Below are 72089 nucleotides of genomic sequence, written 5' to 3' on the forward strand. Positions count from 1 at the left end.
ATCTTCAGAATCTTTGCAAATATTTACTTTGTTTTTTTTCTCTCTCTCTTTTCTCTGAGGCTCCTTTTCACCTCTCCCTACAGCTCTGGTCTCCATCTCTCCTCATCCTCTCATCTCAGTTCCTGATGGTGCACAGTCTTCACACTGACTGATATCGCACTTTCCTCTCTTACTGTCAGTCATTCACCAACAGTGTGCCATCCACTTCCTGTTTGTCTTACCATCATCAGCTCTATTAAAAGCTCTTTGAGCAACTGTTGTTGAACCAAATTATTTTATGGGGGCAGTTTAAAATGTTACATATTGTTGTAGAGTCCGAAATCAGTCTGCAATATGTGCATTGATTTTTTAGTCGGATGAGAACTTAGGAGGAAATTAGCAATTTTTTAAATAATCTGCATCAGCCTCACCTGGTAACAGTTAAAAGCAGTTGAAAGGCACACTTGGTACTTTTAATTTGCTTTTAGCACCCCCTAGAGTCTGTTATTGATACACAGTCATAAAACTGAAAGTGAAACTCTCCTCTTCACTGTGTGTTTGTCTTTTTAACACCTTAAACTAACTGAAATGTCTCCTCAACTTTAATTAGTGTCTAGGAGTGGTTCATCACTAAATTTACTCATTCACTGCTGGCCGTTTCCTCATGAAAAAAGCCCTTCGCCAGCGTTTTTCTGCATGTTCACTGTTTTTTGAAGAGTTACAGAACGTTGCTCTCTATGATTATGTTAACGCCAAAACTACTAAAACTACCAAAACAAAGAGGAAACTCACCTCTTACATCAGGAAGAATCCACGCGTTTCGAGCGTTATCCCTTCTTTCATAATCCGTTGTTGAATTGTGATCGAAAGAACTTTTTCCGGTTTGCGCCTCGTTTTTTTTTTACAGCAGCAGCCCCAAAAGATCTCCTAACACATGGATTTTCTGCTTCCTGATCATGTGACGTGTGACGTACGCGGATGAAGATCGGCTTTAGCGCTGGGGTGTTTGTTCTCACGGCACCGGGGCTCGTTCCGACGCCCACACAGTAAAAAAATGCAAGTGACAACTAGGGCTGCAACAACGAATCGATAAATTAGATGAAAATCGATTACTAAAAGCATTGGCAACGAATTGCGTCATCGATTTGTTGTGTCACACAACTCTTCCAAAAGTGCCCCCACCACCCCCCCCCCCCCACACACACACACACACACCCCCCACCCCACCCCGCCCGCTGTTGCTCACAGACCAGAGCAAGTCAGATCAGCGCGAGGGAGAGCCGGCAGGTGTTTGGAAGAGGAACATGGCAGAAGCAGCGAGAGTCAAAAAAGTAAAAACTTTTTAAGTTTGGGAGCATTTTCTGTTAAATCAGGCAAAGACATTCGTTACCTGCAACGCTTAGGTCAGACTTAGCATGGCACGGGAGTACTACAGTGATGATGCAGCATCTTAAACGCAAGCATGTAGGAATCATCAGCGAGGAAGGAGAGAACTCTGTGTCCGGGTAAGTTAAAAACTTTTCAAAAGTGATTCACCCAAGCCCCTGATTATTACACAGGCTAGACATGCCCTAAGCTCGTAAAAAAAAAAGAGTCTAAAGTCGTGAGCGCAACGCTTATTAGATGAGCGGGGGGGGGGGGGGGGGTCGGGGGGGCGGGACTCGCGCTGCGAACCGGTTCCGCCCAAGGCAATTGCCAGGGCGCACGAACTCTAAAGGGCCCAGGGCACGAGCAAAAAACTGTATCTATAATTTCCCACTTTATGAGGACTATGGTGACCGTACGTTCCGTTTTCCCCGGACTTGTCCACTTTTCACTCTCTGTCCGGCGCATCCGGACTGCGGGTTCTTGTATTGATGAAAATGTCCGGCTTTTCATCCAGGAGCAGGGATCGAATTATGGGGTAGCTGTATATCCTACACATCCAGGGGAGCCGGAAAAAAGTTTTCTATATTATATATTTTTGGACTCTTTTGAGCAGAGAGCGGCACAGCGCGTTGTTGCGCAGCGATCCAGGCAGCTGCTTCCAGCGCACGGTCCATTCGCAAAGTGGCGCAACCAAAAAACTATAATTAGCACACGATCGTTCATGTCTGCACATGTTCTCTATTTTCTGTCTTATTTGTGCCTGAAGCGCTCTGCTACTGCAGAGCTCATCACCTGTACTGCAGTGATTTCACCTCACTGACGCAGCATCGAAAACGTGCACTCCGCTTTGCGGTCAGGAGATCCCTTTGATCTGCTCAAAAGTAACTGCTGAGGTGAAAAAGAAAGAATCCAGGCAGCAGTTTTTCTGGAGAATTAAGAGGAGATGCAGGAAGATGAGAGACAGGACAGGAAAATTGTTAAATAAAAACAAGAAAACAAAACAAAGTGTTGAAAAGTAAAATGTACATAGATTTATCTCCACTACACGTTTTTACCAGTAAAAAACAATAATTTATACACGTCATATTTATACATCTGATACAATTCAGATCACATTCAAAACTCTGTCACACACCCAGGGCCGTTTCAAGACATTTTGGGGGCCAAGGCAAAATGCCCCCCCCCCCATAACTGGGCTCCCCAGAAGCCTCTGTGTAATGCATACCCTCTCCAGTAGTGTTCATTATACAGTGTTTATAAAAGCCCCTCAGACATTACTGACATGTTCTAATATTATCAGATGAAAAACTAAACAATCAGGCATGCTGTCTCATCTGCTTCTTTTGTAAACTTGCAAAAAGTAACAAAACCATGTGAAAGCCACTATTTGTGGATTCTCTGAAAGTTTCCATGGAGTGTGTGACAACTTATTTTTTCATTGACCCTATCGTCTAATCTCACAGCTGAAACAACACTTTCTTAATAATCTGTGCACAGGAAGCTTACCAATGCTGTAGTAAAACAAAAGGTATAATAATTTATTATTAATAAAACCTTGTTGCAGCACTAAAGCAGACAAATGAGATTTTGCATTAAATATGTAAAATATTTACATATGAATTGTTTTAGAGCCCTTTTATTGGCAGAACTTGATATTAATTTAGTTCTTACAAAAAATGGGTCCCTACATGGTTTGTGTGGTGTTGCCATAGTGTGACGTCATAGGCACAGATCCCCTGTCCTCTTGTTTGGAAATGGAAATATGGTCACCCTATATTAAACAAACTGTCCACCCGGGATTTTGCGCTGCACAGAGACGCTTCGCTGCCTATGACTGAACGTCAGTTGAGAGTCAGTCTCATGCAGACTGACCAATGAAGAGAGGGCCTCAAGTTAAGACCCTCTCCTCAATGGTCAGTCCACACGAGGTGGGTCAAAGGTTACTCTGGGCGGGTTACGTGTTGCCAGGCATTCAAGTATTGAGTATATTTACTGCATATTACAGTAAAATATTCTGTATGTGACCACATTATGGTGATCCTCAGGTCATGATGATGGGGCCCTTGAATATTGTTGCCCAGGGTACAACAAAGTGTTAATCTGGCCCTGGTTCCGCCGTCACATTCCCACAGAAACTGGTTGATCACACCGGGGCCAGACTACTAGCATGTGGTTTTACAACCACAATGTCCTCGGAAGCAAAAACGCTTTTAAAAGGGAGGGAGGAGTCCTAACTGTTGCTGCAGGCGTGTTGTGTGAGAGTGCAGTTATATACTGGTTAATATATTTTTGGGTTCAGTTGCTTTCATGTGGCCTAATGTGAGTCTATTTGGGATCATTGGAATGATCAGCAGCATTTCTTGATGTGACTTTATGGCAGTTACCCAGGGCATCATCACAAGGAGGATGGCATTAATTTACTTTTGTTTTATTTGGTATTTTTTCAGTCATTTTTGGAAATAGTGATCAATTTTGATTAATTCACAGCCTATGTTTAATTACATTTAAAAATTAGTTGTTTGACATCCCCAGTTATAATAAATGTCTACAGATGAGATCAAACAAAACAGATGAGAATTGCCCTTAAGCTGTTTAACTTGGACCAAGCATTTTAGGTCACAGATAGATGTAGCTTAGGGTCTCTGTCTATACACCTTATAAGACAATTTAGGTGATGGCATGTTGTTTTTCTGCTATTGAACTGTTTTCTAATAATGTTGTGTTAAATAAAGTGAAGGAAGGAGAGAAATAACGTTTCCCTAGCAGTTTTTAAAAATTTCCCCATGTAATCCGATTAATCGATTAATCGTGTCGAGACCCCATCCGATTCATCGATTATCCAAATAATCGTTTGTTGCAGCCCTAGCGACGACTTTAGTCGTCAATGGCAGTGAATGAGTTAAGTGCCGTCCGCCTAGGGGGCGGGCATCTAACCTATGAGAACCCACCCGATTTGGTTTGTCAAAAACTTCATGCTTCCATTTGATTGACAAAATGTGTTATGAGTAGCAAACATTTAAGCTGACCATTCATTGCTTTTTGTTCTTTTCAATATGCGTATTGCGCATGCCAGTATCACGATGACATCACATTTGCGATGTATTGTGCCGCCCTAATTTTAGCACATACTCGCTCAAGAAAATGATTTAGAAAAATGAAAAAGTTGCATAGTGTGGCTTTAATGCAAGCAAAGGCAAAAGGAAGTACAACCAGATGCTATGCTAGCTTTTAAAAGGAAATGCTTAAGGTTTGGAACACTGAACACCCATTTTAATGATAATTTCTGATCAGGCACTCTGTAACATCAATAACAACAATAATAATAGCCCCTTACGGATCATTACAATATTTAGACATTAGTTCAGATGTTTTCCGATGTTTCATAAGAATTCCTTCTAATTACACCATAATCTCTAATAGTTTGGTGATCAACTCTGTTCATTTATTTTTCTCATCCTCATGGTTGAAAATGTTTAGCATTTTGTAGAAATGTCAAATAATTTTACCAGATTATTGTCACAATAAACATATGTATAATATGTGAAGGTCAGAGGTCACTATAGTACTCAGTGGTAATAAATAGATACAAATCATGAGGACATTGTCCTATATGGTTCAAAAATGTCCTGTGTAAGACACAGGACGTAATTTTTTTTGGGGGGGGGGGCATGTGTCCCCCCCCCCCCCACACACACACACACTTTTTCCAAAGTCAAGTTATGACCCCTGCACTTTTTACCATTCAAAAACAATATTACGCTATATTAAATTGACACTGGTTGAGCTCTAGGACCAAGCAGACAACAACCGTTTGTGTTGAAGCCTGTTTCCCATTAGAACATACTGTAAAGATACACCCACCCCCCACCCCCCACCCCCCACCCCCCCACCCCCGTGTCCACCCCCCCCCCACCCACCCCACTTCTAAAGTGAAAATTACGTCCATGCCTGTGACTCTAGCAAAGAAATAAAGAACCTTAGCAAATATTTTGAGACACTTTGGAAACGGACTGGTGAACTCCAGCTGTAATGTGAAGCCAACCGTCACAACTCAGTGTCCTGGTTTGCAATGTGCTGAAAGACACCAGCCCATGCAGGCCTGAATCATGCACTTCCATTGCACTGGCAATGGTAATCATAATTCACCATCAAGTTTACCCTTGAAGTGATACAAGTGAGCTCTCATGAAGATATCAAGTATTCCTTATGAACCTCCTCTCCAAAACATCACCGGGCCAATGAGATAACCAGGACAACAGCATTATAAACTTTAGACCTAAAGCACAGAAAAAAGCCCATTTTCTTTTATTTGCTATCTCTCCCATTGCACTTCCTCTTGTATTCCAGCCACATATGCCTTTCTGCTGAGCTCAGCAGTTAGAACACATTGCAGGTAAGACGGGTTGTCTACTCACCAGCCCATCACAGTTGCTGATCGCCACAGTGGCTCCTGGTATGTCCGTGATGTCTCCCACATACAGGCACTCATCATGCAGTGGCTCAAAGTACCGGATGCTGTCACTGTCATCGTGCCACTCTATCTTGGCTCCGGGGGCCACCAGCCTGGCGTTGTGGCGCAGGCGCAGGTGGAAGTCCCGGCCGAAGACGGTGACATTGTAGTAAAGCCTTTCCTGATGAGCTGGGTGCTCTCGGTTCTCCTCGGCTCTTGTTGCTCCTTCCCACTCATCATTCCCTTCTCCTACCTCCCTCTTCCGGCGCCTACGGGACTGCCCTTCTGCCACCCAGCCAGCCGAGACAGCGTGTGACAGAAATCGGCCTTCTGCGTCCACACTGATCGGCCTAACCAGTCCATACTCCCCCAGGATGTGCTGCAGGGAGTCTGGGGGGAAGGCAGGTGGGAAAGTGAGAGAAGTGGAAGGAATGGTAATGGGGAAAGATGATTTGAAAAAGAGGAGAGAAGCCAAAAGATGGAGGGAATGAGAGGTCATGATTTGGGAACAGGAAAAGGATGGTGAAAATGGGTGAGAGGAAACAATAGATTAGAAAATATTCACATTATTCTTAAACTGCAGTAAAAAAGGGGGGCAGGATAATGTCCTTTACACACACACACACACACACACACACACACACACAGCCCCACCCATGAACCCAGAGGCGACCCTGCTATTCGGCTATGTGAGTTTGGAAACGACAGTCTCAGCAGCGCGCGCTGCGCTTCTGACACCTTCTGCCCTTCCAGCACCAAACAGAGCAGATCAAGGTGCTAACTGCGGCTTTCTCACAGTGTTTTATCGCTGCCAATCTGCACCAACAGAAAGGGAACTAAGATGAATCCACCTTGACCCTCTCCATCATCATCCTACGTATGTCACTGACAGACACACAGCACGTGCGTGTCATGCCCCTTAATTAAAATAACGCACACTTCAACACTCTGAGACAAACCCATGGGTGTCAGTGTCAACACACACACACACACACACACACACACACACACACACACACACACACACACACACACACCTGAACGTTCTCCTGTAATTTCTAAAGTTTGCTGACTGATCAGACCAAAGCCGCTCTGACGGCTCCTGCATCTCCGTGCTGGAGGACCGATCTGCTAATAGTGTGATCAATAGGCTGACATCCGACTCCCTGCGTCCTGTGACAGATCGATAGATGCGACAGCGGCCGAATCAGATAACGTTTGGCTACTTCCTTGCAAAATCCGACAGTGTATCGCTCCATCTGACGCCCCTTTAAACACCCACTAAATCATAAAGGGGGCAGGAATCACAACCTCTGGATGTGCAAACACAACAGCGGGACACCCAGAAGTTATCAGATGTCTTATTTTAGGGGTGAACGTTTTAAAAGAAAGCAAATAAAACCTAAAAGAAGCGGATGAAGCATACAGTGTCGCTGCAGACTTCCAGAGAGCGCTCGGGCAGGAGGAGCACTGCGCAGCTCCTCCTGCTGATAAAAGATGAGCAGATAGTGAGTATAAACACTGACCACGTTTGGCTCTGTGCTGTACTTACTAACGCTACTGGCGATGTAAAGGCCGCTGGTGTGCAGCAGGAAGGCCGGCAGAATAATTAGGACAGTAAATCCTGGCGAGAGACCCATGGCAGCTCCGAACTGCGCAGGTGAGAGAGTTGGACTCCGGGCTCCAGTGTGGTGAAGTTCCCCGCCCGGCGCGACCAGCCACGCCACGACAGCAACAGCACAGCAGCCCGCAACTAGACTGCCAAGTGCACCGGGAGAGACGGAGCTCTCCTCCCCCCTCGCTCTTTCTCTCCTCCTCCTCCTCTCTCACTCAACTCTTCCTTTTCTTTCCGCTCCGTATCTCCCTCCTTCCCTTAACTCTGCTCTCGCATTGGGCGTGCTCCCCACCCTCTACACACACACACACACACACACACACACACACACACACACACACACACACACACACACACACACACACACACACACACACCCCGTCTCTCTCTCTCACACACACACACACACACACACACACACACACACACCGGCCACTGGGCTGCACTCCCCGCGTGTGAACCCCGTGAGCCGGGGAGATGTTTCCACGCAGCGCTGGCCCACTGACAGACAGGCCGGCTGACAGCGAGATGCTTCATCACTCCTCCACGCAGGCTCAGCCTGAAGTGGGTTTTTAACAACTCGGGAGTTCTTTCTAAGATCATAACTTCTGCTCGGATCTTCGCTCCGCCGCTCTCCGATGCGCCGCGAGCCTTTTATAAACTTTGAATATTCAGTCCGACCGTCCAGGCGGGCGCGGAGGGCTGGTGAGCAGCAGCGCCCCTGCTGGATCTCTGCGGTAATGCTGTCAAGTTTAGCAGGACCCAAGGGTTCAATTTACAGACCCAGACAAAAAAAGGTCTCCTGATTCTGGCAAGCCCCGCCCCCATTTAACACATCACTGACCCCCCTCATATTAAAGAGTTCAACATGTACAAGATGTTGACTGATGTGATGGCTAAAAGTGTTTAATCAGTTCGACTAATTTAGATTTAAACAAAACCAATGATTCTACAATGTATTTTAGTTTATAATAATAAATTCTGGAGGTATGAATATTTTTATATCTACACCAAATAACCACCATAAAAATGTTTTTCCTTTTTTTTTCTTTGTTTTGATTTTTATTAAATTACATCACTGGCATAATTAAAACACACACTTATTTTTCATTTAGTGAAAAGTATAACACGTGTGATCCAGGGCATAAGGCAAAGCAGCTTAGAAAATAACTTTTATAACTTTGTTCCCTTACATTCATTTTTTTTTGGGGGGGGGGGGGGTGTCAGGAAACCCATGAGCTGACCATAGGGGGAGGAGACTAAGCTCTCTGTAATATGAAGGGATTCAAATATATTTAAAGAGCAAGTAATGTCTAAATTAACTCTTTTTTTGCTGATAAACTGTATAAATGAGTGTCTAATAGTGTTTTAAATGTGTGTATTCATTATTTTAGCATTTTGGTGCATTTTCATTAAAAATTAAAAATTCTGCCTAAATACCACAGCATAGCGCCATCTTCAGCTTAAAACATAGAGTTTGAGTCATTTTAAATACACTTTAGCCAATGGCTAAAGTGAAAGATACTACGTAAACCAGTAAAGTACTACGTAGCAGCTCCGTGTCAAAGTTATAAAAGCATCGAGAGTCTCGGCCACGCCTTGTGGCGAGTTGGGAGTTGGATTTGCAAGCCAGTTTAGGACGGTTAGCGGTAGTTCAGCATTAGCATCTAGCATTAGCATATCCTAATCTTTAGCATAGCTTTTAGTGTTATACATACTTATTTAGTGTTAGCTTGGCTGTTGGATATTGTAGTTTAGTTAGTGTTTGGCTGTTAGTGTTATTAGGAAAGTAGTTCGGGTTTAGTGTTCATATCATGTTAGTATGGTGAGAAGGTGTAGTGTAGTGGGTTCGGTGGCTCTGTGGGGTTGCACTCCTTTCCGCTGGACTTAGAAATTAGGTGCCAGTGGTTGCGCGCAATCGGTGTCTGGAAAACAGTCAGCTCCCGCCTGGTGCTGTAGTTTGCAACTAGCATTTTACCCACGATTCCTTCGCCAACATGATGGAGTTTGAACTGGGTTATTCTGCACTTCTCCCTTTGAAGAGGGAGGCCGTGCCCACCGTGGCTCTTCCGCGATTTAGATGCAGCCCACTGACTCTGCTCCCCCACCATGGCGGGCTCTAGTCTGAGGTGAGTAAGCTAAATAAAAGTTTTAACATCTTCTAAAGACAATTCCCTACCTAAATGCAACGTTTGAGAGACGTGGTTCACTTAATTTAGCTAATATCAGTCTGCACTGCCTTCGGGCTGATTTGTCAAGTTCACAAAATGTGGAACGGGATGTAAGGTTAGAATCAGCGGTGAATCGGAGCATATCTCGAAGCCCTGGCCGACGAAACGGTCCACATGACTATTACTGTGAGGCTCGGAGAAAATTCGGATTGTTATTGTGTCAGTTAGGGGTTGTATGATCTAGTCGACTAGTCGACTTCACGGCTCTGTAGTGACTTGTTATGCCTATCATCGACTAGTCGCTGTCACGTGATAATAACTGACAAGATGCAGTCCTCGGAAAAGACAGCAGGTCATGAGCCCCTGCGTCGGGAGGCGGAGGCAACGAGCTGTGCCAGAGCGTCGACACCGGCAGTAAAACCGACATTTAACCAAACTGTGACCTTTTCCCTCTTGCAATTTTACCTTCCCCTCACCCCAATCCTAATCTTAACCAGTTTGCGCATGCAAAGCTCTGATCGTTGATGCGCTCCAGACATCTGCGTCCTGAGCACCACCAAATCAGGTGTCACCACCTCAAAAATGAATTAAATTTAATGTTTTCTGTCTGTTATTTGTGCCTGATGCGTTTTGCTGCTGCAGAGCGAGGCACATCACTTGTTTTGTTCTCCGGTGACGCACCCCCAAAATTCCACTATCTCCGCTCCGCTCCGGCACGAACTCCGCAGCAAAACGGTCCCGTTGTAGTCGGCCGCCAAGCAGCGAGCACTCCGCTGTTTTTGCGGTCGGTAGATGTTTTAGAACTGCAGTTCAAAGGTAACTCATAAGGTGAATATATATGAACCCAGGTAGCAGTTTTTCTTTAGGATTGAGAGGAGATGCAGGAAGGTAATAAACAGGCAGGACAGAAAAATAGTCAAATAAAAACAAGTTTGTTTTTGTACCTGGTGGTTGCAACAGACAGACACCATTGAAGGTAATCAGAAGTGAGGAACAGAAAATGAAATAATTATTTTAATGTTTAGAGCAGCAGGAACTCAGAGAGGCTGCAGGCGCATCAGTGAGAATGCGGCTGCTGCGCAGGGGGAGGGGGGAGTGGACTGAAGTAGGATGCAGAAAGTACCGTTATTAAAAGAGATGTGTTAACTTAGAAAATGTGGGCGCAATTTTAATTGTCAAAAACTCCAGCGAACCTACCGACCCCCCCCCCCCCCCCCCCCCCCCACCCCCACCCCCAGCCGCTTTAGATGTATGACGTCATCAACGACTAGTCGAAGTTGACACGATTTTCACTACTTGACTGTTGACTTTAAAAAACAATTAAGTCATGCAACCCCTAGTGTCAGTCAGTAATTCTGCAACAGTGGCTCTAAATAACGCAGCACTAGTTGACAGACAACATTACATCGTGAAATCCAGCTTTACACCACAGCGTGACCCAGTTCTGTGAGGAATTCTGTTCAGGAGGTCGCATTTCAGGCTCTCCACATCATATGTGACTGACTTTTACGTTATAATAACGATCACACACTAGGAATGTTATAAAGCGCCTATATCTGACAGTTTCTTTTGTATATTATCTGACTTTATAAACTCTAACAACAATGTGCTTCTATTTTTTTTTTCAGGCTAAATCTACCCAAGACACTGGCTGTCAGACTAATTTAGTAGTCTGCAAGAATGCACTTGTCCAGGCTGACGTGAGGCCTTACCCGTAGCAAAGGTGAATAATTTTTAATAATCTTCTATGTAAACATTTTATTATCACCTTCTAGTTTTAATTTGTTTTACAGATTATTGTTACACTTGATTTTATGCTCTTTTAAACATTTGTAAATGTGCTGTTTCTTTGTTTTTTTACATGACCGCCCAGTTTAGAGCTCTCAGCCACAGTGTGTCTGGTGACACAGGGACCATGACGGAAATTCATATTCCAGAAATTCCCAGAGCAGCGTCCACACCCCTGAAAAGACCAAGATGTGAGGTGTCTGCTGTTGATTCCAGCTTCCACCTCAATGACAGTGCAAGCTCAGTGAACTGTTCAAGGTAGAAAAATGTAAACATTTCAGAATTTTTAAGATATTAACAATTAAATAAGTATGTGATTACATCATGACATCATGAAGGAGGCTACTGATTCTGCCCGTGACACTTGGTGGTGACGTGTGAGCTGATTCACCTGGTAAATAACTTTTACATTAAATATTTTGTTCGTTGCTATCAAAAGTAAATTAACTAATAACCTGCATTATTGCAGGACACTCAGCAAAATATGGACTCTACACCATGAGGCAGGCACACATTAATACTCTATAAGAGCACATAAGGTGATTAACACCACATATTTTTGTTATTACTGTACACTGTCCTGGATTGGTTTTCTTTCTGCTTCTCATCATTAGCCTGGCTGATCACCTGATAACTCGTGTCATCTGGTTATGACAGCATGAGGATGTCCTCACACACCTGTAACCTATCAGCTCATCTGGCAGAATAGAGAGAGAAGAGACAACACCACATCTCCTGTTCCTGGAAAGCCTTCAGCCATCCTTCGATGACTGAGAACCTCCATCAGCTCTGTCTCCTGTCTGCCTACAATTATTATAATAAATAATGTGTTTGACAAGTTTTTTGTGCTGCCAAATGTCTCATTTTGATTCCAGTTTTGATATTTTAATGTATATTTATAAAATTACATTAACTGAATTATCACATTGTTGCATGTTTAACTAGCTCTATTGCGATTAATTAAACTAGCACCTCACTGTTAAAAGCTCGTTTTAATTTCAAGCATGTTTAAGCATTTATGGACATGAACAAAAACAGGAAATATATAAATTGAGATTTATTTAATTAATATAACAAATAAGGGGGAAAGAGTCGTTGAAAGGCACATTCTTCTGGAAGCTCCTGATCCTGACGACACCAGCAGAGGAGACCAGCTGCAGACACCAGAGGATCACCTGCAACCGAGAGAGCAGCTGGTATCAGTAAATAAATAATGAAATCAGGGCAGTTTTAGTGGGCTGAACACATTACAGAATAATTTTCTCATGGGGTATTTTCATAACTTTCTGCAGCAGACTGTAACTTAAGCCCAGGGCTCCTGGAGAGCTGCTATCCAGCACATTTCAGTGGTTTTCCTGCTTTAACAGGTTAGATTAGCTGTTAAGCAGCTCAGCTATTTGTTGCTGATTAAAACCAGGTGTGTTGAAGCAGATAAATCTCTAAAACATGCTGAATACTAGCTCTCTAGGGCCGTCGAGCCAAACCCTGCAGCTAATCTAATGCTATGGCTAACGGCTACTTACCATTCAGAGCTGGTTCTGTTGGGTCGGTTCCGGTAGTTTCAGGCAACTCACAAGCTCAAAACAATAAGGCTCAGGTCCGCCTGTCTCCTCCAAATAGACTTGGTTCCTTTCTTCTCGAATGTCTGGGTAAGGAGGGGGAGAAACGTCCTCCACTTCTAATGACTGCTCAGAGTGAAGGGAGCTAGCATCGTCTCGTTACACATTGTCTTCGTCACTGCCGCGACTCTGCCCTCTCGGTCAGCCAGGCAACACCTACTAATGTTGCAGTTTTTAAAATTGATACGTGAGTGGAGAAGGACGCTGAGGCACACTTGACCCGCTCTTTAACTGAATCAGTGACTCGTCAGTTACAGGGTTAAGAGTTTGTGGTTACCAATGTAACAAATAAACAAATATTTTTTATCTATATTATTATTACTTATTGTCGAGAGGAGACAGTTGAGGTGGCTTGGGCATCTGGTTAGGATGCCTCCAGGACACCTGCCTTGTGAGGTTTTCCGAGCACAACCAACTGGGATGAGACTTAAAGGGCAAGTCACCCCCAAACCAACTTTTTTTTTTGCTGATAAACGACATGAACGAGTGTCTAATCCTGTTGCAGACATGTGTAGTCAATAATTTGGAACTTCAGTGCATTTTAGTAAAATTTTAAATATTCTGCCTAAAACTGTCAGTGTTGCGCCGTCGTCAGGTAAACACTGCACTGTATTTGAATTTAAATCTGCCACCGCTATTGGCTAAGAGGTATGCTATGATGTAAACTGGTACATTATGATGTCACAATGCCATTGGAAGCCTGTGTGTTTGTGTATTTGTTAGCAGCTTCACCCTCTCGGTCTGCCAGGCAACAGAATTTGTTGCATTTTTCAAACATTAAGTGGGAGTGAAGTAAGTCTCTAGTAGGGGATGACTTGCTCTAATTTATACTTCTGCGTTGGGACGGACGCGCACAACGCCATTATCTATCCTTGCGAGGGCTCTCCAGCAGGCTCACGAGAACGGATGGAGTCGAGCTCTCTTTTCTAAACATCCGTCTGTCGAGACAGATAACGCAAGCTTGTGATTGGTCAACACTCCACTGCCGTCTACAACGTTGCCATTGAGCCCTAAAAAGCATAAAGAGAGCCGAGGATATCTAGTGGCAGATACTGAGCAGCTTGAAGAATCCCTCGCGAAAAAACTCTAAATATTAAGGTTTGTTCCTCCGTGGCTGGAGGAGTGAAAAGAGGCGGATGTAACCCACATAAAATGGGTGTACCTCTTTAAGAGATTTTAGAGGCAGAAGAGACTGACTGCTTCCCAACCAATCACAGCACAAAAACTCTGTGCAACATAACCAATTGGAACTCAGACTCTTGTGACTCGTTCCACCCATCAACTGGAGTAACGCAGGGCCGGCTCTAGGTAATTTGGTGCCCAAGGCGAGACTGCCCATGTGCCCCCCCCCCCCACACCTGCATGCCTCTCACCCAAAACCCACCCTCCCACCACACATTGGAAAGAGCAACTCCACAGTTATTCCTTAGTTACTAATTTTTTATTTTAAATATTCACACAGCAACTCTTTAAAGTCAACAGCCTGAAGAATGAATGTAAGCTTGAAAGATAAGTAACCTGAGAATATTACAATAACCAACAACTCAAAATGTTGTGCAGATGTCATGGGGGGGGGTGCAAAATCAAAAGCAGCATTAAACTGTGCAATCAAAAGCAAAACTCAAATATCAGTGTCATCATAAAGAAAGTTCTTCTTTCCGTTTTGTTCAACTGCTGTGGCCAGTCAGCAGGATCCATGGGGCCAGCAGCTCATACATGTTCACAGACATCTGTTGAAGCTGATGATGGTGTCTCTTCAGGCTGTTGGATTGGAGCACCGAGTCTGCTGGTGTTGGGTTCTTCTTCTGTGAGAAAATAAACACACACACACACACACACACACACACACACACACACACACACACACACACACACACACACACACACACACACACACACACACACACACACACAAAGCAACCTCGGTCATGTGCAGTGATGATTTTCATTATTTTTAATGTTACTGGACTTTTTATTTTATTGATCTTTTTTAAATCTGTTCTATGAAAACATGAATAAAATTATCAAAAACAGGTGGAAGTGACTGCATCCATGGGGAATATTTGAAATAAATTATGTCTCACTCTCAGGTGTTCTTCAGCATCAAATAAATTGTAGAATATGAGGAAGAAGAACCGGTGATCTGAGGCACTCTGAGGATTTCACTTATTAAACAAGGAAACACCGACGCGTTTCTGTACGACCTTCTTCAGGGCATAAACCTTTCTGCCCTCAAGATGACTCACTAATGTCACAAAAATTAATGTCCATCCTTTTTTTTACAAATTTACAGCCTAACTGACAATAACATCTTAAGGAGACACTTTCAGATGTGTATGTTCAGATTATTTAATATTCTCAATGCTAAATCAATGCTGCACTGATTGTGCCCAAAACAAGTGTCTGGTGTGGATTTAAATAAATTAATTTTGCATATCGATATATGTGATAAGCCGTTTAATTTAAAAAAGTCAGTTTCTACTGCTGATTACAAATAGCCCAACAAGTAACTTACTCACCTGGTTCTAGATGCTGAGACTGTAGCTCAGTAAATGTGATGCTGCTGCGTGATGCCTGGATAGAAGACGCTGCAGCATAAACAAGAAAGAGACGGCATAAGATATCATGCTGTGTTTAGGCAGTTCTCACTCCCCGCAGGGCCCGGCGGCAGCTGGGGAGTCCCCGCCACGGCCGCGGCGGTGCCGCCAGCCCAATGTGTCGGACAAAGTTGAAATTTTGCTCCACCCACACCTAACGTTCTTCTGATATGAAAACGTTATATTCGTATTGTATGCGTACTTAAAACTTGAATCAAAGTTCATAAAAAGGCTGCAATCATACTCCAAAAAACGGGAAAAAAAATCTTACCTTCTTCATCATCACATTGAGACTCAACAGGTGTAGAAGACAGTCCTGCCCCCGTGGTGTCGACAGGCTGCAGATATTGTCTCACTGCATCTGGACACGACGATTCAAAAGTAAAATTAATTGGTTAAAGTTATGAGATACTGTATTGTGTGTGTAAACAGCTAGCGAGGGTCCGTCCGTGGACCGTGCGTGGCAGGAGAGGCAGTTAGCTAAAATTGTAACGCAAAAAGTTCCTTTGCCAAATTTATAAAGTCTACATACCTCTGCTTTAGGTCCGTTTTTTTTCTTCCTCCTTCCTTCGCTTTGGGAATGCTGATCCCGATGGCTTAGGTGTTCTTTTCATCGTAAAATATCAAAAGTTTAAACGCGATGACAACAGGATGTCCTTCTACAGTGCTAACCACGCACGTGATCTACGGCACCCTTAACGGTCAAATGCATCGGAGCGGTGGCCCAAGCTGAGCTCGTCATGCAGCCAGATTATTAGAATTAAAATATTGATGTTTTAATTTCATGTCATTTCAGAGGGGAATTTTGAGTGTGTAGAGAGTGCATTTCATATTACATATTTCATTTTTTTTTCCGCCCTATCCATCAGATGGCGCCCCAGGCGGCCGCCTGTGTCGCCTGTCGGCAAAGCCGGCCCAGGAGTAACGTGTCTGAGTCGGTGTCTGCGGCGCTGCTGGGAGGAGGAGAGTGCTGCTCCGTGACGTTCCAGACAATTACAACAAGAATAAGAATGGAGAAACAAGCCTGAAATAACATCTACATCCGTTAAACTTGTGAGTTAAATCGTTTTTGTGTTGAAAAAGAAGAGTGAAAAGGTTAGACTGAGAAGTGGCCGTTTTTTTTTTTTTTTTCAATTTTACTTAAAGCCACATGGAGCTGACCTGCTCTAGCTAACTTTTCATCTGAAGTTCATCCTGGTTGCTTTCAACGACAAGAACTCCACGTGGGTGACTTGAGAGCTGCCTCGCCGTGCAGTCAAGCCTGCTGGGCACTGGAATGGCTCAGGTTTTTTGTACATGACGAAGTGTTGCAGGAGTGGATTCCTCCGATGATTTGGTGGTGAGCCTTCCCACCAGGACGTAGAGACATTCCCATTCGTTCCATTGTGGACTGTGTGCTGCACCCAACGGTGCAGTAGGAAGTATCGATCCTACCTTCACACGCGGCTGGATACTCTCATGACTATTGACTGACATTTATACTATTTTACTACCTTTTGTTTTGTTGACAAACATACGTTGAACTGCTCAAAACAATGCTGTGTAGGGAAAACCCCTCATGTGACTGGTACTTGACATTGTAAATTTAAATGGGAATTGAAATTAAGTAACCTGATTTTAAGAAACAGGATACAGATCAACAGGGTGCACCCGACAGATTTAAAAGTAATAACACTTGGCCAAGTGATTTGAATATTGTATGGTAAATGTTTTTTTTTATTATTATTGTTGAACTGTGTTTATTGAATTCAGTTACCAAAATTTGGATTGTTTGGAAAAAAGTCATCTGGTTTTTGAGTCCAATGTAAACACACCGCTGTGCTCCTATGGTCGAACCTACTGGTCCATCATCATAATATAGGTAATACATCAAGTGTTTTATTCGTTGATGTAAATGACAATAAATGTGAGTTTAGAGGTGGCGAGTGCATGAAGAGGTGGAGGAGGATGAGGGACCAATTTGTCCGTGTTAAAAAACACAATATAAACACTATCTTGGACCGGATAAATGACAGGATACCACAGAACAGCGGTACACCCTCTGTTGTCCTGGCAGGGAATTGCTTTGCATTACTGCCCAGGAGACGGATACGTTTGAGAACAAATTGTCTCCGTTTGTGTGCGTGTCTCTCCCTGGTGGAGCTGACGGAGAAGTATAAATTAGGCTTTAAAGTAAAGACCCAGCCCAGGCCACGCTGGAGGGAATACGTTTCTCAGCAGGCCAGGGAATGCCTTGAGATTCCCCTGGAGGAGCTTGTCTAAGTCACTGAGGAGAGGGAAGTCCAGGCCTGCCTGCTTAGGCTGCTGCCCCCGCAACCCGATTCTGGATAAACGGTTGAAAATGGATGGATTTATGACTTGATGGATTATTACTTATTTAATTAAAGGTGTGGTTCACTGAAAACCCATTTTTAAATAATTTTCAGATTTTTATTGGTGATTCAGAGTTTTTCATGCAGGCTGAACATGAAAACAGTCTCCTACATCCATCTCTTACTTTAGCCTCTGATAGAAAATAGACTGGGAAACTCTAGACTTTGAAAATCCTGACAGATCTACATCACACTGTCACTTAGCATTCATGGACTCACCAATCAACTCACAACGGGAAGGGCTGTTGTTGGTTTAGCGTCCTGGAAATGGCAGAGAACGTCTCAGCTAATAGAAGCTAACTGCACCACACAGTGGAACTCCTTCACGCTTGTGTTTGTCATGTTCTGCGTCCTCCTTATGTGTCTCCAATTCGGCGTCCCTGTGCTCCTGTCTGGTTCTGTGTCCCTCTGGTCCCCAGCCCCCTCCTGTCCTCTCTCTAGGCTTCCCTCAGGTGTCCTCCTATCACTCCCTGATATTAGTCCTCCTCATCCATCCAGTTATTAGTTGTTTATGCTTGCCCTCTGTCTTTAGGTTTAGTTTATCCGTGCTTTATAGGTTCAGGTTTGTCTGCCCTCCTGCTTGTTCTTTCCCCTCATTTAGGTAATTGTATGCACCTGCCTTCCCTCCAGATTTCACTCCTCACACCTGTCACCTGTTCCCCTGATCACCTCCTCTGTGTTTAAAACCCTGTCTCATCCTTCAGTGTATGGTCGGTCCATTGTTTTGTGTCTACGTTGTTCTGTCTTCTCCAAAGTTTTGCCCGTGGCTGTGCTCAGTTTTTGAGCTTCTGCTTTTGTATCCATCACTCGTTCAGTGCTTGGACCTCAGCAGGCTGAGTGAAAGCATTATAGCACCACATCAGCCCTGCTTGAATGAATTTGAATGAAAAGGAGACATGTTGGGTGTGTCCATTGGTTGTGTTAACCAGTGTGGTGTAAACCCATCCAGCTGCTCCTTATTCCAATAGCAGCTCGCTTAAGGGCTAAGACTAGACGAAATAGAACGCTGGTTACATATTGTAACCCCAGATTCTATGAGTCTAGTCGCAGCCCTTAAGCCAATGGCCCCACTGGTTCTGTTAGGACTAAGAGCCATCGGAGGCGAACAGTGGAGTCGCTCCACTTATATACCCACAGGGGTGCCCACCATTGGTGGGCGTACATTTAAGCTGTTCATGATTGGCTGATGCTGTGAGATCATCATTCCAATAGCAGCTAGCTTAAGGGCTGCGACTAGAGTCATAGAATCTGGGGTTACAATACGTAACCAACGTTCAGTCTTCTCCAGAGTTTTGCCCGTGTCTGTGCTCAGTTTTTGAGCTTCTGTTTTTGAATTTTTTGACCACTGGATCAAGTCTCCTCCTTTAAATAAAGGATTTACTTATTTCATCTGCGCCTGTCTTGAGTGTTTCTGCGGTTTTGGGCCCTAACCCCTGCTCAACGTGACAGTGTTATGTGTAGAGAAAAAAACATCAATGTTGCAGAGCAAACAGAGTCAATGGTTTTCATGTTGCTGTTATCCAATCTTAGGTGAGATGTCCAAATACCAGGAAAGACGACAGGAAAACCTGTCGTCTGAAGCTCAGCTGTGGTGTGGCTCACTCATAGTTTCTGAAACAACTGAAACTGGAGCTTTGTACAGCAGAGAACGACTTACAAGGCAATCATTCATACTAGAGACTGCAAATGTATTGAATTAGGGAACCACACCTTTAAATTGTGAAATTAAATCATGAAATGATAAATGGCCTGCGTTTGTATAGTTCCTTCTTAGGGTTCTACAACCCCCCCAAGCCGCTTCACAACACAATCAGTCATTACGATTTCTGCAGTTCAGTTCTGTTAGTTCCGGTAAACATGGTGGTGGTGTGTGTGTGTGTGTGTGTGTGTGTGTGTGTGTGTGGGGGGGGGGGGGGGGGGGGGGGGGGTTGATGGGGTCATTTTGCCTTGGCCCCCAAAATGTCTTGAAACAACTCTGGCTGTGTGACTGAGTTTTGAAGGTGATCTGAACTGTATCAGATGTATAATTATTACATGTGTATAACTTATTGTTTTATAGGTAAAAACGTGTAGTGGAGATAAATCTACGTACATTTTACTTTTCAACACTTTGTTTTGTTTTCTTGTTTTTATTTAACAATTTCCTGTCCTGTCTGTCTCTCATCTTCCTGCATCTCCTCTTAATTCTCCAGAAAAACTGCTGCCTGGATTCTTACTTTTTCACCTCATTGGTTACTTCTGAGCAGATCAAAGGGATCTCCTGACCGCAAAGCGGAGAGCGCGTTTCGATGCTGCGTCAGTGAGGTGAAATCACCGCAGTGCAGGTGATGAGCTCTGCAGTAGCAGAGCACTTCAGGCACAAATAAGACAGAAAATAGAGAACATGTGCGGACATGAACGATCGTGTGCTAATTATAGTTTATTGGTTGCGCCACATTGAGAATGGACTGTGTGCTGGACGCAGCTGCCTGGATCGCTGTGCAACAACGCACTGTGCCGCTCTCTGCTCAAAAGAGTCCATAAATGATGTAATATAGGTAGAAAACTTTTTTCCGGCTCCCCTGGATGTGTAGGATATACATCTCCACCATAATTCAATCCCTGCTCCTGATGAAATGCCGGACATTTTCATCAATACAAGAACCCCCAGTCCGGATGCCCGGACAGAGTGAAAAGTGGACATGTCCGGGTAAAAGAGGACATACAGTCACCCTAGTCCTCATAAAGCGGGAAATTACATATACAGTATTTTGCTCGTGCTCTTGCTGCCATGGGCCCTTTAGAGATCGTGGGCCCTGGGCAATTGCCCAGTTGCCCATATGGTTAACTTAATCCGGCCTTGCTGCTCAGTCTGATGCTGTCGTTGTGTCCTTGGGCAAGACGCTTAACCCACCTTGCTTTCTGGGGGTGACTCACCTCTGTCAGTGCCCCCGGGGCAGCTGTGGTTACAATGTAGCTTATCACCACCAGCGTGTGAATGTGTGTGTGAATGGGTGAATGACTGATTGTGTTGTAAAGTGCCTTGGGGGGGTCCCAAGCCTCTAGAAGGCACTATATCAAATACAGGCCATTTACCATAAAAAATTAGCCAAGCATCCATCCATCCATTTCTATTGCATAATCGGCTAGATCCTGTTCAGGGTCACAGGAAGTTGGTGCCTATCTTCAGTTCCTGATCCAGTCATGTTATGCTTGTGAACAGGTCATCAGTTCATCACAGGGATACAAATTGACAAATAAGCATTCACACTCACACATTGGCCAGTTTCTAAATAAGACAAGATATAGTTTTGTTCTACCAAAGTAAATCAGAGAAATCCTCTGAATGTAGAGGCGTGTACACCCTATGGCTGAAAGTCAAACCTGTGGTCTTTTTGTACTGTAAACACAAAATCTGCATTTGATACTTCTGTTCATCTGACTTTATCTATAGAAATACAAATGTACAAAGCAAGGCCGGAAGAGGTTGAATTTGTTGCACAAAAAGTGAGCAATCTATTTTGATCGTACAGACACCTGCTTTAAGAAATCATACAATTTATACAACCATAAGGAAAATAAACTCCTGCGCAGTGACAAAAAGATTCAAGTAAACTTTTGTTTTTCCAATATCAGCAACACACTAGTCAATGTCTTAAGTTAGTGTAAGCACAAATCTGTAGAATGCATATTTCCCTTGTTTAAAGAGTCAGAGATCAACCTGATGAAAGGTTTCTGTTGGAACTAGTTCATATTTCTGCTCAGATTAGAGCTGGTTCCTTCCCAGAGGCAGGATTCAGGGATTCTCGCCTAAATATTCATGTCAGGCTACAGGCAACACAAAACTGCAGGATTTGGAACTAAATGAAAGTTAATTGACTCGATGCCCTTGCCATTAGCTGCAACAAAAGGACTCTTTGTGCCTGTAGTTCTGTTAGTGTTGTTTTATGAAACAGGTAAGAACTCTAATACAGGATTTTTGTGGGAAATGTCAGCTTCCTGTCTGGGGAAAAGGCTTTACACATCACCACAGAGGCATTTATCAAAATACACAAGTCTCATTTTTATATTCGACCATTCACATTTTTGTCTTCTTTTAAGTTTTTCAGTCTGTGTGTGTGTGCGCGCGCGTGCGTGCGTGTGTGTGTGTGTGCACGTGCCATTGCATGTATGTGTTTGTGTGAGCATGCGTGTACGTGTGTGTGTATGTGTGCCCACTTGCATGCATGTGTTTGTGTGAGTTTGTGCCAGTGTGTGAGGGTGTTTGTGCGTGCCTGCATGCATGTGTGTGTGCATGTGTGTAAATGTGTGTTTGCACGCGCGTGTGTGTATTACTTTTTAAGTTGTCAACACGTCCCGTGGTTTTTTATGTGAACCAGTTTCACACACCTGCTTCTAGATGAGACAGAGTTCAGCTCCTAGATGGAGGCACAAAGTTGCAACAAAACACAGATGAAAAAAAAACAAATGTTGTTACATGGAAAAGGTGCAGACAGCACTTTTGCAAGGCTGGGTCAAATCGAGCATAAGGCCTCAGTTACAATCAAACTGCAACCATTCTGTGACTTTAATGCAGATTTCTTAATCAGTCATGAAGTGTCTTTATTAAGTCTTGCTTTCTTGACAGTTTACCTTCAGTATGTTGGCTTGACTGGCTCTCCTAATGTTGTCTCACACTTTTCAGACTTTCTGTCTGGTAAAAACTTGATTCAGACGAATTCCAGATGGTTTCCAGACACAAGCCACAAGATTTTAAGAGAAAATTAGTTATGAAAATTTATAGAACATGCTCAAAACTCCAGTTTCTGCAGCTCATACAAGCTTGAGAACTCTCACAAACATTTGGAGACATTTTGGAAATTCCCTCGTGAATCTTGTTGGCAGTTTGCTCCAGTAGTCATAGCCCAGCAAGATACCGGCTTTCCCAAAACACAGACCTGACAAATTAGAAAACGCTGCTCTAAATCTAATCTTGTTCAACGGACAGTTATTTGTTACAGCCAAATGAAGAGACAGACAGAAGCGACCACAGTCTAATAAAGGTCAAATGGTAGAACAGCGCAGAGAGTAGAGAATAAGAATGAACAAAGGTGGACATATCTGGGCCAGCGTGCAATGTAAGCACAATCTAGCAATACCTGGAGGTCTGCCCCTCACAGACACAGACCCTCAGCTGTGTGTGTGTGTGTGTGTGTGTGTGTGTGTGTGTGTGTGTGTGTGTGTGTGTGTGTGTGTGTGTGTGTGTGTGTGTGTTATAGGGCGAGAGGTCAACCTTCACTGAGAATCAGGATTATACCTGGGCTCTTGCGGCACAGATCTTCTCAAGGTTGTTTGAGAACACACACATTCACCTGGTGTCACCACAGATGCTCACATAAACACTCCTGGAAACAGCCACTCCCTGTTCACTTTCATTTCCTGTCGTCACGATGCACAAATGTCACCGTGCTCCAGAGTCTCTACGCCCAGAGTGTCTGTCTGAAACCAGAAGACTCTCTCCCTCCTTTGTAAGTGGTGTCCCTGAATAAATGTCCTCCAATATACCCTGTCTCACTCCCACCTCCCACCTCCCACTTACTCCTTCCTCCCCTCGCTCATGGTCGCTTAGCTGTTGCCATGGAGATACCAAGCCCTGCACCTTGAAAAGTGTGTTTGGGAGGCATACGGGAGAAACAGATGATAGCATCCTTCTTCCTCAACCAACAAAAACAAAGCTAGTCTAGTGGGTTTCATGGTGTGTGCAGGTGCCTGCGTGTTTATCAGGGAGGTGGGTGTTCACATGTCCACTGCCTGTGCACATGCAAACAGTTGCATGGATCAGACAAGTGGTGGGAAAGTCTTCCGCCTGCAACATGTTGCGCCGCTTCAGCACTGTTTGTATTTTCTTCACTTTCCAAACAAGTCGTCATATTCAAATATTTATCCTCCACTCCTGTGAACTGCATGTCAACACCACGTTATAACATTTACTCACAAAACAACCACTAGCAAAACGAAATAAACACATACGTGATTATTCAGTTAGAATGATTCCCTCCCATTATGTTTCTGCTAGAGTGTTAAAGGCTGTGTAGGGTGAGCATATGCCAGATAGTGTCCCGTGGCGCAGCCGCCGACAGTCTCTCCAATATCTCCCACTGTCCAGGCAAGGTCAGGCAGCAGGCCACCATGTGCGTGCATGCATTAGCATACCTTATGGGAGCATGGACAGGTGTCCTCTGTGTCTCAGAGAGGTTACATGAAGAGGCATCAGAGTCCTCGTGACAACACATCAGGACAAGTTGCATGGAGATAAATGTAAGGCATGTTAAGATGCACAGAAATACAGGAGGAAGGAGGAAGCCAGGCTGCAGTTTTTCTGGAGGACAAGAGGACCGAGAGGAGATGCAGGAAGATGAGAGACAGACAGGACGAAAAAAGTCAAACAAAAAAACAAGAAAACAAAAAGAAAAGTGTTTAAAAAGGAAAAAGTAAGTAGATTTATCCCACTATACCTTTTTACCTTTATAAAGCAATTGTTTATAATGACGATTCCTGGATGCTACACATGTAATGCTTATATATTTGATACAAGTCAGACAGAAGTTGGACTTCATACCCTGGTCACAGTATCACATTCATAGATTCACTGTAGGGTATTTCTACATACTAGAATCACACGGTTTGCTATCAGTTGTAGATTCTGAGAATGACCAAGCAGATTAGCATGTGAAGCTTATTTCATGTATAAATATCCAGGATACTTATATAATCGATGTAAGTTCATACACCAACCTACTTGGTCTATTTTTAATCCAAAGATTAACATTTTAAGATAATTAAATTTAACAGCAAAAGTTTATTTTTGAATCAGAAGTTAGGAATCTTTGCTTTTTCAATAATCAGGAATATTTATACCCTTCTGTGTTTAATTTCAAAGAATGAGGCCAGTTTTAAAAATGAAGAATTTATCACTAACAATTTTAAACTTGACGATTTGAAATGACAGTTTAAATGACAATTAAAAATGACAATTCATGAATGACAATTTACCAGCTTTGATATTAAACTTGTTTAAAAGGCAAACCTGTAACTGAATGAAAGCTAAATTGAAAATGTGAGTTTGGATGCGTGGATGAATTCTCAGAAGGTTTCTTTCAGAGAGAAGCACGTTCTGGGTTGAAATGATGGGTTTGCAGCTAACTGTTGTTACTTAGAGAAAACAGCATCAGACACAATCTGTGTGCTACCTCACCCAGCAAAACGACCCTTTGTGAGGACCCGGAGGTCAAGGGGGGATGGTGTCAGCCTCCAGGTACTCGGTCCGGTAGAGGAGACTCGAGGAACCGACTCTCTGGTCCGAAGATGTCGCCGGGTACACAGTGTTGAGCGTCTGGCTTAACTCTGAAGGAGTTTCTCGTCTTAACTCTCAAAGTCAATAACTCTGGAGGAGTTATTGCATCAGCTGGTTACAGTTACGTTTATTCGTAGCTATTCTTATCGGCGTGACAGAACAGCAGGTGGAGGCTAGGGACGGCCGTTCCCGTATCCTCAGTGATGGTGGTTGGTTCATGAACTGAAGTTTCTCTGCTGGAAAGTTAGTTTAACAAACTCCTCAGAACACGCCCTTTCAGAGCAAGAAAGCTTTGGTCATGAGAGGAAGACATGTGATGGCAGATTACCTTTAATCTGGATAAACTCTGTGTTGGATGGATGAGGTGGAAGTTGACCTTCTGGTTACTGAACACCATAACCGATTATCAACCATAATCATAATTATACCCAAAGCATAATCATTCGTTTCAGTAATTAAAAATACATTTATACTGAACCAAGAGATTATTTATGATGATTATAATACACCTCAATAAAGTCAAAGAGTTTATTAAAATTATTATTTGAATTATTATCGTGAAACTTGAAGTCTCCTTCTTCTGGGACAGAACAGCAGCAGATAAAGGATGATATTCTTCAGACATCAGGGCTCCTGGGTTAATCTGTGGAACTAAAAGTCACAGTCTGACCCAGCTTGACCTAGCTGGGAAAATGTGACCTTTGTCACAAAATAGAGGACCTCCATGACGCTACATTCACCCATGGCTGGACGAGTGACCCACACCTTCAAGGATAAACTTTTAACATCAACAAGTTAACGCAAACTCTCTTGAACCATCACAACTGAAACATTTATACTAGAGACAACTGCAACTGTACTGATAGAACAAGTGAACGAGAAACTCGATGGGCTGTGTAACACCTGAGGTCTGTTAAGGGCGCTGAATTAAAACCCTCACGCGATCAGAACCACAGGAGAATCCATCAGGTACTAAAAAGGACAAACTCAATAAATGCTTGGTGCAGCAGTTATATCAGTCTCAGGGAGGTTTTATTTTCTGCTACTGACACAGATCTGGCAGAATGTTGCTTTTTTCTTTGTAGCTGATCCGTTTCTGTGCTTCTGAAGTGACTGTGTTTTGGTTTTATGTCTGTAACAGTGACTGTTTGTGTGAATGACTTTGTGACCCCCCATGTGTTTTTTACAACTGGAGTCAATGTGCTTACAGGACAAGTTGTGATGGTCAAAAATTTGCAGAAATTTGAGAAGGTTGCAGTGGAAGTGTGGCGAGCTCAGGAGCTCTGGAGGAGGAGAGGAGGGGCGAGTGGTTCCTGGTGTAAGTTACTTTCTTTGTAATAAGAATCTAAACAGTTTTATTCAACAGCTGAATCTGACAAGTTAATCTTTGAGTAGAAAAAACGCCTCCATTTAAATTAAAAAAGCAGAAATGACGTTAAGACTTGTGACTGACCTGCATGAAAGTCATCATTTGAACTCAAACACTTTTTTGTTTTTATGTGCAGAGACAAAAAAAATGGACATTCAGGACTTTTTATTTCAGGAGACAAAAACATCTGAAATAAATAAAAGTTGAAGACTAGTTAAAAAGTGGAAGAAAACATGGCATTTACAACACCAGAGTTTGTTTCTTATTTAGACTGTTCTCACTGAACCTCTTTGACATTTGAGTTTCACGTGTTTTTCACTTGCCTTTTATTTCACTTTTCTTTTTCTTCTTGGAGTCAGGTCTTCAGCTTATAAAAGTCATCCAACTTGCTTGTTAAAAAAAAGCAAGAATAGAAATCTACAATTGACAAATATTTAAGAGGTCATTAAAGGCAGCCAGTCACAGGAATGTTCTCCTTTGAAACTCCAGATGGGTGTTCCTAAAACTGGTGCTAATTCTGGTCTGTTTTTAACACGGACATAGCTTAGCACACAGCGAGGCTTATAGAGACAATGTGTAGATTTAACATTAATCTCTGAAATATTAATTAAATGATGCCCAGCTGATGAAAAATAATGGTGGCTTCATAACAATAACAATGAAAAAGGGTCTAAAATACATCAGCGTGGGTCTATGTCTCTGGACGACGCCATGTTAGATATCATGTTTCCTTCTACGGGAGCCCATGAGGACAAAACACATTCACCCTAAAATGTACAAAAAATTTGCCATTGATAAACGTTGTTTGACACATTTACCTCTTCACTTGTTGCCAGTGATGTAAGGGAGTCTGATGTGTTTGTCATTTTGCTGAAGGCTGAACCATTTGACAAAGCACTCGTTCAAAAATTGCGCTCCCAGTGTCATGAACTTGGCAGAGGGCTGTAAGGACACCAGAGCACAGTAGGCGGTAGTAAACAGGTTTTATTAGCCTGAAGCTAAAAGGAGATGTTACGGGAGTGAAGTTCAGGTAAAAGCAGAGTCTAGGACCGACGTGGGTCGGAACCAGGCAGAGACGAAGCAGATGCGAGGAGCAGGCGAGAGACGTGGTCGAAGACAGGCATGGATCAGAACAAGGTAGGTACAGGACGTGGTCGTGGACAGGCATAGGTCGTGGGTCGTGGAGGCAGGCAGAGTTCTTGGTGAGGGTCAGGCGTGAAACGAGGTCGGTAGACGATGATCGGGCAGGATGAAAAGGCTGGAAGATCTACCAGCAGGCGCATTCAATATCTGGCAGAGTGCTGGTGGTTGACTGTGCAATATATAGCTGGTGAGGCAGGTGTGTAGCATGAGCTTGATGAGGGGACCAGGTGTGATGCATGAAGGCTGATGAGGTGGATGGTGGTAGCATGGAGGTCAGGACATGGCAGGATCATGACACCCAGGGATTTTTGACCCTAATGGTCTTCTGTTGGTAAGGTCTGAAGCATGATTTACACTTCTCCATCTGCGTCTGTGCAGAGACACGCAACGCCATTATGAGTTGGTGCAAGGGCTCTCCGACAGGCTCACAGAGGGTAACATTCGTCCAAAGTGATGAAGACCGCAAGCTTGTGATTGGTCAGGATTCTGCTTTCTGTATATTTGTCAACAACACCTCCGTTGCCCTGTCAAAAGTAAAAAGATATTTAACGACAAACATGGAACAGATTGAAGAACGAATCGTGGAAAAGTATGAAAATATTAATGTTTTATTCACCCGTGACTGAAGGAGTACAAAGATACAGAGCACATGTCTTATTCGTGGATGGAAATGACTGAAAATGTGGGTTTAGAGGTGGCCATCACATGCAGAGGTGGAGGAGAATGAAGGGAAAATCATCTCTGAAATCTTTAAACACATAGTAAACACACTATAGTGGACCAGATAAATGAGTGTAATGGCGTCATGATACTACAGAACAGCGCTACACCCTCTGTTGTCCTGGCGAGGAATTGCTTTGCAACACTCTCCATGCAGGCGACAGAGAAGTCCGAGAGTAAAACATCTCTGTCCGTGCGTGTGCGTCTCTCCCTTGCGGAGCTGACAGAGAAGTTATTTACTCGAACACAAAAGTACATCTTGCTTGCATTGATGTAGGTATGTACTGCCCCGTATTGCCAGGGAAAATACACATTGCTACTTTAAAGCATATTTCATTTAGGACTAAGGATTAATGACCTCAGAGGACAAACAGAAGATGAAATGGTTCCTTCCTCATGTGAATGAGCTCAGTCTTGTTCAGTAGGGTGGAGTAATAGATGGGCCAAAAGACTGGGTCCTCATCTGAAATAATACTGATGAGTAGCTGAGTTGAACTTTTGGTTAACTCACACTGATCGGTTGTCAGCAGATGCTGCCCAAAACAACCGGCATTAGTAAAATTAGAGGAGTTGCTTTTACTGCAGAATTGTCATGAGCCGGGGTGAGTACTCGTCTCATCATTCACCACCTTTGAGCTTTGATTGCAGGAGAGGGAGCAACAGCTGTTTCTCATCCACGGGCGGCTATATAAGGAGGAGGAAGACCAGAATACGACGCCGGATGATTGCCGTTAACTGGTAGTCGCTTGCCCTCCCGAGTTTTTACTCTGTTTGCTCTTACAGTGTTGAATTTTAGACTCTTTGGATTATTCGCTCATGTGATGTTTTGATACTCACCTCAGGTTCCTGGATTTTGGATAACTCGCTCTGCTCCTGGAAGGAAATCTCTGGTTCGATCCTGTTTTGTCTCCTCCGCCTGCCGACCTGCTCTCCACCTCGCTCACGCTCCCTCTCCGGATCAATATCCTCGCTCACTCTCCGACTCACCTTCATCTTGGACCGTTTCTCCATCTTGGATATCACCCCGGCTCACTCCCCACCTAACAACAACTCTTCTTCCGCATAGTAAGTCCGCCTACAAATAAAATCTCCCGGAACTGCAAGACCCATACTCACCTCTGTTTTCCTGTAGACGCCGCTTCCTGATTTGGATACCCGCTGGACTTCAGTGCGCCCTTAGTTTCCTTTTAAATAAATATCATTTTACCTTTTACTATCAAACCTGTCTCCGGTCTCTGATTCTGCATGTCTTGGGTTAAACAAATTCCTCAGATCATGACAAGAATGGAAGCACGAGCACATAAGCCCCGTTCTCGCTGCTTTTAAATCACCGTTGCTAAATTCCCAAGACAAAAAGAGAAAACCTGCAGAAATTCCTCAACAACAATGTAATTCCTGGGGCTTTGTTGTCTCACTGAGCACGGTAAAAAACGTCACATTATGCATCACACAGCAGAACTTCCTGTCCTTTTAGTGGATTCAATTATCATAGGTGGACAGAGTAAAACTTTAAATGTTTTGGCACTAATCAGTGACATTTCTCACTTCCAAAGCAGACGTCTGTGCTAAGTCCTTCAAGGGCTGGTCTTGTATGGAGACACAACAGCTGTGAGGACCAGGCCATTTTATCTTCTGGTCATTTTCCCCCTCCCAGAATTTACCCTGAAGTTCTGGCAATGTGGGAACAATCAGTGCATCATGGTGGAGGAGCTAAGCTTCAAGGCAAAGCTCTGGTTTTACTGGTGGGTTCCATCCCTCACCTATGGTCTTTGGATTTGGAGATTCCAGATACCATCTTCCTCCAGAAGATTGCAGGAGATAGTGAAAAAGTGAGGACTTCCATCCTCTGAGGGAGTTTGGAGTAGAGCTGCTGCTCTTACACATATAGAGAAGTCAACAGAGGTGGGTTAGGTATCTGATTTAGGTAGAGGACTTTTGGAAACATCCAACTGGGAGGAAACCACGGGGCAGACCTGGAACCCTGGGATACCCCTCTAATATGCCCAAATGACCCCTCCATTCAGACTGCCCCACCTTCAGCGGGAATATGTTAGGTCATAAACTACAGCATAAAGTAACTACAGGCAGGAGAAACACATTTTCAGCGTTTTGCAGCATTTCTTGGTGAGGTTACCAGGCTGTCAATATTCTTTCACAATGCCTATACGAAACTGAGGGCTGCTGGACCACCAGGTGGTCAGTTTCTCTCTCTCTCTCTCTCTCTCTCTCTCACACACACACACACACACACACACACACACACACACACACACACACACACACACACACACACACACACCCAGACGTATGCACTGACCCCTTATCGACTCTTTCTGCTCCATATGTCATCTGAAGTCCTGCTGGGCATCTGTGGCCTGCTTCTCTTTATGCTCTCACCTGATTGGTTCTAGTGTTCCCTTTAACACCTGATCGTTATTATAAGATGTATTTCTTTCTAACTAACTGATGGTCAGTGCTGCTGTGTTTACGTATTAACAGCATAGCCTCATGGAGTCTCAATCATTCTTAACAAAAGCCCTGTGCAGCTGCAGAGGAAAATAAGCCTTTTGATTTTCTAAACTCTTCTCCTGACCGGTTCCAAATTAATATTTCGTAATCTGTTTCTCATATAAGAAGATTAGGGGGATCTATTTTTTCCTGAGGATTTTAATCTTTGCCTTTACAGGCAGCCACTGACTGGAGCTGCTGGAACAAACCTCTCATACAATGGAGACTGCAATGACACGGAGCAAGGTAAAGGTTTGTAACAAGAAACACAAACGTTTCTTCCTAATCTGCAGCTGTGAGGATGAAAGTCCATATGAAATAAATGCTCAAATGCCTTATTTTAGATGTTTTTTTTATTTTTTTACAAATTCTAAATTTCCTTAAAGTGGTTTCTGGTGCTTTTAGAGTTTCATGCACACTGTGCACCGAGCGTTGTTTGCAGAAGTCTTTTCCCTGACAATCAATGCCAGATAAAGGTCACTGACTTTTAGATTCCTTTCTAATTCAGAGCTTGCTCCACCTGTGATCAGATGTTCAGCCATACTTACATAAATGGCTGCATTTTCATCCTAATTAGATCCTCTTATGTTATTTTCAGCATAATTTTCCTGTTTTTCCCCTACGTGAAAATAATTTTATCTACAGAAAAATAAATATAAGGAACAGCAGCTTTATTTGTATGGCACATTTCATTCAAAGGGGCAATTCAATGTGCTTTCCATTAGCAAGAATAGAGAAAACATTTAAATCAATGTGATAGCACAAATTAAGTACACACAAATGAGATAAAAAGACAAAGTTAAAGGGTGAGCGGTTACAGTGCAGAAACATTCATTCAAAGGTTGATGAAAACATGAAGAGTTTAAGTTTTGATTCAAAAGTTACTACAGTTGGGGTCCATGTTAGGTCAGGAAGCTGATTTCATCTGTGAGCAGAATAGTAGCTCAAAGCAGCTTCACCCTGTTTGGTTCTGACCCGGAGTTCTGCCAGCTGACCGCTTCCTAAGGACCTTAGAGTTCTGTTGGGTACATACACAGGAAGTAGATCCAACATGTATTCTGGCCTCATGCCATTGAATGATTTATAAAGCACACTGACAGTGCTCGGTTCTCTTGGTTCTTGTTGGGATTCTAGCAGCAGCACTCGGAATAAGCAGCCGTTGCTACACAGCTTATCAGTCAAAAGACCATTGCAATATTCCAGCCTGCTGCAGATGAACGCATGAACGAATTTCTCTAGGTCTTGTCTGGACATGAGTCTTGCTAATGGATGAAGAGAATGAAACGCTGATCTAGCTATAGCATTAATGTGACCAGTGAAGCTCAGGTCTGAATCAATGATATGATGATTTCTAACCTGGGTCTTTGTCTTTATTCCTCTGGAGCCAATTTAAGCAATAACCTCCATCATATCTTTCTTATTTGCCCTGCGATGGACTGGCTCTCTGTCCAGGGTGTACCCCGCCTGATTGCCCGTTGACCGCTGGAGATAGGCACCAGCCCCCCCAAACTCCCTCCCCCGCGCAACCCCGTGTGCACAAAGCGGGTTCAGAAGATGGATTATTGTTATTATTGCAAGTGACTTGTTAGCAATCATATATTTTTATAATTTTTTAATAATTGGAGTGTGAAACTAGTAGAAGCATATTGAAATTGATTCTGTAGTTTTCTGGTAACCAGTGTAGAGATTCAAGAACAGGAGTAATGTGCTCAGTTCTCTTGGTTCTTGTTAAGACTCTAGCAGCAGCATTCTGAATAAGCTGCTGTTGCTTCACAGCTGTTTTGGGAAGACCAGTTAAAAGACCATTGCAATAGTCCAGCCTGCTGGAGATGGCAAAGGAACACCTTAGGATCCCTCTGAAGGAGCTGGGGGAGGGTCGTTTGGGTTTCGAACTGCTGCCCCCCTGTGATGTGGACCTAGATAATTACAGAAATGTGTAAAATTATTCTGTGAAATTTAGCTTATTATTAAAGAATCTGTATTCATGGAATAACATCTGACAGAATAATTAGCAGGTTGATGACATAATAATGAGAATGTAGTAGAATGTTCAACCGAACAAGATGGTTTTCCAGCAAGATGATCAGACATAAGCCACTGAATAAGGTTATTAAATGGGCTCGATCAGCTACAGAAACATGCAAACAACAATCCAGTTTGTAGAGTTGTCATATACATTAGTCTGTTAGTAAGTTACATTTGTTTGTGCACTTCAGCACTTCAGTTTTCACAGAAAAAATTCACAAATTACTTCACAGTAAAACAGAATAAAATACAAGTAAAACAAACAAGTAAAAGATAATAAAACAAAAAATAAATTAGGTCAAAGCAACTCTAAAAAGCCAGCAGAGGGAGAGGAAGAGCATCCCACAACTTCAGCACCTTCAGGAGCCATCTTCTCATGATCAAGCCAAGTTTTTTGGACCACCAGGAACACCAGAACTTCCATCTCGGCCAGCGTGTGGGAGTGTGGATCTGCAGCAGGTTAGGGAGCTTGGCTGTGTAAGGGTAACATTTTAAAATGAGCTCTAGAATCACAGGAAGCCAGTGAAGGGAGGCCAGAACAGGAGGAACGTGTAATCGTCCATGAGCTCCAGATCAAATGTAAAAAAACCATCTGAACCTGCTGAGATAATAGATTCAAACATACAGTTTTTCTAAATCTGTAAAAAGGTTAAAGGAAATGAATTCCTTCAACCAGAGGTACCCATTAACGTTCAAAGAAATGCAATGACAGAAACACCTGCAGTAAGTACAGTCAAGGTTTGGTAAATAATCAATTTTTGTCAAAAATAAACACATTTAAAATAAACTGAGGAATCAAATAGAAACATTTCCTATGCTGTCATATGTGTGGGACAACTGTATGACAAGCATGCAAGATATCAAACAGCTTGTGGTCTAAATGTTACATTAAATCATTTACCCTGCGTGTTTCAACGCTAGCGCTGCCTTTTGCTTGTTACAGGTATTAGAGGAGAGAGTGTGGCTAACATAGATGAACAACATAACTGCTAGACCCGGATTGTTCAGGACAAATTCTCAGAAGTGTGTTGTGCAAAGGAATGAGAGGAGCGACAGCGCTGCCACCTGTGTGCACACACCCACACATCCGCATACTGTAGGTGCATTATCAGTTCTGCAGAGAGCGAGGGAGCAGCAAGGCCTGAAGACTGAAAGGAAACATTTCTTCTTTCCTCCTGCACAGTGTGGGCTTCAGGGTCAAGGCAGCTGCAGTCATTTGAGAGCCGTCAAAGTCAGACTGAACTGGTGCTACAGTGACACGAGCCGCCGCTAATGCAGCATTAATGCATGAGCGTGGTGTGAATGTTTGGTGGTCTATTAATCAAACGCATAGTTTATATCAATGAACTGGATGTCAGCAGGAGTTATATGTATATAGTCTGTGATGTGAACTAATGAGCTTCAGAGAAAGGGAGATTAATGAAATGACCTATGCATCAAATGCATAAAAAAGTTTTCTGCTTAAATCAAAATCTGCAAGAGAAGAAGATAGGTGTAAACTATCTTATTTAAAATGAGCAAATTTTGCAAATATTCAATTTTTATTTTTTAAATGCATCATATATAAGATGAAACTACAAACCTTCATACTTTTAGATATAGTGAATCCAAGAAGCCACGACATCTTTTTGTTTAACATTGGAAAAAACAATTCATTAACATAAACAAAGTGTAGCAGGACTGGTTGGCATCTCAACCAGTTAATTGCCCAACCTATCACCTGTAAGGGAGGATGGTACAAATAGGGGTGCTGTAGTGTCTCCCTCCCTCTCTTCCTCCCTCCCTTCTTTGCGTGTCTGCTGTCGAGAGGACTTCCTGTTCTGTTGACCCGTATGAGGAAGTATGTGGTCGGGCGCAAGACCTCTATCATATCAATTGTGAGTATGCCTAATCCCAGCGCGTGCAACATGGGAGTTTGACTGATATGGCTCCTGCTCCAGGGATCACTCAGATTCTGGCTTATCTGGCGTAACACACGGTGTTCTGCAGTTCTGGGTGGTCATCTGTTCTCAGACACGGTATGCCCAGCCTGTTGCTTCCTCTCCACTCATTTTATTTAAAAGTTAATTGTTTGGTGTCTCCTCTTCCTTTTTAGACTGAGGAAGGGGTTTATCATACCCCTGAAGGAGACTGCTGTTTTGCCTGTGTTGGGATCCTGCTTTTGCATCGTCTGTCTTCTGCTGTCTCCGTTATCGCTCCTGCCTTTTGTGGGGGTGCGGCGTCTGATCTTACGAGCGGCTCTGCCTCCGCTGGTTGCTGGTGTGTCCCGCAGAGGGAACTTGAACGAAGAGGATTTGGACCTGATCGCTTCCGCTGTTTTCCTGGCTGCTTGGAGCGTCTCCTATCGCTAACATTTTAGGAGTGCTGTGTGTGTGCATGCGTGCGTGAGTGGGTGTGTGTAGTGTGTGTGTAGGGATTAAGGCTGTAGCCAATGTGAGGGACCTCACTCTTCCCTTGTTGACTGTTTTCCTTTGTTTACTTTTACAGGCAGAGAGCTGCTGGTGGAGGTGGCCACGTTGGGTTCCAGTTGGGCTGCTGTGGTTGCATGCTTGGAGTTCTTCACTTTTCGTCTGATCAGTTGCACGAGTGCCTGGGGTGATTTTGGTTTAGTTTTTCTTTAGTTTGGAGTTCCATCTCCCCATAGGGATTCGGCACCTCCGCAGTAGCCTCAGCCTGCCCTCTTTTTATAATTATTTTCTTGCCACTTTGGCCTCTTAATAAGTAGCTTTTAGCATTTTTAGTAGTTTTTATTGTTTGTGAATAAAATTGTTTCCATTGGGGAATGGATTAGGGTTAGGGTTATATGTTGAGAACACGCTGACAAACATGGGAAAGAGGATCCATAGAATTGCCCAAATGTTTAATTGCTTCTACGTATTTAGATTTTTAGAATGCTTTTAGTGTTTTCTCCTCAAGTTGTCATGTTCTGTGGTATTCTTTTGACCCACAACATGCAGAATCAGAGACGGGAACAGGGAGGTAAGAAAATAAATAATTTATTTTTAGAATGGAGAACTCAAAGCACTGCTCAGACTAATGCAGGATGTGCCAGGATGTTCTAAAGGAGAGACAAAGGTTAATATCCGTGAGAGATGATGGGATGCATAACTGAAGGTTTAGGCTTACGGTAAGGAGGTGGCTAGAGGGCATGCGAAGGAGCACTGGTTGGTCTATGAAGATGGGTTGCAAAGGGGTCTTGATGAAGACGAGGTCCAGAGTTCCTGTGTGGTGAGCTTGAAAGGGTAGGCGGTAGGGGCGTAGTGGAGAGCGTACAGCCAGGGGTTGGAGCTGAATGAAGTGGAGCTGATGAGAAGTTCTTGGAGATGGCTGGAGGAGATGGTTCCTTGAAGGGATAAGAGGAAGGATTAATCTTGGTCCTAGTCTGTTAGAAATCTGCTTCACTAAAACATTTCTTAGTCTAAATCTTAATCTTAGCTTGACAATAAATCTTTAATCTGGCTTGAACTACCCAGGTTGAATAATCATCCGGCAAGAGTGTTCTTCTTCTTCTTCTTCCTTTCCGATTTAAATGGCGGGTGGCAACCAACTTAACGTGCATTACCGCCACCTACTGTGCAGGAGTGTGAGTCAGAGCGAGGAGAGAAAAAAAAATATATATATATATATATAGAAAAATAATAAAAAACTAAATTCTACTAAATACCTTAATTTTCCTAAGAAACTCCAGCACCAACTTATAATTGGACCCACTGCCATTCAACAACGTTCTCAAATTCCAAATGCCACATCCTTTATCTTTCAACCTATCTATAAATTCACCCCTAATTACATCAAACTTACTACAAAAACACAAAACATGTTCTACCGTTTCCTGTTCTGTCCCACAATCACAAAAACCTGTTTGATGTTTTCCCAAAATATGCAAAGTGCTGTTCAATCCCGAATGTCCTAATCTCAATCTCGTTATTATTGTTTGTTCCCTATTATGTAACTCCTTAAACGACCTTTTACCTACTACGTTCTGTATATTAAATAAATGTCGGCCCTTTTTATCCCTTACCCACATGTCCTGCCATTCATTCATAATTCTATCCTTAATCATTGACTTCACTTCGTTACTGCTAAAAGGGATCGGTTTCACTACTTCTAACTTTACTGCTTGCTTTGCGTAATAATCTGCTAATTCATTACCTTCTATCCCCCTGTGCGCCGGTACCCACATAAATCTTATTTCAATCCCTAAGGCACACAACCGAAATAGGCATTCAAATATTTCTAGAAAAATATCAACTCTATTTTCATTACTTTTTGGAATCGTGTCAGCCGCTGCTTCAATAAGTACTTTCCTAAACGTCTGTTCCACCTCTTCAACACAATTTCCCATTTGCACCTTAACTTGATTCTCTTCACAAATACATCTAAATTCTTCCCAATTTGCCCTTCTAAACACCCACCGTTCCTCCCTAACTTCAGCAGTCAAATCCTTAAAGCCCCCAATCTTAATTAAAATCGGATAATGGTCACTGCCCATCAAAGTGTCCTGGACCTCCCATTCACTTTTCCCAGCCAATGCACTACAAGTTAAAGTAAGGTCTATCGCCGACGTAATACCCGAGTTGACATCCATTCTTGTTCCTCGTCCATCATTCAAACATACCAAATTCATCTCATCCATTAATTCCTCAATCACCTCCCCATTTAAATCTGTTTTCTTTCCTCCCCACACTGTGTTATGTGCATTAAAGTCACCACACACCAATACATTCTTACAACGAAATTCTAGCAACATTTTCATGCCATTCAGTTCTAGTTTCTTACATGGATTATAATAATTCACTACATACAAATTCCCACTATCTGTAAATATTTCTATTCCAACGAACTCTTCACCCTTCCCCATTTTGACAACTCTATACCTTAAACCATTCCTGACAAAAGTTGCACATCCACCCCCTTTCCCAATTTCCCTATCCTTCCTAATTATATCGTACGATAACAATTTAAAATCTATATTGGTATGCAACCACGTCTCCTGAATACAGATCACATCAGGTGTTTCAGTAAGACCTTCAATCCATTTCTTCAATTCCTGTCCATTCGCAATCAAACTCCTTGCATTCCATTGCATTATCAATACCATTTAACCCGACCCTCCACCATCTGAAGTCGACTGAGTACTCAAGTTTTGTCTGATTTCTTCCCAAGACAACTCGCTCAAGTTAAAATGATGGGCAGCTGCTTTAACAACAATTTGGATTCTTTCAGTCTTAGACTTTGACTCCATTGTAGCATTAATAACCCCTGCAACGAAAGTAACAAGTTTTTTCAAATTGATCCAAACTCGGTCCCCTCCCTCCCTTCTCACTTCTTCAGTGTCCGTTTTCTCCCCCTCCGATACGAACACCTGTTCTTGCCCTTCAGTCCGTCCAACCATTTTCACTGCCTCTGCATAGGAAATCTTATTTGTGACTTTCGCCCGTTGAATATTCATCTCTGCTTTCATTCTGTGACACCCAGCATAAGCAGCGCTATGCTCACCACCACAGTTACAACATTTGGGCTTCAGTTTATTACCACAGTCCTCAAATCCGTGATCCTCCCCACATCTGGGACACCTCTTCTTACCCTTACAGACATTGGCCACATGTCCGAATCTCTGACATTTGTAACATCTGATTGGCTTCGGAACGAACTCCCTCACCGAATACGATAAACATCCCAAAAAGACTCGATAGGGCAGAACCTCTCCCTCAAACCTCACTACGACCACTTCAAGTTCTTTTTTGACGCCATCCCGAAAGACGCTTAGTCGTCTCACTTCTAGAACCTTAGCTCCCCTTATATTAGCTTTGAGGTCATCCACTGACAACTCAACAGGAATTCCCCAAATCACTCCCTGTGGACCTTGGCCTCCAGACCCCACCTTACACACACTGACAACCCTATGCTTCCCAACATCCTTCATTTTCCGAGCCTTCTCCCTCTGTTCCTCCGACTGACACACCAGCAACAAGTTCCCATCCCTCAGCACTTTCGCCAGTTTAATATCTCCCACTTGATTCTTCAAAATAGTTGTCAGCTTAACCGGACTGATACTGTGCACACCATTTCCCTCACCGAATCTCAGAATAATCTTATATTCCAAGCCCACATCGTTAGTATCTTCACACGGATTCACCTTCTTTTGTTTCTTCATCATACCTTCATCTGACACATATCCTCTCTTGCCTCTCAACGACTCCCGACCAAAGCACGCTTCAATGCGAACTTCACTCTCGCTCTCTTCCATTTCTCCCCACTCCTTCCCATTTCCTGCACAGCCGTGCCTACCCGCCATACCTTGACCAACTTCTCATTCGCTTAGCTCCTTCTGTGGTTTCCTGTTCTCCAGCAGCCTTCTCCTACCTGAACCTTCCTACTGCCCACTCGGTCTTCCGGCAAGAGTGTTGAGGAAGTCAGCTCCTTAAATACACCCTTGAGGATGATTGGAGATGAGCTGCAGCTGGCTGTTGCTCCTGCTCTCCAGACACGCCCACCTGCAGACTCTTAGACCTAAAAACATGGTGAGAATAAAAACAGCCTGTGACACAAGTGAAGTTTAGTGCATGCTTCAGAGGCTAAAGCATCTTTTAGAAAACAATGCAGCAAATTTTCTATGACGCTGAGCCGGCATCAGGGAGCCTTGCGTCGTTTAGAAGTCGTCAGAATGTGGCAGTAATTTGGTGTTTTACAAAAAATTAAGCCTTTACGGTATAAAGGGGGAATGGTTGCCACAGACTTCCATTCATCTTGGACATAACTTGCTTTTCATTACAATCGAATCCGCACTCATTAAGATTTTTAACAAGCCGCTCCTAAAGGTGTCTGTCCCCCACAGTCCCCGTGCAGCCTCTGGTGATCTGAGCTCCAGCTCTAACAGAGAGAAGGTCCTGGAGCTCTGCGTCGCTCCTGTTTATCATCTTAGCTGGTTCTGTTTACAAAATAAAACGTATGCCCTTCTTTACTTTCATTTTCAGTATAGTTGCAACTTCCCGCGTGATCAGGACACCTCCCTTTGTTACACCAAGGTGTAATGTGCAATCACAAGTTCAGCGTCGCAGTAAAATTACTACCAGGCATGGCAGCACAAACACGGCAAAATCTCTGCATCGCCATGCCGCCACTGCACGTTCATAAGACACACTGTGGCGGCAGTACCGCGCTGATTGGTCGGCTCAGTGTGTCTTCTAAAAAGGGCTTAAAGTATGCTCAAATGGTCAACAAGAACCTCAAAGAGCTAAAATGATACAATTCTTTTCCACTTCCTGTGACTCGTTTAATTCTTGGTAATTACCACAAAGGAAAGGTTTAGGTATGTACCAGATCTATGAAAACATCCGTCAGAATGAGGTCTGGTCAGCTGTCGTTAGTGGACAAAAGAAAAGTCCTTCTGGAAAAACTTACAACTCTTCAACTGACGTGTTTCTGAAACCACAACTGAGCCCCGACTTCCCGAGCCGCAGAACGTTCAGCCTTTAAAGGCACGGGTCCGCCCTCCTTCACCAGCAGATATTTTTAATTTCTCAGAAGGCTGGTAATGTTTGCCATAAGCATACTCTCACCACGGGCTACATCTGGGCTGCCTGTGATTTCTATAATTATTTCCTTGCGAACATGAGCACTCGCTGCTAAAAACCAAAGAAAAAACCCAAAAGCTAAGATATAAACAACATATGGAAACCTTATGTGCTACGACTTACCGTTCTGCTTTTCTGCTATTTCAAGTATGCAGAAAACATGGCACGACTACAAAACCCAACTTTAAAGAGAAAGAGCGAGTCAGATCAAGTCTGAAAGTCCGAAAGACAACGAGCCATTCAAGTGCTTTAAATGTTCCAATCCGTATTTGTCACTGTTTTATAAATACTGATCCTCAGATTAATGTGGCTAAATGTATAAATGTGTCATCCTATTATTGCTGTAATATTAAAACATAATCGCTGCTCTAATCCTAATTAAGCTCCTGTGTGTTTTGATTCCACTGCACATTTTGAATTCTAGAGAAAAGCGTTTCACAAAGATGATGATATATATTCATCCTCGTGAGCTCACCACAGAGACATTCTGTTCTAAGTTTGTCTCTTCAGGAATGTAGAAACGTTTGGATCAACTCCAAAGTGTTATTAAATAGCGCATTTATTATCTTTCTTATTCATTTTTGAAAACATAAATATGCATAAATAGATCTACATTTTGAGTAGAAAACTCTGCTTTTGGCATTTGAGTGAAAGAAAGCATTTACAAGTAAATTCTACTAGTTGATCTAAAAAAACCAACTTCAGAAAAGAGTAAATATAGTCATTAATATTTCCATGGTAGCACGCACACACACTCATGCATACACACACATGCACACACACACACGCACGCACACACACACACACACACACACACACACACACACACACACACACATGCACACATGCACACAATCACACACACACACACACACACACACACACACACACACACACACACATACACACACACACACACACACACACACACACACACACGCACACACACACACACACACAGCTGACCTATCTTATCATACAGATGTACCATCACCTCTCCACAACATCGTACACAACTGAACTGACAAAGTTAAAACAGTTTTCAGACCCTACCCCCCTCCTTTCTACAGGTGAACAAGTCCGCGTTTCACAGCTGAACATTCACAGAGCTAAACTTCTTTTGACCTTTCACCCCCACCCAAAAGGTTTGTTATTTCTTATCGTAGGTGGAGACTTCCAGACTTAGAGGTTAAAAGATGAGGAGGATTACACAACCCAGTACATCATCTTCAGATGAAAACAAAAACTCAGCTGAATGAAAAACATCTTTTTAATCATAAACAGTTAAAGATGGTACTCATCAGCATGTGAGCAGCACATCTGATTGGCTGTTTCCTTCTCTGTGGACATCACCTCAGCTGCTCATTGTTGTCCACTCAGATTGTTGTTACCATGAAGTGATTTTTAGAAATGCATGCAGTAGATTGCATTATTTCTTGGGCTACACATATGTTTTGATGTAAATATGTATACCTTTACCATACCTTTAGAGATGATGATACTCAGGTTTAGTAAAGAAATCAAATGTGACTGTTGTGTTGGAGCAAATGCGAATTGTTTCTACTGAATCAGTGCAGTCTTTCTACATGGATAAACTCTGATATTCTTATGGGCTCGACACACGGGAGGCGACATCGCCTCTCCTCCCTTCATTTTCAATGAGACTTGCACGACAAAGTGATAATCGGGGTCTCCCTCCTACTGAGGGAAACGCGAAAAACGTGCGTGTGAAATTTTGCGCTCGTGCATGTGTCGTGCACAGGCGACCCAGCGACGCGATCCCAGAAAGTTGAAATATTTTCAACTTTTCATCGCTGTCACTCGGACGAGGACCAATCAACGGAGGTTTCATTCACTGACCAATGAGCGGACAGGATGTCCGGTACATCTCCGAGCAAACATGGAGGAGAACTTGATACTTGCTGTGATGGATTTCCCAGAACTGTACAATATTTCTACCAAAGAATATAGAGAAATTCACAAAAAGGTCGTGGCATGGGAAATTGTTGGTGCCAGAATTAACACATCAGGTAAGTGTACTTTACAAACGCAAAACGTTTTTGTAAAATGTTTGTCACCTTGTGAAACATCATATTTACTGCTTATTTTTTTTCACTCTCAACCACTTAAATAACCTTACTTCCCTCCAACCTGACACAGCCAATCAAAACATCGGAAGATTCGATTTCACCATAGAACAGAACGTGTCGACGGCTTTGCCGCTGGCCACTACTACGGGTCGCCTCCCATGTGTCAGGTAATAAAAGTGACAGTAACGAATTTCACTGATCGCGGCCATTTGTCGCCTCCCGTGTATCGAGCCCTTGCATCATAGGTCGTTCCTTTTTGAAAAATTGATTTGGTATTGTTAATAAAATGAAACAACTGTATGTGTGTCTTTAGCGAGGATTTGGTTATTTTTAACATCTGCAAAAAGGGGAGTTTACAGAATGTGAAGACAAATGTTGACGTGTTGTCAATGTGTTTTCACTTTAAACGTCCCTCTTGGTATTCTTTTAATGATACAGGATCAAACAGCTGCTCTAATCCTATAAGAGCCATGGAGAATGTGCATGTAAATGTGCAGTTCCTTTAAATGCTCTTGTTGCTCATTTAGAATTTTGCAGCAACTTCTTTGTTTTGCTTTCAATTATTGCCACCAGTTCCTTTTCCAGTGATTGAGCAGCTGTTTTGAGTCAGAGAGGTGCGACAGAGTCAGTGAATGCTGCAGCACAAAGCCACAGAGAGGAGCTAGTAGGTGAAGCCGACTAGAAACACAAGATTCAATTCAATTCTGAACCCGCTTGTCCACGCAGGGTCACGGTGGGTGTGTGTGTGTGGGGGGGGGGGGGGGGGGGGATGGCTATCTCCAGCGGTCAATGGGCAAACAGGCGGGGTACACCCTGGACAGAGAGCCAGTCCATCGCAGGGCAACACAGAGACACACAGGTCAAATATTCATGCACACACAAACACACTCACACCTAAGGACAATTTGGACAGACCAATCAACCTAACAGTCATGTTTTTGGGCTGTGGGAGGAAGCCGGAGTACCCTGTGAGAACCCACGCATGCACAGGGAGAACATGCAAACTCCATGCAGAAAGATCCCAGGCCGGAAAGCGAACCCAGGACCTTCTTGCTGCAAGGCAACAGCTCCAACCACTGCGCCACTGCGCAGCTATATCAATTCAATTCAATTAAAGTTTATTTATATAGCACCAAATCACGGCAAGAGTCGTCTCAAGGCACTTCACATAATAAACATTCCATACAGGTCAATTCATTAAGCCAATCACAAAAAAAGTTTCCTATTTAAGGAACCTAGCAAATTGCATCGAGTGTTATTGACGCTACAGCAATCCTCAAGCTAAGTAAGCATGCAGGGACAGTGGAGAGGAAAACTCCCTTTTAACAGGAAGAAACCTCCAGAGGATCCTGGCTCAGTATAAGCAGCCATCCTCCACGACTCACTGGGGATCGAGAAGACAGAGCAGACACACACACACACACACACACACACACACACACACACACACACACACACACACACACACACACACACACACACACACACACACACCAAGTAATATTTCTATGGTTACAATGTGATTTCTTAGTAAATATTCTATTTGGTGAGAGATAAACTTTATTGTTTTTATCCTAATGAATCTATAATTAAACGGGTAAACTAGTAGTAGCACATTCAGTGTCAAAGAAAGTAAAATATTATTATCAGGAGAGGGAGAATTTTTAAATGGTTTACAACCTTGTTCAAAATGATGGCCCCTTCCATGAGGCTACCACAGCTCAGCAGAACATCATTGTAGCTTCTTCTGAGGAGAAAAACGCTTAGAGAAAAAATAAAGTTAACAGCTGAAATTGCAGAAAATAATACAGTTAAAGAGCAGTTTGTATAAGAAAGTAGTAGTGTGTGGAAAGTGGTCAGTGTGTACAGTGTGTCCTCCAGCAGTCTAAGCCTATAGCAGCATAACTACAGAGATTACTCTGGATAACCTAGCCTTTTAGATGGAGGCATGTTGGAGGCAGGGCAAGGGAGAGTCGTCTTTACTGACTGTACACTCCACCTCCCTCTACTCCCCCACTTGCCCAGATCTAGGCTAACATCAGATTTTACCCATAGGCCCTATCAAATAAAAATGTTTTAAGCCTAGTCTTAAAAGTAGACAAGGTGTCTGCCTCATGGACTAAAGCTGGGAGTTGGCTCCACAAGAGAAAAGCCTGATAACTAAAAGATCTGCCTCCCATTCTATTTTTAGATATTCTGGGAACCACCAGTAAACCTGCAGTCTGAGAGCGAAGTGCTCGGTTAGGAACATATGGAAAAATCAGGTCACTGATGTATGATGGAGCTTGACTGACCAAGCAATTTCCTTTTCTGAATATCTGGTCCAAAAATAAGAATTTCAATCTTGTCTTGATTTAAAAGCAAAAAGATTTGAGTCATCCAATGTTTTATGTCTTCAAGACAAGCCTGTAATCTAACTAAATGATTAGGTTTATCAGTGTTAATGGATTGATATAACTGAGTATTGTCAACATAACAGTGGAAGTCTATCCCATGCTGTCTAATGATTTTACCAATTGGGAGCATATATATAGTAAAAAGAATTGGTCCAAGCACTGAACCCTGTGGTACTCCACAAGTAACCATGGAGTATGAAGATTTGTCATGTTCAATTCAATTCAATTCAATTTTATTTATATAGCGCCAAATCACAACAAGAGTCATCTCAAGGCACTTCACATAATACACATTCCAATTCAGGTCAGTTCATTGTGCCAATCAGCAAAAATGTTTCCTAAAAAAGGAACCCAGCAAATTGCATCGAGTCAAGTAATTTATGTTTACAAAATGGTATCTATCAGACAGGGAGGATTTAAACCAGCCTAGTGCTGTTCCTTTGATCCCTACAACATGTTCAACCTTTCTAAAAGAACATTGTGATCAACTGTGTCAAAAGCAGCACTGAGATCTAACAAGACTAGAACAGACACAAGATTCTTATCTGAGGCCATGAGAATATCATTTGTAACTCTCACTAACGCAGTTTCAGTGCTGTGATACTCTCTAAAACCAGACTGAAATTCCTCAAACAGATCATTAGTGTTTAAATGCTCACATACTTGGATGGCCACTATTTTCTCAAGGACTTCGGATAAAAATGGAAGGTTAGAAATTGGTCTATAATTCGTTGGGTCATCTGGATCCAGAGAAGGCTTCTTAAGTAAAGGTTTCATTACAGCAACCTTAAAATCCTGTGGTACATATCCATTTACTAAGGATAGATTGATTATATCTAGAATGGGGGCAGTAACCCAAGGAAATGCATCTTTAAATAATTTGGTTGGGATTGGATCCAAAATGCAAGTTGAAGGTTTAGATGAAGCTAATATTTTTGATAACTCTGAAAGCTCAACTGGATCAAAACAGTTCAAACACAGATGAGGTTCTACAGTCACCTCTGATGCTGCCTCACTTACTGAGGAAGAAGAAATCGCATTAGGGAGGATGCTAATGATTTTGTTTCTAATAGAATTAATTTTACTTGGGAAAAATCCCATAAAGTCGTTGCTGCTGAGGGCTAAGGGAATAGATGGTTCCGAGCTATGATTCTGTGTAAGTTTGACAACTGTACTGAAAAGAAATTTTGGATTATTCTTATTCTCTTCAATTAGCGATGAAAAATAAGCAGTTCTAGCTTGTTGAAGTTTATTTTTATAAAACACAAGACCATTTTTCCAGGATAAGTAGGACTCCTCCTGGTGTGTAGAGTGCCATGTTTTCTCCAGTTTTCCAGAGTTTTGTTTAAAGTTCATAAATGAGAATTAAACCAGGGAGCCAACTTCCTGTCCCTAATTACCCTCTTTTTTAAAGGGGCAACATCATCTAATGCCACAAGTAAAGAGGAAAAAACATTATGAACTAAAGTATGAATTTGTGAAGGGCTAGAAATAAAAATATTGCCCTGTGCTACGTTCCTCTGAGATGCTGGAGATAGTACAGATGGACCAGTAGATTTAAAAGATGCAACAGCGTTGTCAGATAGAGACCGACTACAGTGAAATTTACTTTCATGTCTCGAGAACTCAGTTATAAAAAACTCGAAGGCTACCAAAAAGTGGTCCGAGAGGACTGGATTATGTGGATATATCGTTATTTCCTCACACTCTACGCCATACGTCAGCACATCGTCTAATGTATGATGGCAGGAGTGGGTGGAGCTATGTATTCTTTGGGGAAAACCAATTGAGCCTAAGATATTACTAAAGGCTACATTGAGGCTATCATTTTTAATGTCCACACGAATGTTAAAATCCCCCACTACAATGACCTTATCAGTATATAGCACCAAAAAAAAAAAAGTATTTAGCACCAAGTCAGATAAAAAATCAGAGATCTGATCCAAAAACTCAGAGTAAGGGCCTGGTGGACGAAATAAAACTACAAACAAGAGTGGTTTTACAGTTTTGCAATATGGATTAGGAAAACTAAGAATAGGATGTTCAAAAGAACTGTAACTATTAATTGGTAAGGGATTGATTAATAGGTCTGAATGAAAAATGGTTGCTCCTCCTCCTCCCCGCCCTGTACTTCGAGCAATATTATTATTTAAATCATTAAAAGGAGTCGACTCATTTAAACTAACATAGTCCTCTTGCTGCAGCCAGGATTCTGTGAGAGAGAACAAATAAATCTGATTGTCACAAATCAAGTCATTAACTAACAAAGTCTTCGAAAAAATAGACCTAATGTTCAATAACCCACATTTTGTTTGTCTAGTTTTCTGCTCAGTTGAATTTGTTCTAATGTTTATGAGATTTCCATGATTTGCTTTATTAAGCCTGATATTTAATCTGTGTGATTTTGGCCGTGGGCAGGACACTGTCTCAATTGGTGGGTGGGTAACACTGCCGATGCTGCATGTGGGTGTGTAAAACTACAACTCTGCTTCCTGGTCTGGACCCTGGGTTGTCATGGAGGACTAATAAAAGTGACCATGTTCCTAGAAAGAAGAGCTGCTCCATCCAAAGAGGGATGGATGCCGTCTCTTTGCATCAGATCAGGAATTCCCCCACAAGTTTTCCAATTATCAATGTAGCCCACGTTGTTTTAAGGATACCACCTAGACAACCAGCTGTTCAAAGACAGCGTGCGGCTAAACATGTCGTCACTGATCCGATCAGGCAGGGGGCCAGAGAAAATCCGACATTGTTTTGGCAAACTTACACACCGAAGCAACATTGATTTCAGTGACCTGCGATTGGCGTAACCGGATGTCGTTACCGCCAGCGTGAATAACAATCTTACTGTGTTTATGCTTATCCTTAACCAGCAAATTCAGGTAAAATTTAATGTCGCCCGCTCTGGCCCCAGGTAAACATTTAACTATGGTTGCTGGAGTATCTAATGCCATGTTTCTGACTATGGAGCTGCCAATGATCTGAGTCGGCTTGTCAGTGGGTGCGTCACTGAGCGGGGAAAATCTGAGACGTGGACGGGTTGGTGGTGTCCCACGGGCTGGGTTCTATGCTTCCTGTGTTCCGTCACCCAGCCGGCCTGAGGTCCTGGCTGCTCGGGTTCTGCTGGAGGACTGCTACGGGGTGGTTCTGAGCTAGTTAGCCCAGCGCAAGCTAAGTAGCTACGACTATCTACGGGCTTTTTAACAGTGCGAAGCCGGGCCTCCAATTCCGACACCCTCGCCTCCAAAGCTACAAAAATGCTACATTTATTACACGTACCATTATCACTGAAGGAGGCAGAGGAGTAACTAAACATCTGACACAGAGAGCAAGAGATAGGAGACGGAGAAGCAGAGACAAAAGTAGCCATAGCCATGCTGAGGCTAAGCTAACTGGACGTGCAACTCGTTCAACACCAAATAAACTGCGTGCAAACTCAAATGGTTCCCTAAAAGCTAGGAGAACAACATAAAATGTGTGTTTTTGCGTGCTTATGTGCTGCAATAACTCAGACATATCTTAGTACAGAGAAATTGAATTAATTTTAGCAAGCCACAAACACCGAACCGCTATATAGTGCAACACTGAAAACGAGAAACACCTTACCGCAGATACTGCCACCTACAGGACCACACAAGATTTGTGTTTATATTTGGAAGAATGTGTAATTGTGTTGTAACATATTTTACTCCTTTGGGTGACAAAAACAGATAAAGAATGCAATGTAAATTAAAATATGGATGTTTTTGAGTGAATGTTACCTTGATTCCTAGATTTTTACAGTATATTTTGTGTTTTAGCTTCACGTCTACATTTTTTCCACACAAAGAAACGTTCTACTTTTATCATCACCTTCAAGAGTCCAGACAGTGAACTGAACTCTCAGTCACCATCATATGTGTGTGTGTGTGTGTGTGTGTGTGTGTGTGTGTGTGTGTGTGTGTGTGTGTGTGTGTGTGTGTGTGTGTGTGTGTGTGTGTGTGCGTGTGTGTGTGCGTGTGTGCTTTTGTAAGAGTTTGCATTCTCTCCAGCACAGAAACGTTTTATGCACCCCAACACAATTTAATTTAGTCTAATCTCAGCCCCTCCACTGGGATTGCAACATATAATTAAACTTTATGGAACTGCCCTGCAGCTCTCATGGAGCAGTAGATTGTCTCACACACACCAACTCACAAGGATGCAGAATCATTTGTGTTGACGCATAATCAAATCATTATATAGCTTATGATTTAAATTTCAACACCTAAAATAAATATTGACACATCTTTTGCAGGGGCATATTTAGGACTGAAGAAGATCCGGGGCTTAACACACACGCGCACGCACACACTCACACACACGTGACACGCAGTAGTCAAAATCATATATATTTGTCTTGTACCACATAATTTTTAATCTGAAGCTACATATTAAGCATATTCAGGGCAGAGTATTGTTCCTGTTAGTGTTTAGTGTGAGATGATAGTAAATATTCCCTTTCTTTCTCCAACAACTTTACCTGATAGTAAGCTAACTTTAGGCAAACCAGCATCACAACAAATTTCAAATAAGACTCACAAATCTGAGTCAGCACCAGTCTCATTAAAGCTGGGGTTCTGTCGCGGTACTTTTTGTCTAAAAAACGTCCTTATGTCCATCTTCACTCATGCGTTTCAGGCAGAGTTTAGAAGAAGCCGGCTGCTGAAGGGCTTCTTCTTCAGTGGTGGAGGCTCAGGCAGGCTGTATACAAACTACTGACAGCTGCTCCCTCTCTGTTGGACTTTGGTACTGCATGTTACTTCCGCGATTTAGATCCGGGGCTGTTCATAAAACATCTGGGGCTTCAGCCCAATTAAGTAGCCGGGCCTAACGCCGCCCCTGATCTTTTGAACATCCACAGCTGGAGGAGCAGGAGCCTCACGAATCTCCATCAGAGGGGGCGGATTTCATTGGTTTGATTCTTTGGGATATTGTATGACAGTGTGTGTGTGTGTGTGTGTGTGTGTGTGTGTGTGTGTGTGTGTGTGTGTGTGTGTGTGTGTGTGTGTGTGTGTGTGTGTGTGTGTGTGTGTGTAAAACATTCGCAGCTTTTGGAATGAGAATTTAATTAGAAAACAATTAATATTAAACCTGAAAAATCTTTAGGTTACTATCGTAACCCCGGTTCTCTGAGTAACATGAGTGAGATGTCTCACTATGGGATACGCCCCTCCGCAGATTCCTCAGAAGCACTTATCTCAATACGCCAATCCTGATTGGCCAGTGACCGTGACGTACGCGTCACCTGCTACTATAAGTAGCAAGCGTCCCCACGCACGCACTATTCAAGATAAACACCTCTTCTCACTTCGCCCAGCAAGAAGGGTTGTCTGGTGAGACATCTCACTCATGTTACTCAGAGAACCGGGGTTACGACTGTAACCTAAAGTTCTCTTTCTTAACATTCGTTTCGATGTCTCACTATGGGATATGGAGACTCCCGTATTGCCAGACAGCTTATCCAGCGATCACCAACCTACAGGGATACGTCCTGGCCCGCCAAAGACCCCACACTCAGAATCGTGTGAGTCATTGCAGGGACCGAAACATCAAGCTTATAGAAGCGTGCAAATGCAAGTGGAGAAGCCCAACGTGCTGCAGCACAAATCTCCTGGATTGACAGCCCCCGAAAAAGGGCCCAAGAAGCAGTCAAGCCCCTAGTAGAATGGGCCCTGAGCCCTACAGGTGCCTGAATGCCCTGACAGGAGTAAGCCATAGAAATAGCCTCCACAATCCAGTGGGAAAGCCGCTGCTTTGTGACGGGTTTCCCCTTACGAGGCCCACCCCATGACACAAAAAGCTGGTCCCCACTGCGAAGGCTCTCCGTCCGATTCACATACTCCTTGAGCGCGCGAATCGGACACAGCTTGTGCAACCGCTCCTCCTCAGGAGAGGAGAAGGGTGGCGGGTAGAAAGCTGTGAGGATAATAGGAGAAAAGGAGCCCACTACCTTAGGCACAAAGGCAGGGTTGGGCTTCAAGGACACCTTCATGTCACCGGGTGCAAACTGGGTGCAGGATGGGTGCACAGAGAGAGCCTGTAAGTCACTAACTCGCTTTGCAGATACCAAAGCCAGGAGTAGCACCACCTTAAGAGACAGGATCTTAAGGTCCAGGCCGTCCATAGGTTCAAATGGAGGCCCGGAGAGGGCCGACAGCACCAAGAACAGATCCCATGAGGGCACCAGGGGTCGAGACACATGGAGAAGCCTGCGCGCGCCCCTCATGAAGCTACACACCAGGGGGTGTTGACCTGCCCCTTTCTTCCCAAAACCCAAGTGTCGGGCGGAAATGGCTGCTAGGTACACTTTAATGGTGGAGAAAGCCTTCTTCCCATCCAACAAGTCTTGCAGGAAAGACAGAATGACGTTCACCGGGCATTGGAAGGGTGAGACCTCCCTGCCCTGACACCAGGCTTCAAACACCCTCCATTTACAGTCATATAGGGACCTAGTGGAGGGGGCCCTGGCATTCTGAATGGTTCGAATGACTGCCTGGGGCAGCTCTGCTGACACTAGCCCGCACCCCTCAGGGGCCAGGCCCACAGGGCCAGCCGTTCTGGATGAGGGTGGAAGATCGAGCCTCCCGCTTGGGACACCAGGTCCCTGCGAAGCGGCAGTTTCCAAGGTTGGCCCTCCATGAGCTGGAAAATGTCCGCCACCCAATGCATGGCCGGCCAGTATGGGGCCACCAGAATGAGAGTGTGGCGCTGGGTTCGTACCCTCAGCAAGGTGGGTGGTATCAGGGCCACTGGGGGAAAAGTGTAAAGCAGTCCCCGTGGCCAGTCGTGCGCCAGCGCGTCCACGCCGAGTGGAGCGTCTCGGTCGCACAGGGAGAAGAACAGTGGACACTGAGCATTCTCCTTGGAGGCAAAAAGATCCACCACGGCTGTGCCGAACCGGATCCAAATCTGTTCCACCACTGCTGGATGCAGGCTCCAATCCCCGTACAGGGGTGTCCCTCTGGACAACAGATCCGCCCCCCGATTCAGAACACCCGGGACGTGAGTGGCTCTGATTGAGAGGAGATGCCTGCTGCACCATAGGATCAGTCTGCGTGCCAGCGTGTGTAACCGCATGGAGCGCAGCCCCCCCTGGCGGATTATATAAGCCACAGTCGTGGTGTTGTCTGTTCTCACTAGGACATGATGGCCGGAGAGAAAAGGCAGGAAGCGCCTCAGGGCCAGAAAGACCGCGAGGAGTTCCAGATAATTTATGTGTGTCCCCCAGAGCTCTCTGCTCCACACACCCCTGACAGAGCGGCCCTCCAGGAGCCTCCCCCCCCCCCACACACAACCTGACAGGCTCGCATCTGTCGTGACCACTTTCCTCACGAGAACCAACCCCAAAGGCACCCCCTGTGCCAAGAGGGAGGGGTGACGCCAACAGCGGTGCGCCGCGACGCACGCTGCGACGCACGCTACAGAGACCGTCACCCTGCGCGCTCTGTGGCGCACTGGAGAGAGACCCAGAGAAGCCACCCAGCGTTGAAAATCTCTCATGTGTAGACGGCCGAGTGGTACCACTGAAATAGCCGACGTCATGAGACCCAAAAGCCTGAGGCATAACGCAAACCGCACCGAACTGTGTAGGCGGAAGCGTGCCAGGCAGCGCGAGAGCGCGCGGTGCCGAGGGACGGGCCGTGAACGCCCCTGAGTCCAGATTCAGACCAGGGCCCACTGCAGGGAGGGGCCCTGAGACAGCTTTGAATAAAAATGTTTTATTGTTGTTGTTTTTTCCCCCCAACTTACTTAATGTCTTAATAAACTTCCCTTTACCTGGATAAAGAGGTTAAGAAACAGAATTTCGCCTTAAAAATAATAACTGAATAATCTCTGAGGCATCTATCACCCCTTAAAAATGTGCAAAGTGGTTTAGTCCACACCAGCGGCCAGGGGCTGCACGGCTGCATGTACAGCTATGAGACATCACAGATGCCGACAGCCAGAGCTGGAGGCAGGAGAGTCAGTCATGTCTTTTCCCAAGAAAGGGAAATCTGGCTTCCAGAAAAGAAAAGAAAAGAAAAGAAGGAGAAAAAGTTAATTGAACAGAAGCAAGTAGAAGGAAGGTGAGAAGCAGCAGAACACAGTTTTAGCTGATATTAGCTAGCTCTCAGAAGCTGCATTCATGTTAGGTGTTCAGTGTTAAACGCCTTTAGTTTCACCATCAAGATCAAATATAAATTAATTAGTGTTATCAGTGAAAACACTAATTAATATATATATATTAATCAGAATTATTATCGCGGGCGGCCGCCGCGGACCTCGCAGTAAAAACAGGTTCACTCTGTGTGGATATTTCAGCTCCTTCCCAGTCATGGACCAGGACAAACGTGGTATCGATGGATTCGTGGTAATCTCAGGAATGTGAAGCTGCCACTGTTGTTCGTATAGCATGATGACACTGGTGTTAGAGGATTGTTATTGACTTGGTTAGATATTTTAAGCCTATTTTAAATTTCTTTATATTTGATCTTGAAAACGGACAATCTTATAATTTGGCTGATAATGCAGGGATTATAAAATTTAGAGTGCATTACATTCACAGAGAGAACCTGGTTTATTTCATGTCATATGTATTTAATATATCAATCAGCAAAGCTTAACATCATGAACCATGACAGACATGACTGAAGAGCAGATGAAGACATCATGCCAGGCACTGATGAGAAAATATTACAAGAATCTCACAGCTGAATTTGAGAATGAGATGCTACACCTGAGAACAATATATGGTGCCATATTTCCACACATTCGGTCTCCTCTTGAGCTGCTTAATGCCATCTACAGGATGCAATTACAGAGCATTTTTGGAGAAGTTTGTATTGGACTGAGGATTTTTTGCACACTACCTGTGACTGTTGCTGGGGGTGAACGGGCTTTTAGCAAACTGAAACTGGTGAAAAATTATTTGAGATCAACAATGTCCCAGGATAGACTGAACAGCCTAGCTCTTCTTTCTATTGAAAGCCAGTTAGCCAAAGGATTGCACTTTAAAGATCTCATAAGTGATTTTGCTAACATGAAGACCCGTCAGTGCATTTACTGGAAAATAAATTCCAGGAGTTTTGTTTGAACACATTGTTGGCAAATAAAAATAATTATATGTGAAATCTGGGCATTTCACTTTTATTATGCTGGCATTTGTATTTGCTCAATATAGAGGTTAAACTAAGATCATATTTACTATCTTGTCTTATAGCATGACAAAAAATGTGTAAGAGAGATATAAAGTAATTGAGCATGGGGGCCCACCTAGAAGACTTGTACCTAGGGCCCAGAATTTGGTGCTACGCCCCTGCCTAGAAAGGTTGTTTTCTGGGAGGGGAGCAAAGCGCTTTTCTGCCAGTTAATTCTGAAACCCAGACCACACAATTGATGGATCAAAACCAGCGTGTTTGACGCTGCCTCCTCTCTGGACCGTGCCAGCAGGAGCCAGTCGTCTAAATACGTGGCCAGCCGAATGCCCCTCCCTCTCAGAGGGGTGATCGCCGCCTCCGTACACCTGACAAACACCCTCGGGCTCAGCGAGAGGCCGAATGGGAGCACGGTGTATTCGTAACACACTCCCTGAAAGGCAAACCTCAGAAATTTCCTGTGTGGAGGGTACACGGGAATATGAAAGTATGCGTCCCTCAGGTCGATTGAGGTGAACCAGTCGTTCTGGTGAATCCGACGCAAAAGGGATGAGAGCGTGAGCATTTTGAATCTGTACTTTCTGAGGCATCGGTTCAGGGCCCTCAGATCCAGGATCGGGTGAATACCAGTCCCTCCTGTAACATGTTGACCTATTGTTCGCCCAGCCACTAGATGGCGTTGTGTTGTTGTAAGTCAGGAGAAAACCGACAGGAAGGATGTGAAAAGGTAAAATGAGGAAATAAAGTGGAATTGGGACGGAGTTCGGTGTGTGCGTGCATTTTATTAAGTCTGGTATCCAGAGAGGACAATACATGGTGTCAGAGTAGCGGTTTTATACGCAACCCCTCGCCGTCAGACAACGCAGACATGGAGGCTTACGGCGTTCCCACACCGCGCATGGATTGGGACTCTAGCAACCCACCCGAGGCATGGCGGCGCTTCAAGCAGCACGCCGAGCTAATGTTCGCTGGTCCTTTTCGGGAGAAAGAGGAGGCAGACAAATGCAGCTACCTTCTTCTATGGGTCGGTGAGAAAGGACGGGACGTCTACAACACGTGGACACTCACCGCAGATGACTCCAAAAAGCTTCAGACGTACTACGATAAGTACACCGATTACATCACACCGAAAGCGAACCCAATCTACGCCAGATATAAGTTCCATGAAAAGATGCAGGGTGAAAATGAGGCGTTTGAACAGTTTATTACAGAACTGAAACTGCTTGCTAAAGACTTTGGATACCCAAGTACAGATGAAATGGTCAGGGACCGCATCGTATTCGCCACTAACTCGCCACACGTCCGAGAAAAGCTACTCAGCCAAGGCGCAGAGCTCACGCTTGAGAAAGCTATAGATATAGCACGATCACACGAGCTAGCAAAGCAGCAGCTAAAATATATGGGCCATTCGAGGGGCCAGGAAACGGTGCATGCTATCGGCAGGAATCCACACAGACAAGAACATCAAACAAGAAGCGTGAAACCAAAGGAACACGCTAAAGTAATACTGAAAACGTGCAGCTATTGTGCTGGACAACACAATAATAAAGACATCTGCCCAGCAAAAGGAAAGCAATGTGCAAAATGCAAGAAAATGAACCATTTTGCAAGAGCATGCAGGTCAAAACTCCCTTCGCAGGCAAAAGCCCACCTCAAATCAGTACACTTTGTGAGAGAGAACATAGAAGTGACAAATGAGGACACAGATGAGGAGCAAGACTGTTTCTACATTGATAGCATCACAATAGAAAATGAAGGAAGAAACGATGAGCAAGCATATGCTGACATGCAACTTGGTTCTCCCCCACAGACAGTGAGGTTCAAGGTCGACACTGGGGCACAAGCGAACACAATTCCAGCCAACATGTTCCAGACGCTCTTCCCACATGTGACACTGAAGCCACATGTGACAGTGAAGTCACGCACAAGCTCACAGATTACGGGGGACACTCGCTCAGTGTGGAAGGAAAATGCCAGCTAAAATGCAAACACAAAGACAAAACTCGCACGTTGGAATTCCATGTTGTCAACACAAGCGCCCCACCTGTATTAGCAATGAAAGCCTGCCGTGACCTAAATCTGGTCAGGATCATGATGGCCGTGACGGAGGAAAGAGAAAAGACAACCAACAGTTCGCAGGCAATACTAGACGAGTACGCTGACGTGTTCAAAGGGATAGGAGAATTTCCTGGTGAATGCAGTTTCCATGTAAACCCAGAAGTCGCACCCACAGTCAGCCCACCTCGTCGAATTCCCATCGCTCTGCGAGCCCGACTCAAAGACGAGCTTGACAGCATGGAAAGGAATCAAATCATATGCAAGGTGACAGATCCTACGGACTGGGTGAATGCACTTGTTGTTGTGGAAAAACCCAAAACAGGCAGACTCCGAGTATGTCTGGACCCCAGACCCCTCAACAAGGCTATACAAAGGCCCCATTACCCTCTACCCACCTTGGAGGATGTCACCACAAAACTTGCTGGGGCCAAGTATTTCAGTGTTTTGGATGCCAGATCGGGCTACTGGGCCATTAAGCTAAGCCACGAATCATCTCTGTTAACCACATTTAATACTGTGTTTGGCAGGTACCGCTTCCTCAGGCTGCCCTTCGGCATAATCTCAGCCCAGGATCAGTTCCAACGACGCGTGGATGAGACCTACGAGGGCCTGAGGGGCGTGGCAGCCATTGTGGACGATGTGTTTGTAACCCAGAAGCTAGAACCTTAATGAGGTATTAACTAATTGGCTTACCAATATGATCCATCCTCAATTTAGATAAAATATAAAATATAAATTAAGGAAATTAACAATACTAATTAATAGATATCTAATTAACTAATAGATAATTTCATAATGAATTATTGGAAGGGTGAATAACTAAAATAACGAGTTTAATATTAAACATCGGTTAAAACAAGAATCTTGAACATCACTAACAGAAACAGAAGAGGAAAGCTGTATACTATTGGTCCAGGTGGGAATCTGAAATTTCATTGGCTGAGAGAAATAAGTCCCGCCTCCGCGAAATAAAACCGTGCGACGCAGCTGAGCGAGAGGAGAGACAAACGGCTGTGCAGCACGCAGATACAGAAAGCAAAGACTGAGCGGTTAGAGAGAGAGAGAGAGAGAAAAAAAACAACGGTCGAGGCCGTGAAGAACCCTGATTTGGGTGCCGCATAGATAGAGGGAGAGGCGGACTTGACTCCTTCTAATAAGAGCTAGGAACTTGGAACCAACGCGGTGAGTAAAGAAAAAAGAAGAGAAAAAGCTAACGATGCAACTTAAAAAAAAAAAGGAAACTTAAATAGCTTATCAAATTAATTCCATTCTTATAGATTTGTGTGGAGACGACAGAGTGAACCAATCCTCTGTAGGAGGGAACCGTTGGAGCGCGTTGGTGAGTGAATGAGATTAAATTCAGTAAATTATTAAATTCAAAAAGCTAATTACAGCAACCGAGGTGACAGCAGTGGGCTGCTAGACGTTAGATCCCAGGAGTTAACATCTCAAACTACCAGTTAACGGTGGTAGGGCATATAGGAGTTAACGGCTCAAACCGCCAGTTAACGGCGGTAGGGCATATGGGATTCCCAGGAGTTAACGGCTCAAACCGCCAGTTAATGGTGGTACGGCCTAGATGTACAAGGTCCTCAGGGGCGTTATAGCTAACGCCATAGAATTAGCAATGCGTCCCTTAACCAAACATTTAATAATAAAAAAAAATAGATAAATAAAAATAAATAAAAGCTAACTGATTAGGGAGGAATTATTTTACAAAGGTGGACCAAAGGACCAGAATTTATATTTTGTTGAATTTTGTTATAGAACATTTTATTTATTTATTTATTTATTTATTTATTTATTTATTTATTGTGTTACAGATATACAAGGTGTCACAATGCTGTATAGAAACACAACTAAATGTATCCTTGTTGTCATGAATGTATTTCTTGTTGAATAGTGTAGAGTAATAGAATCTAACTGAGCCTATTGAGCTGAACAATTGTTGTCATATGTAATTATATTTCCAGAGCTACTGAGAATTATTTTAATAGACAATCAAATTGATGTTATGTTAGTTGAACTGTGAACCCAAACATGATTGGCTATGCCAATAGAGTGAAGCATTTGTTTAAGTCTGTAAGACTTTATGCTGTGATGTGACGAGAAGGGTCGATGCCAACTCGCTAACAGTCCTGTTGTTTACAGGCTGGGTTTTTTTTTTCCTTGGGTTTGATCCCGACTCCTATGATCACTCACTTGGAACGAGAACTGGATTTCTTCCTGACGAGGGAGATGGCGAGCCTTAACCACTGAACGAACCAGGACATCTCAAGTAACTGAAGAGCAGACTGCTCTCTTCTGTGAACAATCTCAACGGTGCGGTAGGAAAAAATCGCACCACCGGACTCTGACTTTCACCCCAAGCGTGGGGATTTGACTTGACGCCGGCTGACTTGTGACTCATATGATCAAATCTCATACCGAGCATTTTACTATTGTCGATTGTTTTCATCTGTTTTTGTGTGTTATCTTTATGTGTTATATTTCCCATTATTATTAAAATTTAGTATATAAACCGTTTCATGCTATACCCGTGACTCCAGTCATTCTTAAACAACCTCCAATTCTCCCCGAACCTAATTATTGGCCCATTTGTTTATTTTTTCTTTTAATTATCTTATTGTATCCTGTAATCCGGTTACATAAAACTTGGCGAGCCAGCCAGGAGAATTGTAGAGTTGTTACCTTAGCTAACCATTGACTGACATCATAAGAGTGCCTGGAGGTCACAGTGGTTTGCCATTTTGGCATTATTGGTACTTTTGAGTGTTTTAAAATGGAAGTTGTGAAAACAGAAAAGGTCAAAGTTTCAAATGCTGTTTTAATCAGTGGGTTAACTGATACAGACCTTGATAACGAAGTCTTTGGGTTTATGGAAGGATTCGGACCAGTTAACAGGCGCATTAAGTTACCAAACTGTGATCAGATTATTGTGGAGTTTCAACATGAAGCCACTGTTAAGGAATTAAAGAAACAATGTTTACCCTATGACAAACCTTGTACTAGGAACCCAGATGTTTTCTTCCATATTCAAGACCTAGCCAGCGCGTACAGTCTAGAAACTAGCACATCTGCCACTGATGCCTATCTGTCAGAGCTCAGGGACATAGCTGCGCGTAGCAATCAATCATTTAAAGACCTTCTAATGGAGGAACTGGCAAAAATTGGGGAATCTTTAGGAAGGGATACCCATGCATCTGAACCAGTCACTGAACCAGAGCCAATGCTCCATAGTGACCAAGTTACATATTCCCTGCCTTTAACACCAGAAGTTAACTATATGAACAACTCAAAGGACAATTGTCCACCTACAGAGACTGGAAAACAAAACCCTTGCATTCCACCAAATCTTTTAAACACACCTGAGGTTCAGCGAGTTAGTGTGGAACACATTGTTAAAAGCAGTGAGGTTATCCCTCCGCCTACTTCACAATACAGACTAAAACCGTTCTCAGGGCGAGTTCCACACCCTTCTTTTGAAACTGACTATGATACTTGGCGTAGTAGTGTAGTGTTATGCATAAATGATCCTTCACTCACCAAGTCCCAAATTGTACGAAGAATCGTGGAGAGTCTGTCAGCCCCAGCAGCGAGCATCGTTAAAGCTCTTAGTCCAAAATCCGACCCGGAAACGTACCTTGAACATCTCGATTCAGCTTACGCAGCTGTCGAAGACGGCGACGAGCTCTTTGCTCGCTTCTTAAACACAAACCAGGACAGTGGTGAAAAACCTTCCGATTACTTTCAGAGGTTATACACCTTGTTAAACCTAGTTATTCAGAGGAATGGAATTTCCTCCAGTGATGCCGACCAGCAGCTGCTCAAGCAGTTTTGCAGAGGCTGTTGGGACAGCTCGCTGATTTCAAACCTGCAACTCGAACAAAAGAAAGACAACCCGCCTCATTTTACAGCACTTCTCCTCAAACTGCGCACTGAAGAAGACAAACAGGCTACTAAAGCAGCACGCATGAAACAACACTTAGGGGCACAACGAACTAGAGTGTATTCAAATGTGCAAACAACATGCTCTCAGAGTAAAAACACTTGTGAACTGGAAATAGATGATAACTGTGATGACTTACGCAAACAAATCGCTGAGCTCAGGAGCCAAATTGCACAGCTTAAGGTTAACAACACAGATAAAAAGGCAAAGAAAACTCAAAAAGAGTCAAAACCCCGTGTGGGGACTAAAATTCCAGATGAGCCCAAACAGATTCAGCAGATAACAGCAGTGGTGCCCAGACCAAAGCCTGGATACTGTTTTAAGTGCGGAGAAGATGGGCACATAGCTTCTAGCTGTAGCAACGAGCCAAATCCAGCACTAGTTGCAACTAAAAGACTTGCTCTTAGACAGAAGCAGCGCGAGTGGGAGATGTCAAAGCCAATTGCTCAGTCTCCTCCTTTAAACCGGTAGAAGCTCCTATCGTGGGACAGATAGGTGCTAAAGTAGAACCAAGTCCCTCTAAGGAAAGGACAGAGAGACTTTTTTGCAAGCCAGTTCATGCTCATTCAGTGCCAAAACTTCCCAAAAGATTAGTGGGTGGGCGATGCACAGCTACAGTCTCAGTTAACAGTGTTGAATGTAATTGTTTACTGGATTCAGGGTCCCAGGTAACCACCATTGCCAATTCTTTTTACCAAGAACACTTACCTGACCTCTCAATTAAACCCATCAGTAATCTGTTAGAAGTCGAGGGCGCAAACGGTCAAGCAGTTCCTTATTTAGGATACATAGAGATAAGTGTCACATTTCCAAAAGAGCTCGATCAGTCTGGACTTGAGTTACCTACCCTTGCGTTAGTGGTTCCGGATATAAGCTCAAACTCTGATACACCACTACTCATTGGCACAAACACACTCGATCCTTTGTATGAGCAATTGTCTGCCAATAACTTACCTGATTCCAAGGCACTCTCTTATGGGTACCAACACGTGCTAAAAGCCTTAGCAGTCAGAAAAAAACAAAGCAAAGATGGACGAGTTGGTGTGGTGAAGCTTCGAGGGAGAACCCAAGAAGTTCTCCCTGCAAATAAAAAACTGTTACTAGAAGGGTTTATGCAACCCAGCCAAAACAAGCATGAGCCTTATGCACTCATTGAACAACCCACCAATGGTTCTCTACCAGGGGGTATAATTGTAGACTGTTGCCTCATTTCCTTACCTTCACATGGTCCATACAAAGTACCTGTTGTACTAAGAAACGAAACTAACCATGACATCACATTACCCACTAACTGTGTGATCGCTGAGTTAGTTAAAGCCGATCGTGTTATGCCATATCCAGAACCTGACAAAAGTGATCAGAAAGTACTTGCGGCGTGTAGTTCGCAGCAACAGACTTCACCTTCAAACCCTCCTCTCAGTTTTGACTTCGGTACTTCGCCCTTGTCCGAAGAATGGAAAGGGAGGATCACCAACAAACTTAACACTTACTCCGATGTGTTTTCGCACCACGATCTTGATTTTGGTCATACACAACAGATAAGACATCACATCAACTTAAAAGACGAGACCCCATTCAAACAGAAATCTCGGCCGATCCATCCACATGATTATGAAGCCGTGAGAAAACATCTGGAAGCCCTCTTGGAAACCGGTATAATAAGAGAGTCGGAGTCTCCATTTGCCTCACCAATAGTGGTAGTTCGGAAAAAGAATGGTGAGGTACGTCTATGTATAGACTATAGAAAGCTTAATCTGCAAACCATTCGCGACGCATATGCCCTGCCTAACTTGGAGGAGTCCTTTTCTGCTCTCGCTGGATCACAGTGGTTTTCTGTGATGGACCTCAAGTCAGGTTACTATCAAATAGAGATGTGTGAAAAGGATAAACCTAAAACTGCTTTTGTTTGCCCGTTTGGGTTTTATGAATTTAACCGTATGCCACAAGGAATAACAAATGCTCCAAGCACTTTCCAACGGGTTATGGAAAAGTGTATGAAGGACATTAATCTGAAGGAAGTGTTAGTTTTCCTAGACGACTTGATCGTCTTTTCCAACTCCTTGGAAGAACACGAAACCAGACTTTCTCACGTTCTTGAACGGCTTAGAGAATACGGACTCAAGCTATCACCAGATAAGTGTCGTTTTTTCCAGACATCTGTGCGTTATCTTGGACATATAGTATCTTGGGCATAAAAACCGATCCAGATAAGGTGGAAGCACTCAAAACATGGCCGAAGCCTCAGACTTTGAAGGAACTCCAATCTTTCTTAGGATTTACCGGTTATTACCGACGCTTCGTTAAAGATTACTCAAATATTGTCAAGCCACTAACATCTCTCACGGCTGGTTATCCACCCAAACGGAAAAACTTTAAAACACCACCATGTAGATCAAAGTACTTGAACCCCAAAGAACCCTTTGGGAATCGTTGGAGCCAAGACTGTGAGAAGTCCTTTCAAACTATTATTGAAAAACTTACCACTTCGCCAGTTCTTGGCTACGCTGACGCAAAACTCCCATATCTAGTACACACAGATGCTAGTACGACCGGACTCGGTGCAGCGCTATACCAAGTGCAAAACGGTGTCACACAGGTAATCGCTTATGCAAGTCGCGGTTTAAGCTCTAGTGAAACTAGGTACCCTGCGCACAAGTTGGAGTTTCTAGCCTTAAAGTGGGCCATAACAGATAAGTTTCATGACTATTTGTATGGGAACACATTCACTGTCATTACTGATAATAATCCGTTAACTTACCTCTTAACAACGGCAAAACTCGATGCAACGAGCTATCGTTGGCTAGCTGCGTTGTCCACCTATAATTTTGACATCAGATACCGTGCAGGTACACAGAACGTTGACGCGGATGGCCTGTCTAGGAGGCTGCATGATAAACCTGAAGACAACTCAAAATTCACTGAGGAATGCCAACGACTAGATGAGTTCCGATCTCATCTTTTATCCTCTGTCAAAGAAGTCGAGCTTCAACTTCAAGCCGAAGCAGTGAAGGCAACATGCCAAAAGCACATGGTCTTGGATGAGACTGATTCTCCTTGTGGTTTAGTTCAGTCACTTGCCATGTCTGCAGCGGCCATTCCAGACCTATTCCAGTTGGAAGACAATAGTGACAGTTTCTTTGCTGTGCCCAAGTATAACCATGCTGACCTTGTCTCCTTGCAGAGGAAAGATCCAACCATTGGCCGAGTCATTCAGCTGCTTATGACTGACAATAAACCGCCAACTGATACTATTGCAGAACCCCCGGTGGTTCTTAACCTTTTGAGAGAGTGGAAACGGTTTGAGTTTCAAAATGATTTACTGTACCGGAGACGCCAATTAGGACCAGAGACATCATTGCAGTTAGTCTTGCCTGATTCATTACGTTCAACAGTCATGCAAAGCCTACATGATGACATGGGGCATCTTGGGGTTGAACGTACGACAGATCTCATTCGGTCCCGTTTTTACTGGCCAAGAATGGCTAGTGATATCGAAATCAAAGTTAAAACTTGCGAAAGATGTATCCGTCGGAAGGCCCTCCCTGACAAAGCTGCTCCAATGGTGAGTATTACCACCACCAGACCTATGGAGTTAGTTTGCATGGATTTTCTCTCCATAGAACCAGACAGTAAGAACACTAAAGATGTCTTAGTGATTACAGACCATTTTACAAAGTATGCAGTGTCCATCCCAACCAAAGATCAGAAAGCCACCACCGTCGCGAAGAACCTGTGGGAACATTTTTTAGTCCACTACAGGTTTCCTGAGCGTCTTCATAGTGATCAGGGACGGGATTTCGAATCACGTACAATCAAGGAACTTTGTTCTTTACTTGGTATCCGTAAAGTCAGAACGAGCCCTTATCACCCTCGTGGCAACCCCGTTGAACGGTACAATCGTACATTACTCAGCATGTTGGGAACTTTACAAGCCACTGAGAAACATCACTGGCGCGATTTTGTAAAACCACTTACTCACTCGTACAATTGTACAAAAAATGACGTGACGGGATACTCTCCCTACGAGCTAATGTTCGGTAGGCAGCCTCGGTTGCCTATAGATATTGCCTTTGGGTTACCGCATTTGAACAAGCCCTCTATAACTCATTCTCAGTATGTTAAAGAACTGAAGAGTCATCTGGAACAGAGTTATGACATTGTCATAAAAAACTCTCAAAAAACAGCGAGGAAGAACAAAGAACGGTTCGACAGAAACATTCGTGAGTCCACACTAGGTGTGGGAGATCGTGTTTTAGTCCGAAATCTTCGCTTAAGAGAAAAGCATAAATTAGCAGACAAATGGGAGCAAACAGTGTATATAGTTCTCAAACAGATGGAAAACTTGCCAGTATACACTGTAAAACCAGAGAACGGAGAAGGACCCAACAGAACACTCCACAGAGATCTTTTACTGCCTTGTGGTTTTCTCTCTTCATTAGAAAATGAAACAGAACGCGTTACGAAACCTAGCAGACCTCATACAAGACAGAGTTCAGCCTTAGAACCTGACCCAGATGAGCCACTTGACGAAGAGGTAGATGAGTTTTATTACTCTGATCTTCCACAAGTGCTAAACCGACCATCCTATCAAATAGCGGTCACCTTGCCAAATAGGGAACTCATAGCAGATTCAGGACCGGTAAATAATATTCAACAACAAAACACACTATCCTTACACACAGGGGATCGCAAGGAACCAACCTTAGCTGGTAATGAAAATGCTGAATTGTCCTTACTTGACAAAGGCATCAACACCGAAACATTCTTACCTGACAGAATGAGTGAAACTGCGACATTCTTACCTGAAAGAGTGAAAGAAGCAGCAACATACTTACCTGAAAAAACGAAAAAAAAACGAAGTATACTTACCTGACGTAGAAACGGGGGATGAAACTAACACAAACCTACCTCAATTGGATGGTGTCCTAAAGTCGCAGCAACGTGATGTAAGTTTTGAACCCATCATACACGATCAGACACATACATCTGAAAAGACCAAAGTCTTAGAGAATAGCTCATCAGCTCTGTCGGAAACAGAGAGCTCACTTCGTCCTGTCTCAGTTGAGAATCAAACCGAAACGGATGAGCATGATACTGTGCAACCAGAGATGTATGTCAGAAGATCTGAACGAAGTAGTCAGCCTCCTCAAAGACTAACTTACTCTCAATTGGGCAATCCACTAGTGACCGTAGTTAGGTCCCTTTTCCAAGGACTTAATAAAGCTTTTATTGACTCTCTTACTCAAGAAGTTGTGTACCCCGTAGAAACAATGCACAGGGACGTGCATGATATTTAATGGGGGAGGATGTAACCCAGAAGCTAGAACCTTAATGAGGTATTAACTAATTGGCTTACTAATATGATCCATCCTCAATTTAGATAAAATATAAAATATAAATTAAGGAAATTAACAATACTAATTAATAGATATCTAATTAACTAATAGATAATTTCATAATGAATTATTGGAAGGGTGAATAACTAAAATAACGAGATTAAACTCGTTATTTTAGTTATTCACCCTTCCAATAATTCATTATGAAATTATCTATTAGTTAATTAGATATCTATTAATTAGTATTGTTAATTTCCTTAATTTATATTTTATATTTTATCTAAATTGAGGATGGATCATATTAGTAAGCCAATTAGTTAATACCTCATTAAGGTTCTAGCTTCTGGGTTACATGTTGGTTTTCGGAGCAACCAAACAGGAGCATGACGACAACTTGAGGGCCATGCTGGAGCGCAGCAGGGAGAGAGGTGTAAAACTGAACCCAGACAAGTGCACCATCTGCGTCAAAGAGGTCAGTTACTTCGGTCACACGTTGTCACACAAAGGACTAAAACCAGATCCACAAAAAGTAAAAGCAATCCAAGACATGGCACCCCCACAGAACAGGGCAGAACTGGAAACAGTGCTGGGGATGGTTAATTATTTAGCAAGATTTGCCCCACACCTGTCAGAGATAAACGCGCCGCTCCACCAGCTGTTAAAGCGGGACAGTGAGTTTGTATGGGACAAGAACCATGACAGATCCTTTCAACGAATGAAGGAGCTGATCACTAGAGAACCAGGCCCAGTCCTCTCCTTTTTCAACCCCAAGAAAGCGCTACGACTCCAGGTCGACGCATCCCAAAGTGGCCTTGGTGCTGTGATGCTGCAGGATGGCAGGCCAGTTGCCTACGCATCCAAGTCACTTAACAGCACTGAGCGGAACTATGCCCAAATAGAAAAAGAGCTGTATGCTGTTCTCTTTGGCTGCAAGCGGTTCCACGAGCACATGTACGGTCGACACGTGACCATTGAATCGGACCACAAGCCATTAGAGTCCATACTCAAAAAACCACTAGCAGCAGCACCACCACGACTACAGAGGATGATACTACAACTGCAAAAGTACATCAGCATCATCCACAAGCCGGGGAAAGACATTCCGTTAGCTGACACGCTCTCCCGGAAATCCATAGAGTTCCATGATAAATCACTCTGTGACGGGATGGATGCGCAGATCCACACAGTCCTCAGCAACATGCCTGTCAGTGATCAGAGACTCTCAGAGATAAGAAACGCAACAGCCCAGGATCCTCAGCTCAACGCTCTGAGAAGGACCATATTGAGTGGATGGCCGGATAAAAGACCTCAATGTCCGCCTGAAATCCAGGAGTTTTGGAACCACAGGGATGAGATCTCCCTGATGGATGGGATCATGTTTAAAGGAGAGAAAATGATCATCCCAAAAAGGCTCAGAAGGGGCATGATTGATCGGATACATTCCAGCCATATGGGAATAGAAAAAAGTAAAAACAGATCCAGAGACCTTCTGTTTTGGCCAGGCATGGGAAAGCAGATCGAGGAGGCAGTCGGAGCCTGCAGCACATGCCAGGAGAGACAAGCTACTAACCCCAAGGAACCCCTGCTGTCACATGAAATACCAGAACGACCATGGCAGGTTATAGCCACCGATCTGTTCACTTGGAACTCGGAAGACTACATCATCATCGTCGATTACTACAGTAGATTCTTCGAATTGGAAAGACTGCACAGCTGCATTGCAGAAGCAGTGATCCACAAACTAAAGTCAGCCATGGCCAGGCATGGTATTCCAGTGACAGTGATTAGTGATAACGGTCCGTGCTATGCTTCAAGTAAGTTCCAGCAGTTCGCCAAGTCATGGAGTTTCACCCACAGCACTACTAGCCCCCATTACCCACAGAGCAACGGCCTAGCCGAAAAGACTGTCCAGACAGCAGAAAAACTACTGGACAAAGCCAAAGCTGAACATAAGGATCCCTACTTGAGCCTATTAGAATACCGGAACACCCCTGTGGACAATTTAAAGTCGCCTGCACAACTTCTCATGAGCCGGAGACTCCGCTCCATCCTCCCTGCAACACCAAAACAGCTGGAACCCCAAGTAGTTTGTCAGCAAACAGTGCGTGAGAGGAGAGAAGTCTGCCAGCAGCGCCAGCAAGCTTATTTCAACAGAGCAGCCCGACCTCTGCCTCAACTATTTCCTGGCGCACCGGTCCGGTTCCAGCAACAAGATGGTTCCTGGAAATCAGCCGTGGTCGAAAGTTGTGCCGACACGCCCAGAAGCTACAACATAACCACAGATACAGGACAAGTTTATCGCCGTAACCGCCGACATCTCCGCGAAAGCAGAGACAGTGTAGGAGGTGAGAAGTCCATTCAACCAACGGTCAACAGCAATGACAGCGTTGTGGTTTCTCAGCCCCCGCCTGCGGAGCCCCCTGAAAAAGGCATTACAACACCCGGATACATGACTCGATATGGGCGTGTTACTAAACCAAGACAGGTCTTGGACCTGTAATATTGTAAAGGGTGCAGGCGGATCGCTGCCCTAAAAAATAAATAAATAAAAATGAACTGTTCACATGTTTATTGTTTCAATGATGTCACTAAATGTATCTGTTCATTATGGTAATGATATAGCCAGTATTGAATTGAGTTGAATGCTGTGTTATTAATGGATGTTACTCAGGATGTTTGTTCCCATAATTTCAGTTGCCTGAAAACAAAATTTCACAGGCCTGAGTTGCTTTGTTGTTGTTTTTTTAAGAAGGAGGATGTAACATGTTGACCTATTGTTCGCCCAGCCACTAGATGGCGTTGTGTTGTTGTAAGTCAGGAGAAAACCGACAGGAAGGATGTGAAAATGTAAAATGAGGAAATAAAGTGGAATTGGGACGGAGTTCGGTGTGTGCGTGCATTTTATTAAGTCTGGTATCCAGAGAGGACAATACACCTCCCCGTTTCGGGACCAGGAAGTACCTGGAGAAGAAACCGCTCTGAGACCGATCGGGAGGCACAATGCATATCGCTCCCTTCTCCAGCAGGGAGGAGATTTCTCCTTGAAGGATGTGAGCTGACATCCCCTGGGCGTGGGAGAACACTACGCCGGAGAATCGAGGAGGAACAGAAGCGAATTGGAGCCTGTAACCTCTCGAAATAGTTCTTAGCACCCAATGTGAAGTAGAAACCGCTATCCATTCTTCTATGTGAGTGGAGAGCGGTGACACAGCCGTGACACACGGAGCAGCAGCTCCCTCCAGAGGTTGTGGGGCAGCGGTGCTCGTGGCAGCCACTGGGCATGCGCGGGGGCTTTGTGCTTTGACGGCCCTGGCGTACGGGGACGACCTGTGGCTGGCGGGTAAGTCCGCCAGGGGCCACCCCCGCCTGGGACCGCTCATGGGTGACATTTTTATTGATTTTTGCTGCGCCCTTGACATTCTGTCTGGATGCGGCAGCAAACTTTTTAATGCTCCTTGAGCGTGACATGTTTGTAAAAAACAGTGTGAGTGCTTGTGACGTGTGTTTTGAGCCGGCACAGCCGGCTGCACGTCCTGGCCCCACCCTGGACCGCTCGGGGACTCTGCCGGAGGGGTTCCGTGGGGGGGGGGGGGGGGGGGGAGGCACCATGGCAACATCGAACAGGAGGAGCTGGCGAACGGGGAACTGCCAGCTGCAGCGTCGGGAGGGAAAGCACTCTGCCAGGGCAGAGCCGAAAATGCCTTCAGGCACGATTGGCGTGTCCAAAATCTCCTCCTTCTCTCTATCAGAGAGGTTGGTGAGGTTCAGCCATCGTGCACGTTCTTGAAGTACCATCATGCCCATAGCTTTAGCCGTAGCCTGAACCGCGCAGCGCTGCACACACAGGCAGATGTCGGTCAGTACGGTGATTTCCTCTCACACCTCTGGGTCCGGCTTCGTATTCATGTCCTCACAGAGCTCGGCTTGGTACGCTGAGAGCATGGAGGAGACATTCAAAGCTCGGACCGAGATGGCGGCAGCCTTGTACGCCCTCTCGTTCAGCGCCGACTGGAAGCGGTCCGCCTTTGCAGGGAGAGCGGGAGGCCTGGAGGAAGTTGCCGAGAGTCGTGGGTGCAGGTGTGCTGCAACCAGCGGTTCCATCGGCGGCATGCGAAGCAGGCCAGCCTTCTCCATCCCCTCGAAGTCCAGCGAGGAGGCTCCTTGGACAGGAGACCTGGAGCTGAAAGGGTGCTTGTCCCAGGAGGACCTCACTTCTTGGAGAAGCTCCGGGAAGGCGGGAAGGAGGGGCTTTGCCGCCCTTGTGGCCTGAGGCAGCTTCTTACCCTCGTAGCGGGATCTGACAGCCTCAGTGACCACGGTGGGCCAAGGGATGTTGAGCCTGGTCGCAGCGCGTCGGCAGACTGACTGCATGTCCAGGTGGGCGGCCGGAGAAGCCGCTCCATCCCTGGGAGAGGACGGAAAGCTAGGCATGGAGGCCTGAGCGATGGGGAGAAAAACGTCGTCATCCTCGTCCTCCTCTGAAATGAGGAGTTTCGAGGAGTCCTCGTCGTCTCCGTAGTCTAACTCCAACACGTCCTCGACGGGGTGGCTCGGACCGGCCGGTTCGAGCTGTGAGCCCTAGCTGAGTTCGGCACACGGTTCCGGATCCGGGAGGGCATGTTCGCTGGCATCCCCAGGCGGTGGCCCAGGGGCCGGCAGGCAAGGGTCCTTCCCCGACAGGCTAGCTTGGCGCGCTAGCCGCCGGCGAAGGCTCTTCAGGGTGAAGCAAGCACAGCTCTCACATGACCCGGGGACTTCCAATGCCAGCTGGGCGTGTTCCAGCCCGAGGCAGCTCGAGCAGACCTTGTGCGGGTCTTTGCTTGAGATTTTGTTCCCACAGGTACAGAGGCGAGCTCCTGCACCATCGACTCCTCTGGTGGGAGGAGCGGCTTCCATGCTGGCTAACTGGTGTGTTAGCAAGATAACGAACAGGTGCACTGGAATGTGAAGCTGCTCGTTATGCCCCGAGCCTATAGTGAAGGTCAGGACAGAAGGACAGTAAGTTAACGTTCGGCGACGGAGAGAATATTAGCTGGCTCCGTCTGTGAACAGTTGAACTAACTTACCTCAGAGATAAGCGACCACCGAAGCGAGAAGAGGTGATTGAATAGTGCGTGCGTGGGGACGCTTGCTACTTATAGTAGCAGGTGACACGTACGTCACGGTCACTGGCCAATCAGGATTGGCGTATTGAGATAAGTGCTTCTGAGGAATCCGCGGAGGGGCGTATACCATAGTGAGACTTCGAAACGAATGTTAAGAAAGAGAACTGTTAATTGAAGCTGGGAAAATTTTGAAGAAAATCTTGAACAGCATAAATACACCCACTGCCTCAAATCTCAGCATCAGTTGGGTCATAATTATAGCTCAGACAATATCTGCTTGATTTAATAATAAAATGGTTCAAGTAAGAAAAAAAGATCAAAAGAAGTGTAAATGCTGCTCCTACTGGCTTATTAAGGTCACCATGGTAACCACAAACGTGTCTCTCAGGGTGTTTCTCAATGCCAAGGAACCTTGCCTCGATGTCTTGGTCCCGCTCCAGTTGCCTAGGTGATCATCAGGAACCGCCAAGATGTGTTTCATTGCTCATGCTCTACCGAGGTGTGTGTTCTCCGTTTGTTAGCCGTTTAGCTAGCTGAGCAAGGAAACACAGGAGGTGTCTTGTAGCCTAGCCTTGGTGAAAAATTTCCCAAAATACACCGCAGTATTTTTGAAAGGATTATAAGCCAGCAGCTACTTTGAGGGCAAATTTCAAGTTTAAACGTAAATCAACTAATGTTAAAATGTTGTAAAAAGAAGTTTTCTATGGTTGGTTAGTTGCTTAGTAGTTGCTAGCGGGTAGTAACTCGCTTATATATTTAATTTAACTAATATATACACAATTTAAAAGGTAAAAGGCTCATTATACATTTATATTGAAACTAATCCGTATAAAATATAATGTTATCTCCTGTGTCACGTGATGCAAGTCTGTTTCATTTAACCTTTTTCTTTGACCAAGGGAGGACAGTACCCTCATAAGCAAGGCACCTGGCCTCGCAAGACATTGCCTCGCAAGGCCAGGCGCCTTGACATTGAAAAACACCCTCACTCTCAGGCAGCAATCTTACAGCTCCTGTTGTTTGTTTCTCTGCATGAAAATGGACCAAAATTGTGACAAATGTTTAAATGGGATTGATATGAGAGTAGGTCAGTGTTTATTTACTGGCCTATTAATTAATAACTCATTAAGAGTTCTTACTGACTTGTCTTGAGTTAATATTTGATATGTCCAGATTATACCTAATATATCTAATATATTTCTAATCATGCTGCAACTCAAATTTGTATTTAATTTCAGTCTTAACAGCAACTACTTCCTATTTTAAACCATTGAAGTATATAAAGGGAGAAAACAAATAAAAAATGCCCCCTAGTGGCTGGCTGTGGTGAAAATCTCAAGTCCCACCCCTCCATGTAAATGAATGTTTTTCTGACTAAAATGAAGAA

General features: G+C 44.0%; 2 protein-coding genes and 2 long non-coding RNA genes across 6 annotated transcripts in view; 2 read left to right on the forward strand and 2 right to left on the reverse strand.

The window, feature by feature from the left end:
• Positions 1-7655, reverse strand: part of LOC107375858 (A disintegrin and metalloproteinase with thrombospondin motifs 2) — a 225561-nt gene extending 217906 nt beyond the window's left edge. For both annotated transcript variants that reach the window (XM_015944653.3, XM_015944642.3), the window contains exons 1-2: positions 7350-7655; positions 5763-6187 (exon numbers count right to left, since the gene is read on the reverse strand). In XM_015944653.3, coding sequence (XP_015800139.3) covers positions 5763-6187; positions 7350-7437 — 513 coding nt within the window. In that variant the 5' untranslated portion in view covers positions 7438-7655. The remainder of the gene's footprint in view (positions 1-5762; positions 6188-7349) is intronic.
• Positions 7656-24164: 16509 nt separating this feature from the next.
• LOC129162836 (uncharacterized) lies at positions 24165-29724 on the forward strand. 2 transcript variants are annotated; one of them, XR_008562833.2, is made up of 5 exons: positions 24165-24408; positions 26482-26589; positions 29152-29241; positions 29346-29568; positions 29636-29724. It is a non-coding gene; the product is annotated as an uncharacterized lncRNA (long non-coding RNA). The 2 variants fall into 2 exon arrangements; XR_011521743.1 differs by lacking the exons at positions 24165-24408; positions 26482-26589 and having other exon boundaries at positions 26605-29241.
• Positions 29725-34875: 5151 nt separating this feature from the next.
• LOC139072142 (uncharacterized) lies at positions 34876-40991 on the forward strand. The gene is made up of 2 exons (XR_011521744.1): positions 34876-35054; positions 35132-40991. It is a non-coding gene; the product is annotated as an uncharacterized lncRNA (long non-coding RNA).
• Positions 40992-50402: 9411 nt separating this feature from the next.
• LOC139070738 (uncharacterized) lies at positions 50403-55124 on the reverse strand. The gene is made up of 4 exons (XM_070553507.1): positions 55094-55124; positions 54833-54923; positions 52699-52797; positions 50403-52574 (listed from the first exon to the last, which is right to left on the reverse strand). The coding sequence occupies exons 1-4, from the start codon at positions 55122-55124 to the stop codon at positions 50597-50599; spliced, it is 2199 nt and encodes a 732-aa protein (XP_070409608.1). The 3' UTR covers positions 50403-50596.
• Between the last annotated feature and the right edge of the window lie 16965 nt (positions 55125-72089).

This window comes from Nothobranchius furzeri, chromosome 1 (assembly GCF_043380555.1).
Source record: "Nothobranchius furzeri strain GRZ-AD chromosome 1, NfurGRZ-RIMD1, whole genome shotgun sequence".
Lineage (NCBI taxonomy): Eukaryota > Metazoa > Chordata > Actinopteri > Cyprinodontiformes > Nothobranchiidae > Nothobranchius > Nothobranchius furzeri.

Bases quoted from the DNA above. Each gene is read 5' to 3' on its own strand.
- LOC139070738 (XM_070553507.1), bottom strand. From the start codon at position 55,124: ATGTCTGCGTTGTCTGACGGCGAGGGGTTGC. The intron at 52,798-54,832 runs GTACAGATTCAA...CCCTCCCTGCAG, and splicing joins CTGAACCGATGCCTCAGAAA to TGGGCCCTGGTCTGAATCTG. The intron at 52,575-52,698 runs GTGCGGTTTGCG...GTCTCTCTCCAG, and splicing joins GCTTCCGCCTACACAGTTCG to TGCGCCACAGAGCGCGCAGG.